At 45.1% G+C, this 71,850-nt stretch overlaps 3 protein-coding genes across 3 annotated transcripts; all 3 read left to right on the forward strand.

Annotated features, from left to right (window-relative positions):
• The first annotated feature begins 21,790 nt into the window (after positions 1–21,790).
• Positions 21,791–29,876, forward strand: LOC116882596 (interferon-induced protein with tetratricopeptide repeats 2-like). The gene is given in 2 exon segments (XM_032883116.1): positions 21,791–21,864; positions 28,352–29,876. Coding segments are annotated over 2 exon segments (1,530 nt in total). The 5' UTR covers positions 21,791–21,859.
• A 5,055-nt stretch (positions 29,877–34,931) lies between these two features.
• On the forward strand, positions 34,932–41,164 carry LOC116882571 (interferon-induced protein with tetratricopeptide repeats 2-like). Its single transcript, XM_032883062.1, has 2 exons — positions 34,932–35,092; positions 39,545–41,164. Exons 1-2 carry the CDS (start codon positions 35,088–35,090, stop codon positions 40,947–40,949), a joined length of 1,410 nt encoding a protein of 469 aa, XP_032738953.1. The 5' UTR covers positions 34,932–35,087; the 3' UTR covers positions 40,950–41,164.
• A 15,010-nt stretch (positions 41,165–56,174) lies between these two features.
• On the forward strand, positions 56,175–68,167 carry LOC116882579 (interferon-induced protein with tetratricopeptide repeats 3-like). Its single transcript, XM_032883082.1, has 2 exons — positions 56,175–56,273; positions 66,537–68,167. The coding sequence occupies exons 1-2, from the start codon at positions 56,245–56,247 to the stop codon at positions 67,978–67,980; spliced, it is 1,473 nt and encodes a 490-aa protein (XP_032738973.1). The 5' UTR covers positions 56,175–56,244; the 3' UTR covers positions 67,981–68,167.
• The last annotated feature ends 3,683 nt before the right edge of the window (positions 68,168–71,850 follow it).

Consider the following 71,850-nt stretch of genomic DNA (forward strand, 5'->3'; position numbering starts at 1 on the left):
AGGACTCAACCAGACTCTTGTCTTGGAGGAGGCCAAGACTGGGACGGAAACACTTTAGCCCAGGATCTGTCTCCCCGTCAGCCCATCAGCCCTTTCCGTTGGAGACAGTCTTCAGGAGTTAGGGCACTGTGCTGCTCTATGAGATGTCTTTGCCCATCCCATACCCTCTCCCCCGAACCTGCCAGCTTGGGGAGCATCTAGTCATCTTCTAAGATTTGGTTCAAGCAATACCTTCTCAATGAAACCTCCTTCTCCATTTCCCATGCCCCTCATCTCACCCCAGGTACACGGATTCCGAATAAGTTGGTCAAACACGAATTGTTAAAACACTGGTCGAAATCAATACTAAGGGGACGCCTGGCTGGCTCAATGGGTTAAGGCCTCTGCCTTCAGCTCAGGTCATGATCCCAGGATCCTGGGATCGAGCCCCGCATCAGGCTCTCTGCTCAGCTAATAAACAAAAATCTACAATAATCTCACTAAAAGGAAAACTTGGGTAACATTTACTGTATATCTCTATAGACCAAATTCCTGCATACTTAATAATTTCTTTTTTTCCATGATGAAATATTCTATATGTAACATTTTATGCCCTGATATTTTTTAGGACTGTGTAAGTGTGTATGAGTGTGTGTGTGTGTTTGTGTGTTAGTTCTGATTTATTGTGACTAATTAGGTCATCTGATTTCTTGGACATATATCTGAGATTTTAAAAGGATTTATTTCTGGGACACCAGCGTGGCTTGGTTGGTGAAGCGTCTACCTTTGGCTGAGGTCACGATCGAGCCCTGCATTGGGCACCTTGCTCAGCAGGGAGATTGCCTCTCCCCTTCCCTCTGCCTGCCATTCCCCCTGCTTATGCTCTTTCTCTTTCTGTCAAATAAATAAATGAATTCTTTTTTTTAAAAAAAGGATTTATTTCTTTAGTGTATTATCTGAAAGTAAACTTAGTGAACATACAAGTTTACCATATAGCCTCTGGCCAGAGTCACACAGCCCTTAGTAACTGTGAAAGAAACACATAAAATTGCATCAGGAAATAACAAAATTGCTTCCCAAAAAGTCTGTGGGATGTTCTTTGGCCTGAGGGGAACATAATGTGCAGTGTTTGCAAGAAAAAGATAATAAAAAATTGATGGACAAAAATTTGGTGTCTCCGTACCAGAGATGGGTATTTGGTGAAAAAGGAAGGCAAGGCAGCGCGGACACCGGCTCCAGTGTGGACAAGCCTTGAAAACACGCCGAGTGGAAGGAGCCACAGAATAATGGTACACGTCGTCCAACTCCATCTGTGGAAAGAGAAAGTAGGTTCGTAGCTGGCTGGCACCAAGGCAAGAGGGGAAATGGGCAATGACTGCTAATGGGTACAGGGAGTCTTTGGGGGATGATGAAAATGCTCTGGAACTCAACAAATCAGATCATGGGCTTGTTGAACCCCAACCCATTTAGTGACTATATCAAAACCACCTACCCTTGAACAGAGCAAATTTTAGGTATGTGAATTACATCCCAATAAGGCTGTTAAGAAAGGTGTGTGAGTCAAAGCAAGCTGGTGTGGAAACGATGTGAGCTGCGGGGCACCTCAGTGACACAATCGGTTGAGCCTCCGACTCTTGATGTTGGCTTGGGTCATGATCTCAGGGTCGTGGGATCGAGCCCCGCGTCAGGCTCCCCACTGAATGGGGAGTCTGCTGCAGATTCTCTCTCTCTCTCTCTCCCTCTGCCCCTCGCCCCACTCTCTCTTTCTCTCTCTCTCTGAGATAAATAAATAGCTAAAAAACAAAAACAAGACAAAACAAAAAACTTGAGCTATGACACACATCAGGGTATAGTCTGGCAGTTAGCACTTTTATGAGTCTGGGTAATCTAAAGCTTGAGGCTTCTGTTTCCATTTCCCACTCCTTTTTATTGGGTTAGCTGCCTATAGGTCTCCCCCACTCCTTTATCCCAGAGAAGGGGACAATAGAGTCGAGCCCTAAAGGGGACAACAGAGTCGAGCTCTAAAGGAAATGGGGGAGTAGCCATGTAGATCTTGGGGCCAGGGTGGGGGCGGCCCAGGTGGAGACCCAGCAGGAGCGGAGAGGCCTGCCTGCCCCTGGCGTGTGCCTCCGAGGGGGCTGATGCGGTGCCGGAGGAGGGCAAGGACGCGGGGCCATCGTGCGTGGCCTCGTAAACCCTTGTGAGGACTTAGGCTTTTACTGACTTGCACATGTTTTCATCGTTTTATTCGAATATTGGTTATTATTGAGAAGCTGGTGGTCATTCTATTACACACTTACACAGTAGCTTAAAGCAACGAAATTGTGCTTATGTCTTTAACCCATTTATCTAAGGGTTCTTCTGTACCCCTCTCACATTATAATCCACAAATTTCTGTTGGAACTCTATAATATATTATCACTTGAAAGTGATTCGTGGTTAAAAAGCAAACACACACACACACACACACACAAAACGCGGAGGAGATATTAGAGAAAGAGTGAGCATTATACATTTAGCCTGTCCCATTCATTTCAATACAGAGAAGGCATCTTCTAGAGAATGGAAGGAAGGACTAGGCCAAATCCTGGGGACCTTCAGGAGGCAAGTGAAAGGGGCAGGCTGGGACCAGGAAAGCCCACAGTGGGCCAGAGGCCAGCCATGCTGTGTTCTCCCACAGGAGCCTTGTTACACAGCAAACCCTGGGAGCTTGGAAGGCAGTGCCAACTCTAAGTTCCAGCCAGTTCTAGACTCCAGGCCCAATCTCACAACTACACAATAAGCTTGGTCTTTACAAATCTTGCAGAATTTACTTACAGATTTCTAGAGAGCACAGATCTACAGGCGGTCAGGAAGCAGCTATAGCTACAATTAGCGGAGGCAACATTAGCTTTAAAAGGTGTCCTGTGCCTTTCTATTTGCTGGCTTCCTCCTTATTTGTGTAGGCAATGTTCTAGAATCTCTCCTTAACCCTCCACCCATTCCCTCAACCCATCCCCTTCCTGCAAGAGTCAGAGCTCAACACTTTCAGAAAGTCAAAGCCCTCCAGACTTGTCAGCTTCCGCGAGAGCAGGGAGTGGGAGGCTCTCCAATACAAGAGCACACATCAGTTGGCGTTGCAGGAGAACCTGGGGCTGAATTCAAGTTCAGCCACCTTGCAGTGAGGAGGAGAAGAGGCCTACATTCTTCCTGCCCTTCACCTTCTCCAATCTGTTCTTACTCTTCCTTGTTCAAACCTGCGTATTGATGGTTGACGTTTGACGGGCTGAGCTTGTTAGGGCACACGGAGGAAGAATACTACTGTTTTATTACTGCAATATTGCTTGGAGCTGTTTTTGAAATCACCTCTCTGTCCCTCAAAAGTCCCTTGGGCTGATGATCCCTGCCATGACCAGTCCATTTCCAACCTCAGTTTCCCCCTCCTTCACCTCAGACCTTGAGATGGAGCTCAGCCTCAGGAAGGGGGCTGTGCTCTGTTCTTTCCCCTTCCCTGGCTTTTCCTACCACCTACCTTCAATCTCTGCTGTTGGCTTCTCCAAGCTAGAATCAAATGAGATGGTGGAAAAGGGAGGTTTTTTGTTTTGTTTTGTTTTTTTCATGCAACTGGGCTAAGGACTTGCAAGCCCTCGGTATCTTCTGTGGGCAGACATGCAGTTGTTAGCTCTCATTAGCACACACCATTGGACTGAGCTTTCCAAAACAAAAATCCCGGCACGCCACCATGCAGGCAATGAGGCTTCAATTAAATGGGACTGGGTCTCTCTGGGGCACCTGGGTGTCTCAGTCAGTTGATCTGACTCTTGATTTCTGCTCAGGTCATGATCTCAGGGTCGTGAGACTGAGCCCCGTGTCAGGCTCCTGGCTAGGCATAGAGCCTGCTTAGTAGTCTCTCTTTCCCTCTCCTTCTGCCCCCATCTCCACCGCTCTTGCGCTCTCATTCTCTCTCTCTTTAAAAAAAAAAAAAAAGGCAGGGGGGACTGGATCTCTGGTGACCCCTTCCTCAGTGGCCTCAGTCCACGTCTGGACTCTGTTCCCAAGCTGTTCTCCTGGTCCCTTCATTCTGTATTCAGCATTTCTTGCAGTGTCTCTCCTGGTCTCTGTCTCTCCAGAGCCTAAGGTCCCCATCTGATGCCACGAGGGGAGGAGGGTGGTGGAAATTTCACCATCTTTTGTCCTGAGTCCCAGCTTTCCCAAGCATACCTTGGTTTTTTCCTATCTCCTATGCTGGCGTTATCTGCCTATCCCAGCCATGTTTTCTTCCCAGCGGTGTCCACCTCAGTGGCAATGGTGTGCAGCGGGGAACCTTTTAAACCGATCAACACACAGGTTGTCAGAGTTGGAGCAATTTCTGCTGCACTCCACAGTGGGCGCGGAGGATGTCCGTGCGCCCCGGCCCGGCCCTCTCCACCTGGGAAGCCTCTGTCCCTTCCTGAAGGAGTGCACAGTCCCTGCTGAAGCGAGCTTGCTTTAGGGGGTCTGCTGGTACACCCAGGAACGGGACCTGGAATGGTAAGTGTCAGTGTCAGAATTCGGGCCCCCGTCTGTGTCCACACCCACATGCGTGCCGTGGCTTTCACAGGGACCCCCGGCCCGCCCTTGCAGGATGGAACCGTGCACTTTGCCCTCCCAGCCCTTCACGTTCTGCAATGGCCGTTTTCAGTTCGGCCACAGAGTCTGAGGTCTTATTACCCTCGGTGGGCTGGAGAATGCAGTTTTCGTTGTACAGAATATCTGCGGGCGTTTGCGTGCCGCGCGCAGCCCCGCCAGACGCTGCTGACCCGGCTCCCAAGCCCAGCGCGAGCCTATGTCGCGGCTGCGGGGCTCGCGCCCAGCACAGCCGTTGAGGTTACTGAATTGTTGCCAAACGGCCACCAAGACAGCCAGTTACCATGTGGACTTCCATCAGAAACCGTGAGATGATTGCGGAAGGACCGGATCTTATTTTGGGTAACTACCTCGTGATCCATTTAAGATTTAGGAGGGGGTGAATTGTTTTGCTTTATTTTTTGGCAAAAAGCGAGACTAACTCTTCCCAGTTACGAATCTGCTGCGGGTCTAGACTTACAGGTGGCAAGGTGAGGTGACTACCAAGCCCCTGAGGTCTCATGCTGCTGGAAGGTGGCGTAACGGTGGAACCAGATGGACGGGTTTGAATTCTGATCATTTATTGCTCAATCTTAACCCTGATTTCTTCTTTTTTAAAGAATTGCTCAATTGTATCTACACAAAGGGCAGGTGGATTTGGGAGACACTGGCTTATTTTCAGCTTAATCAGACGGCCACTCCAACTTAGCTGCTGTCACAGACATCTTTTTGGTTTTAGAGCAAATCAGCACATTCTCTGGCACGTGGAGCCGGTCAGTGCTGTATTCTCTGTGTTTGTGACAACGGACAAAAGCCGTCTGCTTCCAGCTGGCAGGACCAGAAATCCCCTTCCCCTTCCCAAGCTCAGAGATCTGTAACTCTCCAGTCCTGTGTCACTACTGCACCTGCAGAGAACTGGTCATTTCTCCATTTGACAAGACATCATGCTGGGCCAGTGGGAAGGTGGAGTCACTAGGCCGATTTGGATGTGGCAGATGGGAGTTGCAACCAATCTGGATACCTGGCTAAGACCCATGTGTATTGTGTACCCCGTGAAATGTCAGAGGACTGCCACCTCAATGACATTTCTAGGAGTCCAGTGTCCAAGGCATGTGGACATGTGGTTTCCAATGCGAAGGACAAGCTATTGCACCTGTTCCCTCCGACCCCTGAGAACAATGCACCGAGCCTAATGGATCTCCATGGACACATGTGTGTGCCTGCTGCTTGGACCCATTTTCTGAATGACCCTAAAGGCGGCCAGTTTTGAGTGGGCCAGAACAAGAGAAGGATCTGGAACAGGTCTGGGCCACAGACCAGCCGCTCTGCACTTGGGCCCTTTGACTCATCAGATTGGATGGTGTCCGAAGTGCCTGGGGCACATCACAGTCTTTCCTTTTCACCAGGAAGTTTTCTAGCTGCCCTGCCTTCCCGGAATCTCCCCCCAAAGTAAAGGATGGTGGCCCACTCCCTTCCTCGAGCTCCAAGCCATCAGCCTCCCTTGGTCCTCACTGGAATTGCATTTGTTTATCTCACAGAGCCTCTCCTCTGGCCCCCAGCAGTGGCGGTTTGGCAGACAGAGCTCTGAGGGCCAAGGAGGTACGGGATCTGTGTTTGCATTGCCTCAGGGTTGGGAGACTGTCCTGGAGGGCAGCCCGGGTCCTGCGGTCATCTTGCCCGCAAGTGTCTGCTTGGGTCACCAGCCTGTTTCCCACATCAGCATCCTGGGCCCCAGAGTGCTTGGAACCTTTGCGCTCTACCAAAAGTGTCGTCAGTGTGTCTTGGCCACGGGAAACTCTTTGTGTCACACACTCAACGTGTGTTTCTCAAAGTGTTTTTCCTCTTTCTTTGCTTTTTCAGGTTCATTGGAGTTTTTTCTGGGAAACCTTGGACAAAGATTTCTTCCTGTAGATTTGAACTTGAACTTCCTGAAGAAGCTCCCAGTAGTCCCCTGCCAGCAGTGGACCTTGCCGTGGAAAGAGGCGAGGGTCTCGCCTTAGGGCAAAATCCCTGGGTCTAGTCCCTATCTGGGCTACCAGGATTCCCTGTGGACACCCACCAGCCTCCAGCACCCCTGCTGACACTGTGGGTTGACGGGAGGCGCAGGGACACACTGCAGTCTTCCTGGGTGGTGGCTCCTCACAGGTACTCTCCATGGGGTGCGGCCCAGAGGCACTGGGGTCTGTGGGGCAGGAGCGCTGTCAGACTGTGGCCGAAGCAGAAGCCATGGGACCACAGAACAGGCGTGGTTAGACTGTCTTTGCCATTCTGCACGGAGGCCTGGCCAAGGCCAGCTCTCTCCCGTAGTGAGGAATTCCTGCTCTGATTTGAGCTGCTGGAGAGGTCCCTGTTTGCGGCAGGGGACAGGAGGTGCGGGTGTGGGTGTCTTCTTTCCCCGCAGGCAGCAGGCTGGGTAGGGCCTGGCAGCCTGCTTGTGCTGTCCCCTGAGCCGCCTCCGGCTGCGTGGCTCCTCTGAGTATGCTCCGAGTGGCCGTCACCGTAAGGACAGGTCTGAGAGTGGCAGAGACCCTTGCTGTATTGGGTGGCGGAGGGTGAAGGCTCAGGCTTCAAGGTGGTGGGGTCACCCTCCAGCTCAGATCTCTTACAAGCCAGGAGCATATCTATGTAGCCATCGCCTCCTTGGGTTTCTGGCCCATCAGGGAGTCCTGGGTCCCTCCTTCCGTGTATAAGCCACGGGCACCCCGAAATTCAGTCTGCCGAAATTCAGTCCTTGTAGTCAGCAGCTCCACACAGAGCACTAGTTCCTCATGTTTGGGACCCACAAGAATCCGCAGAGCCCTCAAGAGGTCCTCTCTTGTTGGACTTGAGGATGAGGAATTTCTCAAGCAGATGTTCACATACCGCTGACCAGGAGGCAGCGTGATGGGTTCTACTCAGTCCCCTCTCTCCAAGCTCCCCGAGCTTCCATCCTTCAAAAAGCAGGAATCCGTCAGCCACCTACAGGATGACATCCAGACTCCATACGCCCACCGGGTTGTACTTTTGACCATGGACGAGTTCTGGGGGCAGCAGGAGAGGGGCTGCCGCAGATGGTATGCGGCGTGTTGTAAAAGGTCACTTGGCCACTGAAGTCCCAGGATGCCATCTTGATTCTCATGCCAACATCCAAGAGCGGGTTTTCTGCCTTTAAGTCTCTATGGACAATACCGCACTGGTGACAGCTGGCATAACAGACACTACCTGATGGCATCAGCCTTCAGCCTCTTCTCTTCCCCGCCAGCAGCCACTAAGGAACTCAAACACCTCCTTTCCACCAGCGCCCTTTCCAGCAAGACCGAGAATTTTCTCAGGCTCTGCCACTTCAAATATTTCACTCTGTTGGGTTGATCCACGCCTCCATGATTCCTCCAGAGGCTGGAGGTGTTGAGTCTCACCGGTGATCTTCATGGCTGACACCTTGCGGGTCAGGATGTGCTGGACCAACTTTACCATGGCCAAGCCACCCTTGCCAGTGGCCTTGAGGAGAACTTTGTGGATCTGAGTCTCTCCTCAGCAGAGACAGCCAGAGGCCCCAAAGCATGTTGGATATGCTACTGTGCTTGGAGCTCAAGGTGTCCTGACGTCAGCTTACATTTGGGAAAAGCTGCTGAGATGTTTGGTCCCAGTCAGTTCAAAGTTCACCTCATGAAATTTATGACAGAATCAAAACACAGTGCCAGACAAGAATAAATAAATACTAACAAACTAGAGAGACATGAATAAGAGGAAGGAAAAAAGAGAATTTTGAATGAAAAAGATAAAGAAAAAAATGAGGAAAAGAAAAAGGAAATTAATAACCAACAGAAAAAAACAGGGGGGAAACAGTTAATTTTGGCATAGTCCCTCAGGTCATTGAAAAGCTTCCTGAGCTATAAGGGTCAATGGCCTAGGGCCAGCCTGGAAATTTCTTTGGTTCTTGGAATTCCAAAACAATAGCTCAGTGTGAGATCCTGGAAGAAAGGGATCTATCAAGACTGGGGGATAATCCACAGTGATTTTCTGATTTTTTTTTTTTGTCTCAAAAATCCCTTTGTCTTTTATAAACAAAGGACCCCAAAGAGCTTTTTGTTTATGTGGGTTATAGCAAATAATGTTTGCCTTATTAGAAGTTAAAACCTATAGGATACTTTGGTGGTCTTTTCTAGTTTGAAAATTGGCCATAATTTTTGACTTTTGAAGAGTCGTAATGTCTACACTTAAAATTTCAACTCCTTTTTCTTTAAAGAAGGGTTGGTCTCAAAATGATGCCACAACCTATTTGGCTTGTGCAACTATGTGATATTATTCTGTTGCATAGCACACAATAAAGTACATTACTAATATCTATAAAGCTGATGGGAAGCTGGTTGTCCTATTTTCATTTCTTATAGTTTTGCCCAGTTTCTTTGGGGTAAAACACTCCCACCTCATCGCTCTCCACAAGCTCCTATTTCTGGAACATTCAGCGAACATTCGTAGAGCTCCTTCCACATCCCATTCAAGCCTTTGCTAAAACACTACATTGTTAGTCCCTCAGTCTACCTATTGGATCTTACAACATCCTTTGCATGTCTTATCTGCCACTCCTATCCAAAACTGTAATACGGAAATTTTCAAATACACAAGTAAAAGGCCCTTCCGCAGGAATTTTATCCAACATCAAAAATCAACATTTTTGCAATCTCTACAAATATTTCAGTCTGCATCTTGAAGTAATTACATTTTAGAAACAGAGACAACCACGCCATGATTGGCCGTAATAAATTAACAGTATCATAGGCCCAGCAAGCTTCCACTGTGCCACTCTGCTAAATCTATCATACACCAGTCTACATCCAAACTCCCCTGTTGTCTCAAAGATGTCTTGTTACAATCAACACATTTGACTAAAAGTCCGAATAAGATACACACATTGCTTTGTAACTTTTCCATAGTAATATTAGTATTCAAAACATTTTACGTATTTGCTCCCATTAGAATATCCGCTTCATATAGAGATTTTATTTTTTGTACCTTCAGCACCTGGAGTGGTTCCTCACATGCATTCAATAAATGTTTAGGGAAGGAAGGAAGGAAGGAAAGGAGGGAGCAAGAGGATAGGTGGAAGGAAAGAAGGAAGCTTCCCTTCCTTTTTCCTTCCTTCTTTCCAAGACTTGTTAAAATTTAGTGAATTTTAATCAATAAAAATAATTTACATAAAATGTGGCTAATACACTTGAATTACAAAACACATCTCCAGGATTAGACCCCATAAAGGGTATCCTTTTTTCTTGGATTTCTAGCATAACCCTGGGGTTACTCGGCCCTCCTTTCCCCCTCTGTTCTCTCTCATCCATCTCAGACCTAGGAGTTGGGAGGTTTTTTGTATCTGGGAACATTTTAGCATCTTAGGCCTCTACTGACCCAGGAGTGGTTCCCTTCCTGGGGCAGCTAGGAATCTTGGTGATCAGGAATCTCACCGGGTTGACTTTAATTGTGGGGGAATGTTCCAGCCTTTCAATCAAGGACTGCAGTTTCTCAGCTACCACGTGCCAGGCAGAGCGGGGGAAATCACAGGTCTCCAACACCCTGCCTCCACTGGTAGGAGCATTTGTAGAGAGCGAGCATACACCGAAATCAGAAAAGGAAGAGAAGGACAGTGTCCTGGAATGGCTAAGAGCTTGTGCTCCCAAGTCAAAGATAATACGCAAGTTTCAACTCTCCTAGGGGATATTGGTGAGGATTTCTTGGCTTCCTTAAGCCTCAATTTTCTCATCTATAAAATGGTGATCATAACCATACTTGCCTTTGAGGCAGGGCCACCCCTGGGCTGCGTGGGCCCTAGGCAAACATTTGTGTGGGTCCCCTGTCCATACAAACAAACTGGGTCTTTGCGAACAAGTAGGCTGGGACCAGTCTGGCAGCCCCATCCCACATTGTCCCTCCACAGAAATGCTGCTCTAGGTAGCCCTTTGAGAAAGGCTTGCTCACCAGGCCCCGCTTCTGGAACCCTGGGACGACCCCACAGATGCAACTTACAGAGGTCCTTGCTTGGTGGACCCTACCCCTTGTGTAAAGGAACTGCATGCGGACCAGTCCCCCATGCTGGCAAGGGACCTAGAAAAGTGTGAGTAAACTGCTTCAGAAAAGCCTGGGTTCCCTGAGATGGGGGGCAGGATGTGGGCCCTTCACCGGCCTGTACCTGCTCCTATCTGCTCCTGGTGCAGCTCGCACCCTCAGAATACCACAGCCTTCCCCTCTCCTGTGCACAGGGGCTGGCAAGAGGAGCTGAGTGGTCCCTCGCTGGCTTTTGAAGGAGAAGATCAGGTGACCTCTGCCAGGGCAATTTACTTTCTTTCCAGCTTTCCTGAGACATAATTGGCACAGAACATTGTGTAACTTTGGGTGCAGCCAGATGACTTGATACAGGTACATATTTGGGGAACGGTTGCTACAATAAATTTAATTAGCAGATCCTTCCCCTTATGTAATCACCATTTTATTGTTGTTCTGGTGAGATCATTAAAGCTCTACTCTCATAGTGACCTTCAGGGACACAACCCAGGATTAACTATAGTCACACGTCCTGGCACTTATTTAATCCTACAACTCAAAGTCTGTGCTCTTGGACCACATCTCCCCATTTCCCACACCCCTTAGCCCCCCACTCTCTGGCTCTACGTTGGATGTTTATAGATTTCACATAAAAGAGAGGTTGGACAGTATTTGTCTTTCTCTGACTTCCTTCACTTAGCCCAAAGCCTTCAAAGTCCATCCATGTTGTCACGAGTCACAGAAATTCCTTCTTCCTTGTGGCTAAGGAGTATCACTTTTGTTTATCCACTCATCCAGCAAGTGGAAACTTAGGTTTTTTCTGTGCCTTGGCTATCGTGAATAATGTTGCAATGAACATGGGGATGCAGGTACCTCTTTGAAACAATTGCTTTATCTCCTTCAGATATATACCCGGAAGTGGGACCGCTGGGTCACATTGTTGAGGAAAATCCGAGGTGACCGAGGAAACCCAAACGGCACACAGAGAGATGGGAGAACACAGCTTTATTAATGCTAGCGGGCTCAGTGGGATCCTTCCCAAGGACTGAGCACCTGACAGGGTTAGGAGTGAGTTTTTATGGTTACAGGCAATGGGGGATGGTAGCGGGGTGTTTTCTCTCTCAAGGCCAGGGCACTGTCCTAGTCTCTCAAGGCCAAATGGCCCTTTCCTGTGGCAGTATAATCTGTCTCGGCGGAGTGCTAAATCACCTCTGGGGGCTGTGTCTCTCTCTTTTCTTATTCAAACAGGACCAGGCATCTGGTCTTTTTCTTCTGTCTCAGCAGGAGCAATGACTTGTTATCTTATCTTAGTCAAAGGGGATGCTATTGGTCCTTTTCTTGGCCTTAGCAGGAGCAAAGGGGAGCCTGAGATGGAAAGGGGCTGGAGCCGGCAGTCTCTATCCGCCTCAACAGGGCAGTTCTTTTATTCATTCATTCATTCACTCATTCATTTTTGAGTTATCTCTACTGCCAAGGTGGAGCTCGAACTCAGGACCCTGAGATCAAGAGTCACATGCTCTACCGACTGAGCCAGCCAGGAGCCCCAAGCAGTTCCCCGTAATGTTTTGAGGCACCCCCATACTGTTTTCCATAGTGGTTGCACCAGCTTATATTCTCACCAACAGCGCGCCAGCATTCCCTTTTTCCTCCACATCCCCACCAGCATCTGTTCTCACTTTTCTACAATAGCAATTTTAGCAGGTGCGAGGTGACCTCTTGTTGTGGTTTTGATTCGCATTTCCCTGATGATGAGTGATGCTGAACACCTTTCCATGTCCTTGCTGACTTCCTGTACATCTTTTTTGGAAAAATGTCTATTCATGTCCCCTACCCATTTTTTTTTAGCGTTTAAAAAATTATTTTGCTATTAAGTTGTATAAGTTCTTTATATATTTTGGATATATGGTTTGCAAATATTTTCACCCTTTCCATAGGCTGCCTCTTATTGTTCCCTTTGCAGTGCAGGAGCGTCTTAGTTTGACATACTCCCACTTGCTGATTTTTGCTCTTTGCCCGTGCTTTGGATCTCAAACCCAAAAAGTCATTGCCAAAACCCACGTCAAGAGTTTTTTCTAGAAATGCAATTTTAACAGACCCTAGGGGTCTGGAGGGAGCTAACAGGTTTCCCCACTAGGGGTCTTGCTAGTCTCAGTGAGCAACTCTCAGAAGCCGGTTCTCGGTGATGGGTCTACCTGCATCCTCCCCAGAGGCCTTTCTACATCCTCTTCAGAAGTGAGTGCTTTGGGAAAACAAAACAAAAACAAAACCCACCATTTTTCTTTTGTGTTTCTTATTTGAAAAAGAATATACTGAAAATTGAGAAAATACTGAAACCCATAAATTAAAAAAACAAAAATGCATACATTGCATGTTATGTAAATAAGCTTGTGCCCCTCCTTGGGTGGAGATTTTAGCGTTATAGGGAGGTAGAGACAACCAGTCACTCCACCGTCCATCTGCGCAGGCGTGAGTCCAGGTTTAAGCTCACACTGGTTAGGGTGCTCTGGGCGACTGGAGCTCTTCCTCTGGGCAATTTTTACTGCTTGAGAGGTATTTTCGGTTTCATCTTGGGACGTTATGGCCCTTAGCAAAGTGTCAACATCGTCGAGGCAGATGAGTTCCTAGAGGAAGGTCATTCTGTTTCAAGGACTTGTCAGTGGGCAGTAGGCAGTAAGGAAATTTAATTTTTTTCCTTTTGCCTTTGCTTCATATATATAAATAAATATATGATATTATATTATATATTACATCATGTATATACTTGCCTGGAAGTTAGTACCCTGGCTGGAATGGTAATAAGACCCAGAAACTTGATGCCCTCTGTTTACTCCTGTCTTACACAAAGTCATCTCTTGGGCACAGGACAGCCGCCTAAGTCACCAGTACAGCTGCCAATCTTAAGACTCCTGTGTGAGCTTTTCTCCTTGTTGGTCTCATGTGAGCCCCTCAACATCTCTGGTCTAGGAGCTTCTGGCTAGGAGACCTCGAGTGGGACCCAGCAGAAAGCAGTACTGAGCTGACTCACCCGGTGAGTCAGAGTCCCCTTAGGGATGGCCTGTGTTTCCTCTAGCAGCCTGGATCCTATTAAGAGGAGGTTCTTAGGTCCAGTTCCTGGTTTAGAGCCCTGAAGGCCTGGACCTCAGGTACCTTTGTCTATTTGCCATGTTTCCTGCAGAGGAAATCTGATAGATTCTACTGAGGCCACGCAGTGTTACAGGAGCTCAGTCCTTCCCTAAACTTTGTATTCTGAATTGTCTCCGGTGGATTAAAAGGCATTCCAAGGACACGTCCTTGGGCACTGAAAGAGAGAGAAAGTCCATTTGCACTTCTGACTTAGTGCAAAGAAACTAAGGTATTCTGGTCTGTGGGAAAACATGCTTTGTGCTTTAGATGATTCATAAATTTGCAATCTACAGAATTCCCACGTGACAACTCAGAATTGGTTACTACTTAGTTTTCACTGAAGACTAGGGTTTCTAAGAGCTAAAATTCTGCTAAATGTACTTAAGACTGATGAGAATAAGGGAAGCAACTCTGTACTTGTATGACAGGTGCAAGGAATGGGAATACGTTTTTGCTGAAGGTAAAAGAAAGTAATTTTGTCCTAAATGAAACTAGCTGTCTGGAAAGAAATAGCTGGGGACAAAATCCGAATGCAAAAGAAAGTCGTAGAAGGTCTGTGAAGGGAAATCTTTGGGAAGGAATTTTATGTGTGGTCAGGATGGACTAAGGTTGAAATGAATGGATTTTTTTTTTTTAGACTTTATTTTTATTTATTTGAGAGAGAGAGCACAAGCGGTGGGGAGGAATAGGCAGAGGGAGAGGGAGAAGCAGACTCCCCACTGAGCTGGGAGCCCAATGCAGGACCCGATCCCAGGACCCTGAGATCATGATGTGAGCTGAAGGCAGATGCTTAACCCACTGAGGCACCCAGTTGCCCCGAAATGAATAGGTTTTTAAAAGTACACTGGTATTCTCCTTTCTCTCTGTTAAAAAGACAAATGCAATGAGAGGGTATCATGCTAAGCAAAATAAGTCAGTCAGAGAAGGACAAATATCCTATCGTGTATTTCCCCAGGTGAACATAGGGGAAGGGAAGGAAAAATAAAATAAGATGAAAACAGAGATGGAGACAAACCATAAGCGACTGTTCACTCTAGGAAACAAACTGAGGGTTGCTGCAGGGGAGGTGGGTGGGGATGGTGTAACAGGGTGACAGGCATTAAGGAGGGCATGTGATGGAATGAGCACTGGGTGTTGCATGCAAATGATGAGTCACTAACTAATAATACACTATATGTTAATTAAACTGAATTTAATTTAAAAAAAGAAAAAAGAACCTCTAACTGCAACATGTAAAGTTTCTGTTATGATTTTCATTATCTTCAAGCATGTGTGACGGCACTGCCAGCTCTGGTCAAAATGTGACCTTCCTATCCCAGAGTGTAACTGTGTAGAGAATGTTAATCTGCAAAGGGCAGTTTTTGAGAATGGAGAGGCTGGATGGGGCTCAGACAAGGTAGGGTGTGAGGAGTGGGGCTCCTAGGGCACATCATTTAAGGAGACACTCACACTTACGGTCATGCAAGTGCAGCGTGCAGAGGCCAAGTGCCTCCTTAAATTTTATTCCATAGGTCCTCACTCACCTCCTCTCCCCCAGTTCTGGTTCTGGAGCCAGACCACAAGGCTGAAGCTAAGCTCTGGCTGCTAGCTTGCTTGGGAGTAAGAGGTCTTATGCAAAGTATTTAATCTCTTTTAGCCTGTTTCCTGATCTCTACAAAGGGGATAATCACAATATATATAATAAAGCTGTTTCAGAGAGAAAACACAATGGTATATGCAGAAGAACTAAAATAACTCCTAGCCCATGGCTAAGGATCAATAAATGTTAGCTATCTTTGCTTTTATTTGTGTTACATTCAAATATTAGAGGTATTTACACATGGCTGAAACTCAATAAATACTGACTGAGTTAATGAATGAAGAGAAATGGATGGATGGAGGGATGGACTGACAGATGGACAGATGGACAGAAAAAATATGTATTCCAAGTTCAGTTTTCCTGAATTTCCCCTCAGCTTTTGAGAAAAGTACAGACCCAACAGAGGGAACAATTGTTGATCAGTTACTGGTGATCATTTGTAAATGGCAGAAATCATTTAGAATGCGCTCGGCTGCCCACGATCAGGTTTGGCGCTGGGACTGGGCTGGCAGCAGCGGTGCCATCTTCATCCCGGTAAAGATCAAACCTCCGCCTGGTGTATTCTACTCTACCATTGTTCTTACACACAGAATAGTCGCTTCCCATTCTCCTTATGGGAACAGGGCTCCCCCTTGTGGTTTTGTTTTGTTTTTAAGCGTTCCAGTCTCTGAATTACAAAGGTCACTCCAACACACAGAGCGCTGCATCCATGTGGGGACAGGACATAGCACACTGACGGTTTGAGGATCTGTCATCCAACCCTGCCTCTTTCCTTTAGTTCCCCTCTCCTCGGTCGGAATAAGACTTTTGTGAATCTCTTGGTTCACGGCCAAGAGTCTCAGGGAGACCAGCAAGACGATGACAGCAGGACAAAGAGTGATTCTTTCCAAAGTAATCTACAGAGTTTCTTTCTCAGGCAGTATGACGAGGGTGGTTGTATTTTCTCACTTCCAACAATGTCCTATCCAGGCGGGAAGAGAAAGAAGAGGGGACAAGACTCGTGCCCTCCTTATATAAAACTTCTGACAAGCAAGAGAGGCCACGCTGGGCTGACTCCAAAACTAAAGTCCAAAACAAGAATAGCTGGGATTGATCACTGTATCCAGGAGGTCTACAAACAATACTGAAGGGATCAATTTCTCTCTGCTCTGGTGTGTCAGGGAGGTGTGGAGGGGGGCCCAATGAATGGCCATGCAATAATAAAATGCAATTCCCATTTATCAGCAGCTTACAATTTGCCAGGCACCATCCTTGGGGCTTTTTTGGGTTTATTTCATTTAATCCTTATACAAACGAATATGTTAAGAATCAGAGGCAAAGAAAGGTTGAGTAACTTTCCCAAAGACACACAGCTAGAGTGTTGCCCTATTAAACTTCAGGGCTAGAGGACTAGACAAATGCATTATGTTAGTTTGGAATATTAGCTCCAAAAATAAAATTATAGATAGGCTCCAAATAGGCCTTCACACTCTGAAAAAGTAAGAAATCTCACAAAATATAATTGAGTTGTGAAAAATATAAAGTCTTAACACAGGTTTAAAAGAAGTAATACTAGAAGCACATAGAATATATATTACTGTTACAGACACACAAATTATATAGATGTAGAATATGATATGTGATAGAATATATCACTTTTACATACTATGTAGAAAATATATTATGATAATATAAATACTATACAATATATTGATATAGTTTTATTGTATTATATTTATGTTATATTTAAATATTGCTATAATAGTAGTGTATTTACACATATGTATTTATATTCCATAATATAAAATATTAATTTTAAATTTCATATATAATATCATTTAAAAGAATATACAAATATGCCCTACATGGAAGTATAATAAATAAAATATATTCTTAAAGAATATATAATGGAAACAGAATGGAAAAGATTTTTATCGACAATTGCTTTACTGAGGCTCATATGCAAATACACTTAAGAACATGGCTTTTCTGAAGGATCAGCTGGTATGAAGATGATATGTCCCAGAAAAATAGCCGCCATTTTTGGCTGCATTAACAGAAGTAGAGCAGTTTAAAAAAAGGAGGGGAGATGAGAATTGTTCAAACCTCACAGGTCATGAGAGTCTGTTTGGTGTGATGTGTTCATCTGAGACTCCAGATTTTAGGGATGAACAGAAACCTGGCTGTCCCACCTTCTCCCTTCTGTGACATATCCCACCTTCCTCCCTTCTGCTTAGTTTGGTGAGAGTCTGCTCATCGGCGAATAGTCGAAAGAGACTATTTCATAAAAGAGGATGGATGTAGGGTATGGGGAGGCCCTAGGCAGCCATGAGGTTGGGGGACAGTTCTGGAAAACATCTGGGGATTAACTTTCTCTCTGAGTGGCAGGTGGTAGAACCCAGGGCAAAATGACAGTGAAGAAGGCTCCCATCTTCAAGAAGGATCTCAGATTTCCAGATGCAGATTTTCAGATGCCATTTCCAGATGGCAAAAACCAAGGTCCTGCCATGACCCTGGGTTGGAGACAAGAAATTCTAGCCAAACCACAAAGAACGATAGAGACGACCAACAGAGAAATCCCTCCATTTCCTGAGAAAGGTCTTGGAGCTGAATCTTAACCAATAATACCTTAAATTATTTTGGCCTTGAAACTTCAGAAGACGCATGAAGAAGGAGTAGAGAGGTCATTAATAGAGGCCTTGATGCAAACTTCATACTTTCTAGTGTGGCAAAGCTTGACACAGAACAGAAAATCTGGAAAAAGCTATGAATTACTTATAAAAGGTTTATGAATTTTTACCAAAAACAGCCTACCTGGTTTTCCAGACCTGAAATTACTCTAGGGAAAAAGTCAAACAAGTTCAAAATGCAATGGGAATGAATAAACTGTACAAAATGCCTATGGGAATGAATAAACTGTACAGGCTCTAAGGTGTGCTATCAATTTTTTTTTTCAATAAGGTAATTTACTGTTATTTTTTCCTTCCTTTTTTATTGAGATATAATTGACAACCCTGTTTAAGGTATATAGCCTACCGACTTGACATTCCTACATATTGTGAAATTGTTATCACAACATTAACATTCATCACCTCACAAAAACTTTTGTTACAAAATTTTTTTTTCCTTGTGATGAGAACTTTTAGCACCTACTCTCTTGGCAACTTTCACATGTACCACACTGCGTTGTTATCTGTGGTCATGTGGTATATTACATCCCCAGTACTCATTTATCTTATAACCAGAAGCTTGCACATATGATCACCCAACTCCCCAAGACTCCTGTCTCTCTGGCAACCACAAATTTGATCCCTTATTCTATGAGTTTGGGTTTGTTTTTTTTAATATTTCACATATAAGTGAGGTCATACAGTATGTGTCTTTCTCTTAGTTCACTTAGCATAATGGCAACATTTCCGTTTTCATGACTGAATAATATTCCATTATACATACACCACATTTTTTTTTTCTTATTCATCCATCGACGGACACTTACGTTACTTCCATGTCTTGGCTGTTGTAAGTAATGCTCTTCAACATAGTGGCTTCCTTTCCTTCAGATATATACCGGGAAGTGGAATTGCCGGATCAGTTTCAAATTCTTAAGGAAACTCCATGTTGTATCTGGTAGTGGCTCAAATTCTTTAAAGGCAGCTGCTGAGTCCAATGAGAATATCTGCTGCCTACCAACACCTGGCTCATAGGTACATGGAGACAGTGAAGTGTGGAAAAGCAAGAGGCTACTTCCAGAGAGAATTAAGAAAGGAGTGAACTCCTACAAGAAAACAGTTGGTACATCTGCAACAAAGCAGCTTCCAGCCACAAGAAGTAAACTCTGAAGACAGGCCATGTCCTATGCACCCGTCCATCCAGCTGCCCTGGGGCTCATTAAAGAGGCTGGAGAAGACGGAAGAAGTTATCCCATGGAGAAAATCGTGTTCTAATGGTAGCAACTTTCCCCTAAGCAAATCTGGACATGGCAGGCAGTAAATATAAAACATTCCCCTGGATCTTTACTCATCCATGAGGCAGCATAATTGGGTAAATTATGGGGCCTTTCATGAATATAGGGACTAGAAGAAGAGGAGTTTGGGGAGAAAGATAAATTCCATTTTAGACTTACTGAATTCACTTATGATAGGGGTCAGCAATTTTTTTCCACAGAGGGCCAGAGAGTAGATAATTCTAATTCCAGCCCTTGCGGACCACAAATGGTCTCTGTCATGTTTTTCTGTGTGTGCGTATGTATGTGTGTGTTTACAACCCTAAAATTGTAAAAAAAATAATAATAATAAAATTTTTTTAAGCATTCTTAACTTGAAGACTATACAAAAATAAGCAGAGGAATGGATTTGGCTCACAGGCTGAAGTTTCCTAGCTCTTAACTCAGGATTATCCCAGATAAAGATGGCCAGTAACCTATTGAAAGAATTTCTCGAGTCTGAGCAAAAGATTCTCAGACAGACTGACAGAGAGAGAGACAGATGATAGGTGGGTAGATAAATAATCAGATAGATAGATAACGGACCCACCCAGGGGCCCCCAATTTTCAATTTTTTGAGGAAGCTTCATACTGTTTTCCATAATGGCTGAACCAACTTATGCTCCTGTCAGCAGTGTATAAATGAACCATGTAGTTGAGATCTTTAGATCAAGAACCACGTAGTTGAGATCTTTAGATCAAGAGACTCCTTGCTCAAGAAGACATCCAGATGGCCAACAGACACATGAAAAAGTGCTCCATATCACTCGGCATCAGGGAAATACAAATCAAAACCACAATGAGATATCACCTCACACCAGTCAGAGTGGCTAAAATTAACAAGTCAGGAAATGACAGATGCTGGCAAGGATGCGGAGAAAGGGGAACCCTCCTACACTATTGGTGGGGATGCAAGCTGGTGCAGCCACTCTGGAAAACAGCATGGAGGTTCCTCAAAATGTTGAAAATAGAACTACCCTATGACCCAGCAATTGCACTACTGGGTATTTAACCTAAAGATACAAACGTAGTGATCCGAAGGGGCACGTGCACCCGAATGTTTATAGCAGCAATGTCTACAATAGCCAAACTATGGAAAGAACCTAGATGTCCATCAACAGATGAATGGATAAAGAAGATGTGGTATATATACACAATGGAATACTATGCAGACATCAAAAGAAATGAAATCTTGCCATTTGCGATGACATGGATGGAACTAGAGGGTATCATGCTTAGCGAAATAAGTCAATCAGAGAAAGACAACTATCATATGATCTCCCTGATATGAGGGAGAGGAGATGCAACATGGGGGGTTAAGGGGTAGGAGAAGAGTAAATGAAACAAGATGGGATTGGGAGGGAGACAAACCATAAGTGACTCTTAAACTCACAAAACAAACTGAGGGTTGCTGGGGGGAGAGGGGTTGAGAGAGAGGGGGTGGGGTTATTATGGACATTGGGGAGGGTATGTGCTATGGTGAGTGCTGTGAAGTGTGTAAACCTAGCGATTCACAGACCTGTACCCCTGGGGATAAAAATATATGTTTATAAAAAATAAAAAAAAATTAAAAAAAAAAAAAAGAGACTCCTTGCTCATAGGCCCCACAATTAAACAAGTGAGGTCCTTGAGTCAGACAGATCTGGACTAGCCTCCCTGGGCATGACCCATAAGCAGGCTGAGTGTTCTCTTATTCATCTGCTAAAAAGCCATCTCTCACATGGGGGTCAAACGGAGTAAATCAGGTGAGTCCTACAAAGCGCTGAGCAGAGCTTTGCCATCAGTATTAGTCAGTGGTCTGACCGTGGCCATGGCTTCCTGAAGACACACGGATACAGCAGTCACTGCAATTTCTAGTTCTCTGACTGCTACAGGTCGGGTCCTCCCTCCAGGAAATTTTCCTCCACCTTGAACATCCTCACATATGCTTTCTCCAAAACATTTTGTCCCAGTTGAGTTTCCAGTCGGAAAGATCGAAGCTCTCCTTGGTCATGTCTCCTTTTCCCCCAACAGGAAACCAGCATGGCTGAAAACCAGTTGCACTTGCCAGGATACATTTCATTCAGGTGTGCAAGCACAGAGAGGTACCCCTTGTTAGCAATGCTGTGCTTCTCTTCCTCAGGCTGCCCCTTGCTCCAAAAGCCAGTACTTAAGGTGGGAGTTTTTAACGGAAAGGAATATGAGCTTTACACTCTTGGCTAGCCACCTGGGGAGAAGGCAGTAGGTGGGCTCTGGTCCAAAGGCCAACTCCAAGGTTTCTGCCTGGCCCAGAGATTTTTAAAGGGGTTAGGGCAGTGAATTCATTAAGGGAGTGCTGTGGTCTGTAACAGCTATGGATGTTATCATGGTGCTCAGAAGTTCTGCAAGAGATCTGGTTCCTTGGTGCCCAGCAGGTGGTGCAGGAGAGTTCAGTGAGGTGCAGAAAATACTCTGCTCCTTCTCTCAAGAACGCCTGATCTCTGGAAATGGCAAGAAAGGTTTAGTTAATCAATCACGTGGGCTTAAAGACTAGTAGCCTGACCAGGGGGCCAAGGCGGCTTCCAGCTCAGGCAGATTTCAGAGCAGCAAATCAGCCCTTCCAGAAGACTGCAGGACAGCTGGGCAGCCCAAAGCCTCCCACCATGAGGTAAAAGGTTTTATCTTGCATTGATCTCTTGAAATTGTGTCTAGTGTCTTTGAAAAATGTCAAGACAAATTTTTCTTAAGTGCTAGATTTCAGCGCCGGCTTAAATATTTAATATACCTTACATCTAGATAATAATCATTGCAGGCATTTTAAATTTTGCAGCACTTTTCAGACACACACAGGCTTTCTCCCCAGTAGAAGCTTTTAAAAGAAATCCTAGCCAGGACGTGGCCAGAAGCTGGAGGAGGGAAGAAAAGGCACTGGGAGGCATTGGGGGGATGGGGAGGGGCAAGTTTACTTCATTCCGTTTCAGGCAAATTTTCATCAGCTCAGGATGCCAACCGGGCAGAAATATTCTTACAAGCTTTTGTCTTCCTGTTTTCCATTTGAAAGGAAAAGTCAGGAGTTTGGGGTTATTTAATCAGAATTTTTAAGGGAAGCGTACTCTTTATAAGCTCAGCATTGGATGTCCTGACTAAGGGATGGGCTGGATTGAACTATTCTTTTCCAAAGAACTGCAGTCGGGCACTAAACCAGAATTCACATCTCTGAGGTTCCCCAGAGCCTCCAGAGAAGTTGGGCTCCATCAGTCCCAGTACCCACACTTTCCTTTTCTGTTTTGTTTTTAATCTTCGGTGACCTTTAAAACACAAACAAACAAAAACCAATTAGGCTCATGAAGGACTTTTTTCAAGATAAAGATACTATGAGCACGCTAAAGAACTTTGGAAAAATCCCAGCTAGTCTGGGAAAATGCAATCATCTCTTATATAACCAACCAGAAATAAACTATTTCAACAATGGATATATATATATATATATGTATATATATATATATACATATATATATATATACACACACACACACATACATACATACACACACACACATACTTAAGTAAATAGATTGTGGGGGAAATCTTTTCAAAGTTGAAAGTATAGATTCCATACATAGGTTCCATACAGTTTCATCTTATATTTTCACTTAACATCATATTGTGAGTGTCATCAGTAAAATTTTTCAATGATTTTCGAGGGCTTCAATAATGCTGCAAAATATGGATGTATCATGATTTCTTCCTTCTTTCCCTTTGTTCTTTCTCCCCCCTCTCCTTCCCCTTTTCGATTCTTCCCTCCTTCCCTCCTTCTTTCCGGATTCCTTCCTTTATAATCGAATTTATGCATTCACAACACTTAAATAGTCAACATCATCTACAAGGTTGGCAAAACAGCAGCCATCACCCCCAACCATATTTCCCACTCCCCAGAGGCAACCAGTAATTCTTTCAGTGACTATTGTGCTATTTATAACCATATACTTAAATAATATGCTTGTATTGGAAGTTCTTGATTTTTTAATTTTAGCCATTATCTGTTTTCCACCACAGCACCCCTTCCCCAATACACACACACACTCACACTTACAAACCTCCTTCCCTACATCCTCCCCTCCCAATATCATTTTGTGACTTTGGTTGGATCAATATTCAGAATTTGGATTATTACAATCCCATAAACCCTATTCACAGCTGAGCCTTGTCTTGTTCTATCTACCATGAGCTTTCTTTTCCTGCATTTTGTTTCATTTTTTTCTGAAGCTAAAGGAAACAGCAAACAAAAGTGGGGGTTTTTTTTTGTTTGTTTCTTTTTTTTCTGTTACTAAGCACTTATCACCATCTCGGCCCCAAGCTCTAGTCTAGTTGAACAAAGCTCCTTTCCATATTTTCAAACCTGAGGCAGTCTGCCATTGTCGTATTTCAGTGGTGATCACTCACAGGACCTTTGAGCTACTCCTGTCTACACTGGTTGTTCTCCAGGTTGGTGGGGGGAGTATAGAGTATTTCCTTCTCCCCTGCATCTTATGTAAGAGCCTCTCTTGCAGTTCATCCTGTTTTTTAAATCTTACTTCTTTATTTACTACCTGAGTTTACTCTTAATTTTGAGGGGGCATCTCCTCTGAGCTTCCTGAGCAAGTGTCTGTAACATAAATTTTTTATTTAAGTGTATGAAAGGGTCTTCACACTTTCCTTGAATTTTAAATGATTATGTGATTATGTTAAGAATTCTAAATTTAAAATTCTCTTTCCACAGTTTTTGGAAGGCATTTCTCCATTGTCTTCTTGTTTTTCTCATCATTGTTCAGTTGTTCAACAGCATTTGGATTCTTGTTGTGTTATATAAATCCTTTTTCCCCAGGAACTATAGAATTTTCTGTCAGTAGTGTTCTAAAAGCTTACCATCACATACTTGGTAAGAAGTTGTTTGTTTGTTTGTTTTTTTAATAAAGTTATTCCTCAAAATGTACATTTGGTAGGAAATGTTCAAGCATCTTCACCAGCACCTGGGACACCTCCACTTTCGGTGTTTCTGGTGTAAACGACTTGTGCTCTGACTTTGAGACCAGTTTAATCTCAGTCTTTGACCAAGGAGCTCCTGAAAGGCTGTCCTGGCAAAGGAATCCTGAGTCTCTCAGAGACAGCTACTGGGGGTCTAAGCTTATAATGAGAACTTCCGCACAGAGTTGTCATATGTCACTTTGTCAAATGACACTGGGTTATTGAGCTTGTTCTGAGCTTTGCCTTTGCACCACTTGTTTCTGGCCTCACCCCCAGATCTGTGCCCTGGATCTTTGTCTTTCTTGGCCAGCTTCCCAGCATCTTTCTTCTTCTCATCCTCGGGTGGCATCGCAAAGCTCGGGGAGCCGCTGCTCCCCCTGCAGCCTCACTAAGATGTCTGACGAAAGGGGCTAAAGTTTCTTTTTACCACGCGGAAACTTACAGCCTTCCCATTCAGAGGAAACTCTGTCGCATTCTTCTAGAATGTTCTTTCTTCCTTTCCTTTCCCTTGTCCCCTCTAGAATTCATATTATTCAGATGTCGGTCCTCCAAGTCTGTCCCTCTAATTTTTTTTCTTACCATTTGTCCTTTCAATCATAAGCTTTTGAGTTTTTCCACCTAATTTAATTGTCTTACTTTCCAAGACTTCTTCCATGTTCTTTAAATGTTTGGGAGTTTTTCAAAGCATTTTCTTTTATTCCATGGATGCAGCGTCTTCTCCCGTATCTCAATTTATCAGTGACCCTTTATTTGTTCTGTTCTTGTTGTTTTAAGTCTTCTGCTCCCTTCGGGACACTTTTACCACGTGCCTGTTCGGGCCACTGTCCTGCAGGTGCGAGGCTTTCCTAAAATATCTGGGGATTCCCTGACGCCCCGTTCATGACTGAGAGAGAAACGCTAAAGAGCCCGCAGGGAGCCTGGAGCTCCTGCAAGGGGCGTCCTTACATGGGGACCCCACCACGCCATGGGACGAGGAATTCCTGATGTCGGTGACCTGGACGTCCTCCGCTTCCTCCGTAACAGGCGACTCGTCCCTTGCCCGGAAGGAGTAAGCCGAGCAGCGGCATTTTTAGAACTAACTCGGGAAGACGTGGTCTCAACATGCCACACGCAAACTTTATTTAATTCTCCGGTTGGCGGTGCCTGTAACGGCGGCCCAGGACCATCCGTCTCACCCTCTGCACAGGGCACACCTTCAACCTTCTGTGCATGGACCGGAGCCAGAGTCTATAGGGACAGCATTTTTTTTTCTTTAAATTTTAAAGATTTTATTTATTTATTTGACAGACAGATCACAAGCAGGCAGAGAGGCAGGCAGAGAGAGAGGAGGAGGAGGCAGGCTCCCTGCTGAGCAGAGAGCCCGATGTGAGGCTCAATCCCAGGACCCTGGGATCATGACCTGAGCCGAAGGCAGAGGCTTTAACCCACTGAGCCACCCAGGCTCCCGAGAACAGCTTCTTCTTAAGCTGACTTTTCATCAGTCTTCCTGCTGAGACAGAGCCGGGCTGGACTGGGGGTCCCCTACATCCTGACCGGAACCCCGGGGCTCCCTGACAGCTGAAGCCGCGCTTTGGAGTAACACATCTTGCGGGAACGTAGGAGGCAGGAGCTTACCAAACGGGCCTCCACCACGAAGCCTCGTGAAGACAGAACCAAACCAGTCTGCTCCGAGGTGGACCCCAGCGCTGACCCTTTGACAAGCTGTGTCCCACGTTGTAACATAAAAATCGCGCCCCACGGTGGAGATTTAACGAGCTGAGGAGACCCAAGAGGCAGGGTCTGTCTACTGCGCCTGCGCACGCGACTCCAGTCTCTCCTCCATCCCTATCCCCTCTACCCCCGACCCCAGCCCCCAAGTCCTTAGAGGTCACTTCTTTCCTCAGTCTCTTTAAAATCTTTCCCTGGCGTTTGTTCCGGGAGCCAGCATGAAGGACCCTTTTCTCTGTGGTGTTCGCCTTGTGCTCGATCATAAGCCCGCAGTAAGACTTGCCTGGAGCTTCCAGTTTGGCTTCTGGTCGTTTTCTATTGCGGGAGAGCCCAGGGACCCCAGTTGATATTCTCTCTCTCTCTCTCTCTCTGTCTCTCTCATACACACATACGCACACTCACATTCACACACACACACTTCTGCAGCACCTCGGTGCTGCTAACTCCTGAGCCTTTGGGAATTCTGCATTACCAATGGGTTACTTCTTGGGTGGGTCCTCCCTGCTGGCAGAGTTAGCTCTCCCATGTTCCCGTGTTTGGTAAAAGCAATCCCCACTCGCCTAGCTGTGCCAGGGTTTCCAAGATCTTGCTGTCTTTGTGTTCCCTTTCCTTCAGGGTTAGAAGCCTTCATAAACCATGTCATCGTAGTAGGATTTGAGGAGGGAGCTAAAACAGTCTCATGTGTCCCATGGGTAGTCTCATGGTACCTTCAAATATGTTTTTCCACCATCACCTACAGTTTTAAGCAGTTGTAACTCATCCTGTGATGAACATCCCTCATTCACAGACTTCTGTGGCAGTCAGGGTGCAGCAGAGAAGCAGACAGCAGGAGAGATACAGGAAGAGACATGATGTAAGGAATCGGCCTAGGTGATGATGAGGGCTGCCGTCACTGGCAGAATTTCTGCATCAGGAAGCCTCAGCACTATCTCCTGAGCCTTTTGACTGGTTAAGCCAGGCCCACCCAGGTTATGTAAAATAATCTTTCTTACTTAAAATTAAATGCTTGTGGACTTTATCATGTCTCCAAGATACCTTCACAGCAACATTTAGGTTCATGTTTGAGCGGATAACCATGCACGATAACCTAGCCAAGTGGACATATCCATAGGCCGTCACAACCTCTGACTGAATGTCTGGTTTTCTATACATTCTTAACATACAAATTTTTATGTCAAGAGCTCCTTGTATGTTTTGCCACAGTTCCCTGAAAGTTCTACGTCAAAATGTGTTCCAAACCCTCACGTACAAGTAAAAGTGCCCAGCTGTGATTTTTTCAAAATCTTTTTCTGTAACTGAAGTTTTAATGGCACTGAAATGCTACTGATTTAATTTGCATTTCTTTGATCAGTGACTTTTTTTTAATATGTGTATTGGTGAATTTTGAACTACCTGCTCGTCTAAGTATCTTCTGAAATACAAATACTAAAAGAGCCTTTTAGGTAGTAAATTAGGTATTAATTAATTAATACCTAATTAATAATTAAATTAGGTATTAGGTATTGCCATGCTTATAATCTTTTAATTTCTGTTTTCTAGTTTGCCCTTTGACTTTTGCAAATAGCATTTGCATGTGGGCTCTTTGTGTCCTGTGTCTCTTATGCTCCAGATGTCCCTTTGTCTCTGTAAGGAACCAGACTACTGTCTTTGTGGCCACTGAGCAAATCGAAAGGGTGGTGGACTGCAGCATCAGGGGGCACCCACCTAGGTAGAGGGTGGAGGACATTGGAGCTGTTCTAGTTCGTGAATCTGCCCAAAGAGCCAGCTCAGCAAAGGAAGAGACGGTAACACAGATGGGGCCACACTTGTTGGCCCCACGTCAGAAGGGCCAAAAGCCTGTCCCGGGTCAACCTAAATAAATTAACACTCTGTGCACACTCCATCCCTAGGAAAGGACCCCCGAGGGATATCTTCACATCCAGCCCCAAATGATTCCTCTCTCATCTCTTGGTGTCTTAAGCCCAGCATTTCCTCTTAGTTTCCCTGAATATTGTGGTGGATCAGAAGTCCAGGCTCACACCCTGGTGTCCATGCTCGAGAAAAGAAACAAAAAACCAACCTCACTAAATATTATTACTCACCTACCGCACCATTCTCCAACAATTTCTACAGAGAAATTTCCTTCTGTTGCAGCTGGAGTTCCAGAATGCCTGTGCCTGTCCTTCTCTAAGACAGGTGGACTTGGGGTGTCCCTGGGTAATAAATTTCCTCCACTCCCCCTTTCTTTCTGGGCCATCCCATCATCTCCATCCCTTTGGGGGTCTATCACAAGATACCACAGACTGGGTAGCTTATAAACAACAGAAATTCATTTCTCACAATTCTGGATCAGAGTGCCAGCATTGTTTGGGCCTTCTCAGAAGTGGCCAAGTAGCCACGCCCTAAACCTGTTGCTTTGTCCATCCGCTCATTCACATCCCCAAATGTCTGCTCTTCTTCCCCAGTGAAATCACCAAACATTCCCTGGAGAATAGCTTACTACAACTGAAATGCCATTTTACCTGGAATTTATATGATGAAGAAAGTTCCTTAAATGACTTGTAGAACAGAGTGTGTGACCAGGTACAGTTTCTAAACAAAGAATTCAAAGCAATCATGTACAATCTGTTTGCCTATGTTAAACACCTCCGAGGCCAGAACGAGGCGGCTCTGGAATATTTACAGCAAGCAGAAGAGTTTATCCTGCACATACAGGTCCGCCAAGGCAAAATCTGAAGTCTGGTCACCTGGGGAAACTACGCCTGGGTCTATTATCACATGAGCAGGCTTCCAGAAGCACAGGCTTACATTGACAAGGTAGGACATCTTTGCAAGAAGTTTGCGAGCTCTTACAGAATTGAATGTCCGGAAATTGACTATGAAAAAGGATGGGCCCTTTTAAAATGGGGAGAAAAGTATTATGAACAGGCAAAGGTGTGTTTTGAGAAGGCTTTGCAAAAGAAACCCACCAATCCGGAATTCTCCCTGAGACTGGCCATCACACTCTACTGTCTGGGTGACAAAGCACCAATAGAGAACACTGTTCGCCTTCTGAGGCGGGCCATCCAGCTGAATCCTGACAACCAGTATGTTCATGTTCTCCTGGCTCTGACTCTCCAGAAGACCCAGAAACAAGCTGAAGGAGATAAGCTAGTCGAAGAGGCCTTGAAGAAAACGCCATGCCCCATGGAAGTACTCTGCAGTGCGGCCAAGTATTACCGAAATAAAGGTACGCTAGACACGGCTATCGAATTACTTAAAAAGGTTTTAGAATCGGTACCGAACAACGTCTTTCAACATCTGCAGATCGGATGCTGCTACAGAGCCAAAATCAGGCAAATACAGAGGTCACGGAGGTACGCCACGAAGGAGAAGGAAGCAGAGCTGTGGGAGATGACGAGACGCGCACTGGATCACTTTAAGAGAGTTGTCGAGTTGAATGTTAACCTTCCCCGTGCCTGCTCTGACCTTGCCTGCCTCTATGCCATCACTGGCCGGTATGATAAGGCAGAGTATTACTTCCAGAAAGAATTCAGTAAGGATCTGCCTCCCGCCCAGAGACAAGTGCTCCACCTGCGCTATGGAAACTTTCAGCAGTACCAGAGACTGCGGGACGACACTGCCATCCACCACTACCTGCAGGGCTTGAATATCAACGGGACAGTGACTGAGAAGGAAAAGCTGATTGTCAAACTAAGAAAAATTGCCCACAAACGACTCTCTAAAAATGCCTCCGATGCCATGGGTTGGCAACTCTCCAGATTCATTCGTGAGCTGAATAGAAAGGGGCACCCATGGGACAGTGTGCCAGCAGAGGCCAGCGGTGTTGTCCCCCCTGCCCTGCGGGCTGAGAAGGGCAGTGAGGAAAAGACCGCGGAAGCAGGTGGGACCCACCACCCAGAGAAGCAGAAGGCCCTAAAGAGAGCCTGTAACCAGTCCCGGGGGCTTCATATAGAGAAGAGCCAGAGCGAAAGCAAGAGAGAGGTGTAGGAGGCCAGGCAAGGTGGTTACGAAGGGGAGGGAAACAGGGACGCGGAGAGACTGAGAAACCACAACTAGCAGGAGATGGGCCAGATGGCTGGGCTTCTCATGTTGTTGTCTCTTTTTCTGGGTTCCCCAAAATTCTCTCAGCCAGACCTGGAAATGCAGAATCATTTTTTCCTCTGTCCTACAGATATTTTGAGCAAAATCTCCTTTGAGGGCAAGCACTTGCTTTGGGACCTTGGGACTCTGTACCACCCAGCTCTCGCCCCACGCCTTGCCCTTGGCCTGGGACACAGTGGGTACTCAACACTGCTTACGGGAACAAGGGAAGACAGCAGCACTGGGGCCTGGTCCTCCTTCCTTGCTCCTCACACTCCCAAATGAATTCCATACAAACCAAAGATTTAAATGTTTCAGAAACAGAAATCACAACATTTCTAGAGGAATTCTTGAGAGGATTTTTCAGATCACACAGTCTGGAAGCTGTAAGTATGAAACAAAACACAAAAGGGCAAAAGTATTAAGGAATTCAACCACACTATGAAACACATTTCATAGAAGAGGGCCCTCTGAAAAGTCAACCACACTATGAATTCAACCACACTATGAATTCTGGAATTCAACCACACTATGAAACACGTTTCATAGAAGAGGGCCCTCTGGAAAGTCAAAAGATCAATGACAGACTTAAAAATACTGTTTCGGTACGTTACCAGATAACGGATTAACTTCCTTAATGCTGAAACAGTTCCTCCGGACAAATGGGCAAAGGTCAGGAAATCAAAATGGCTTAAAAAGGGGAAATGATTCTCAATGTCGCTCTTAGGAAGAGAAAGCAAACCAACACTATTAAGAGAGGTCATCTCACTTTTCGGAAAAAGGTCCTAAACAAGGATGTGGGTGAATAGGCTCTATCACACATCGCCATTGAGATTATAAATCCTGTAGATGGAGGGCATTTGTTGATGGCAGGTAAACATTTGTGAATCTTTGTCCCAGCAATTCCACTCATTAATCTATCCTGTATTTGCATATGCATGCAAAGACATGTATAAAGATACTCATGAAGTTTTGCTTATAATAACAAAGGACTGACAACAACTCAAATGTCCATCGCTAGGGGACTCATTAACTCAATTTTCATATTTCATGCTGAGAACAGCATGCAGCTAATGTAAAAAAAAAAAGGCCGTTCTAACTATAAAAATACAGAACACTATCTCTGAGATATAGATAAAAAAAAATTTTTAAGTGCAGAAGAGTGTATAAGACATGCTAACACTGTTCAAAGGAAGGAAGGAAGGGTAGGAGGAGGAAAAAAAGCCTATCACATTATTTGCAGAATATTTGTGAAAAGGACGTAGCTCCTCTAGGGTAGTCTGCAGAGAAGAAATGGGTTGGCTGGGAGTCTATATGGAAGGAAGACTTATCTATTTCAACTGTATAGAATTTTTAATTTTGAATTTGATACCCAGAGCATATATCACATTGTCAAATAAAGTAAGCAACAAAACAAATTCAAAACAAAAGACGGTGACGCAAGAGTGCCGTGCCCACCCCACTGGTGTCCATTCTGCAACTGGTTCTTGCTGGGTCCAACCCACACTAATAAACATTTGAAGATCTCTGCACCTAATCAACAAGTCTCTAGATTCCAGGTCTTTCTTCATGCCTTCATCTTACATGCCACTACTCACCCACTCACCCCACCCCTAACATATACAGTGTGTCCTCTACTCTCTTCGCTAGTCCATAATGGTGTCCACCACAACTGATCCTTGAAAGTCAAGGATCTTTCTCTGACCTTTGCTCTGACCTCTCTTCATCTGTCCCACCATCCGTGTTCAGGAATTTACTTTTTGTGCAACAAACTTCTCTTGAGCTCCCAAAGGCATCAAGGAATTTGATGAATGAGAATGCACCAAGACGAAGGGCACAACTCTTTAAGTTCATGCTCCAATATTGTGCTTCTGCTGATGGCACACGCCCTGTAGTTGTCTCATTTCCCGATGAAGAGGGAAGAGCTTCATCATCCTGTGTGCTTCCAGGTTGCAGGGATCCCCGCCCCCCCAACCCCCGGTCATTAGATGGATGAAAGTTTAACCTTGCCTTCAGATCATAAACTCCACAAAGTTCACGGTGATATTTCCCTGCCCTGACATTGAGGGGTGATCTTAGTCGGCATTTCTTGGCCTTGCATGTTATGGGGATCCCTGCCTGTAGCCCTTTACCGAGTGCAAGAGGAGCCCCAAGGAACGGGCAAAGTCTGGTCGGAAACTGAAGTAGCCATGGCTTTCTTCCAGAGAGCTGGTGGAACAGTTGGGGAGAGAGGTGGAAAAGCTCCTGTTGCTAATTCAAAGAGAACCAGAAGTCCGTACACGTGCAGAGATGCACTTCCACACATTTCCTCTGCTGTCCCTTGTATCTTTATGTGGCCTTTTTCATCTCTCTTTTACTTACCAATGCTTCCATGATCATCAACTTTTAAAACTCTTTATTCTCAGAATCAGACACTGACAAATATTTGAGGCATTCTTCGAAGGCATTGCTTCATTGAATAACCTCTCCATCGAAGGGTATTATCACCAAAGGTTCTGTGTGAGCACAGGAGTCTCTGGGGCCCAGAAGGTGAACATAAACCCCAGCTCGTGGCAGAGATGTGGGAACACAAGAATTAATGTCCCAAAGAGCCTCCCAGGGGGTGGGGCCAGGGATATGGAGAATGATGGCAAGGTTCTCATCAGAGAGCAGAATCTTGGTCTCCCAAATGCCTATCCAACAGAGGCTGGTCATTTCTACTGACTTGAGATCTTTGAACTTCCTCCATGTTTCCTTTCTTCAACTGGGATGTTTCCTTTGGTTCTCGTGCCCCATCGGGTCTGTAGGAGTTATCTAATCTTATCTAGTCTTTTAGGTTTTTTCTCACCAGACCACAGGAAGTCACACCCTGTCCATAGAGGGGAACCGGGGATCTCTGAGAGTTCCCTGAGCATAGCTGGGAAAGATGGTTGCCTTGATTCTGGGTGGACTCTATTGGGAAAGTCCTGAGTACGTTCTGTGTTAAGCAAGAAGGGCACATTATGGATGTTTAGGGTATGAAGAGTCCTCTAGCCAGTGTGAATAGTAGTGAACTAGCCACCAACCCTTCTAGGCAGACAAAACTTACGTCAGACATTCTCTACAGAGACAGAGAACAAAAGAGAGGGCCATTCTCTCCCCATAAATCTCAAGAAAAACCTATAGGGTTTTGTTTTATGGAATTAAAATTTTTACTTACAGTCAAAATATTATGTGGTTCTCAGACTTGATAGCATGTATTAGGATTATTTGAGAAGTTTCCTAACACAGAGATTCCTTGGCCCCACTCCTAGAATTTCTGCTGCATTTGATGGAGGATGGAGCCTGACAATTTGCATTTGTGGCAGGTCCCCAGGTGGACCTGAAATTTCTTGGGGTTGATGGCAGCATGGGCCTAGTGCATTATACCACTTCCTAGTTGATGTAACCACTCAGTAGACACATACATAGTTGTAACAGCCTGAGTAATCAGAACACTCGCTGAGTCAGTTTCACTTTTCTCATCATTGACATATTACCAGAAAAGAGCTGGTTTTCCTTTCCAGTTTCTATTCTGCATTCCCACTGCGTCTTCTAACATTAACCAGCTAGCACTTGCTTTCCCTGTGCTTCTCCCCACCTGGTACCTTCATAATGAGATTTAAACATTTCTATCCGGTTGTTTTCTTGAATGCAAATTCAAAACATACGACACCAAAAAATCCCACCGTGTTCCTAGTTTCCTTCTGCAGCATTTCTTGTACAACTAACATACATTTTTTAAAAGACTTTATTTATTTTTTTTATTTGAGAGAGAGAGAGAGAGCATGAGCAAGGGAAGGGGTAGAGGGACAAGCAGATTCCCCCACTGAATGGGGAGCCCAATACAGGGCTCCATCCCAGAACCCTGAGGTCATGACCCAAGCTGAATGCAGATGCTTAACTGACCGAACCACCTAGGTGCCCCTAACATCCATTTCTATAAATATATACTAGAACTTATAACTCCTGAATGATATCCAAAAGTAAGCGTTTCCAATAGGGATAGGCTCGACTCTGTGTCCCAATCAAAGGGTAGAGAATTGTCAAGAAGCATAGCTCCTACTTCCACCCTGCTGCTCACAGACACAAACAGACATCCAGAAGGCTCTCTCCAAGACTGAACTAACGTGCCTCAGCTGTACTCAGTGGTCCTGGAGAACAGGTTTCACTCGTGCTCTGTGTAATTTCCAGACACCAAAGATTCCTAGTGCTGTTATCTCTTTTCCTCTTGGGTCCACACACACTGTCACCCCTCTGAGATCAGGGGTATGAATAAGGAAAAAGCAAAGAAAGTACATTTCCTCCATCACAGCAAACCGCCGTGGTTGCAAATTGTGATGTGGGAGTGCGGGACACCAGGGTGAATCAAGGGACTTTAAATGTTGCGGCGCTCGGGGAGGCCCAGAATGTGTACAGGTGTTAGGAGCTGTTTGGCAGGGGTGCCTCGGTGGCTCAGTTGTTAAGTGTCAGCCTTCGCCTTGGGTCATGGTCCCAGGGTCCTGGGATTGAGTCCCACACAGGGCTCCTGGCTCAGCGGGAGGCCCACTTCTCCTTCTCCCACTCCCCCTGTTTATGTTCCCTCTCTCTCTGTCTCTCTCTCTGTCTCTCTCTCTCTCTCTCTCTCTGTGTCAAATAAATAAATAAATAAAATCTTAAAAAAAAAAAAAAAAGAGCATCCCTCACTGGGGCCTGCAGACCATGCTGGTGATAAGGGCAGGCAGAACGAGGATGGGTTAACATTGTGGTCAAGAGGCAGGGTACTTGGTGCTTGGTACCTGTGCCCCTCTCCAAGCTGGGCTCCCTTTATGTCAGCTGATCTAGGCTGTCACTATGGTCACAAAGAGGAAGTTCTGACTCACCACAGGGTGGGGGATGGGGGTGCTACAGGCGCAGCTCTTACTCAAGATTAATTTCTTCTTAGAGCACTGCTGATTGTACTTTCCAGTTTCAGTTTCTTTTTCCTAAAGCAAACCGCAGGAAAACACAGCAAAGGAACCAAGAAATGCCCTCATATATACGTCTCCCTAGCATCTCTGGAAGACAGAGCAGGAAGATCTCTGAAGAGCACAGCAGCCTGAGCTACAGCCTTCCAGAACCGCTGAGAAGCGCTCCGCAAACATGAGGTAAATATTCTGCCCTGATCGTGTTGAAAATGTCCAATCACTCTTGCTGTGGAATGCAAATCCCACACGGCCGTGCTCTGAAAACACAAGTTCCTGACTTCTTTTGCTTTAGTGTCTGTTTGTAGCCTTGCCGTGACTGCTCTGTAGGTCGTGGCTTTGTCTTCCCATTGCCGGCTTGTTTATTTCTGTGATGTTCTGCCCCACATTGTCCAGCTTCCTCAGGGCATCTCTCGTGTCCAGAGGAGGGAGGGAGGAAGAATGGCAGAGGGAGAGATGTTTACCAGCAGGTGCTTCATTTAAAATTGGATCTGGGGCAGGGGGTGGCTCCTGTAGACTGTCCCTTTTGTTTCTTATTTGAAAGGATGAAGCAAGGGGCTTTTAATAAGATTCTTATTTAACAAAGGCTCTGTTTTTAGTAGATAGGGTTAGAATGTACTCCAGGTAGCAACCCCAGCTCATGCTAAGGTGGATTTTACTTTAAATATATTCATTCATCTCATATTTGCATCAGGGCTGGTAAAATGTATCCCTTTTTTTCAACAGAAATATATTTTATCCATTCTTTCAACAGAAATATATTTTAACCCAAAATGCTACTGATTGGCTAGAGTCCTTCTCTCTGAAGTATGAATTGGAGGTGGGGTGCTTGGAGAAAACAGCTCCCAACTCTAAAATGCTCTTACACCCCAGACACATAAGATTTCCCTGGGAGGAGGCAGGGTAGGAAGGGAAATTTTGTTTTCTCCAGTGTGAGGGTGTGGCCAGGCTAGACACCTCAGGCTCAGTCCTGGGAGCTCCAACAACTGGGAACACCAGCCCTAGCTCTCACTTCCTAGAGGACACATTGCCCTCCTTCTGTAAGCTTCCTGATATCTCTTCTTGAAGCGATACATTTTCTGCTACTCTCTATGTCTGCCTGATAAGAAAAAGATCTGATATATTTCCAGATATCTATTTCTAGGGTGACTCAGAATATTTAGAAACCTTGTTCCTATTCCTTAGAACTTTAGTCTTAGAATCTCTCCATTAATAACACAGACCCACCCAACTCTTTTCTAATTTTCTTTGATCCCTTAGCTATAGGCACTGTCACCAGGCATTGGCCCTGTGCTCTAAGACAGTCATTCTCAAATCTGAGCATGCATAAGATCTACCTGGAGGGCTTGCTAAAGACAACCCCCCCCATTGCAGATTCTGATTTGGTAATCCTTAATTGAGGTCCAAGGATGTGCATTTCCAACAGGCTCCTCACTGATGCCAGTAATGCCCGAAGATACTGGCAGCAGCATTAGCTCTGAGCCTGGGGAATGGTGTCACTGTGGCTTTTCTGCTAACAAGAAGCAGGGCAACACACTGCTGTGTGTAAACTTCTAGAGTCATCAGGTGCATAGGTCTCAGAAGTCTGAGTCCAGGAAGCAAGTGTCTGGAACCAGCTTCTGAATTACTGGTGGAAACAAAAACCCGTAATCACACAGTGAAATTGGATGCTTTCGAATGGCTGCTCAGAGGGATTCTACCTAAGTGTGTCTAGTAAATGCCTCTATCCTACAAATACACAACTGTCTATGTGCTTTATATGCTGGAGATAATTTCAACTGGATTCATTCTCTCTGCTTCTTTTATAAAATGAGGACATTGCAGGGAGCCTGGGCAGCTCAGTCAGTTAAGTGTCCAACTCTTGATTTTGGCTCAGGTCATGATCTCAGGGTCATGAGATTGAGACCCATGTTGGGCTCCACACGCTACATGGAGTCTGCTTGAGATTCACTCTCTCCCTCACCCTCTACCACTCCCCCACACTTGCACACTCTCTCAAATAAATCAATAAATCTTTATAAAACATTAAATGAGAAAGTTGCTAAAAAGCTAATTGCTAAGCTTATGCAACCTTACCGAGAAGGAAAACAGATCCATTTGGACACGAACTTTTCAAGGGGAGGCTGCTGTCATTACAATGCCAGATATCACTCCAGGCACTCTCCCGGGCGCACATACACACACCCACCCCCCATCCCACCCTCCATATTGCATCAAGAGGCTCAGACAACCAGGCTCCTCACTGAGACCTGTCTAGGACTTTGAATAGACAGAGGGTCCTTCCCCCGGCAAAAACTCCTACTCATTTTCCTTCCTCTCTTCTGTTTATTCTACTTGGGGTTAAGTTTCCATCCAATTCAAGTAAGAAATGAACAGGAAATGATTCAAGGTTCCCAGAATGGCTCACGGGACCCACACACAGGACTAGAGCAACACCAGGCAGGCCAGAACAGGACAATGGAGAGCTTCAGGGACCCAGACTCTGCGTCTGCTCCGTATGCATCTGGGTCACACTCTCTGCTGTCCACACTGCAGACCACGGCCCCTGAGAGCCCTCCAGCACGCACGGTGCTCCTCCTAAGTCCAGACACCTGACTCCTCACCCCCTTCCCCCGTACCCAGCTTCCACTTGAGTTTAGGTGCTCAGCTCTGATCTAATCATCAAATTGGTGGTGGGGGGGGGGTCCTAAAAAGTGAAAGCTAAGGGGCAGGAAGAAAGTGGGGGAATATAATCTTTCATTTGGACAAGCATTTCAAACATGGTCTTTGCCACATTACATAACTTTCCATATATCTACTGCTTGCCTATGTCAGAATCCATAATAGTTAGAATATCAGCTCCTGATAAAAGGGCTAATTAATATACACCATGAAAAAATGTTTTGAAGTGAGAAAAACAACACTTCAGGGACTCCAATATGTAGGCAATGCAGAGAAATTATCTGGGGCAGTTAATGATTTTTAACCTTCTCATCTCTAAAGTTATTCAAAATAAGGTTTCTGTGTGGTGAGTTTTCCTTATTTGTTATTTGATTTGATTTGATTTTTAAGAACCAACGTTGAAGGGAATGGGAAATCTTCCCAGAAGAGTACCTTAAGGGAAAAAGAGCATTTCCCATAAGAAAAGAAGCTAGTGTGAGCCTCCTCCTATAGCTTCAATTCCAACACCCTGCGTGAAAGCAAACCACAGGAGAGGAAAAATAAAATTTCAAAAGATAATTATAGCAACAAAATGCAGAAGTTTTAATAGACCAGCACAATGAGAAATGTTAAAAACAGAAATCACCAGTCTAAGAAATAGCGGTGGGGTGGAGAGGAGAAAAAAAAAGATTATATTTTGTTCCAAAATAAAAGTTTAAAACATTGCTAACATATATGATGATAATAAACTTAAGCAGTAGAATAATATAAAAGCAGAGTATATAAGTAAGCATTTAGAATTGTTGAAATATGATTTAAAAGATCAAAATGGAAAAGTTCAGATAAAAGGAGAACAGAGAGGAGCACCTGGGTGGCTCCGTGGGTTAAGCCTCCGCCTTCGGCTCAGCTCACGATCTCAGGGTCTTGGGATCAAGCCCCGCATTGGGCTCTCTGCTCAGCAGGGAGCCTGCTTCCCCCGCTCTCTGCCTGCCTCTCTGCCTACTTGTGATCTCTGTCTAATAAATAAATCTTTTAAAAAAAATGGAGAACAGAGAATGCCAAATTAATAAAAAGACAAGACAAAACCAATTGGATTAAAAAAAATTTGGATAACCACAGAAAGTCAGTTAAGGATATATGAAAAGCTCAAATAATAAGACAAGAAATGTAAAGTAATAAGGACAAAAGGACAGATTAAGGGGAACTAAGAAACTGAAAATACAGGAGACAAATGTGGTTGAATTTCAGAGGGATAATGAGATTAAAATCAAGCTGGCAAGACAGGAACAGAATAGACAATTCTAAAGCTAAAATTTTCAAACCAGGAAAGCAAATGCTGGGTAAGATGAAGAACAGGAGCATAAAGCAATCAAATAGGCTTTCTTCTTAAAAACTGTGTCAAGTCAGGGGTGCCTAGGTGGCTCAGTCGGTACAGTGTCTGACTGTGGCTCAGGTCATGATCTCCAGGTCCTGGGATGGAGCCCCAGCCCCAAGTCCTTGGGTTCTGCACTCAGCAGGGAGTCTGCTTCTCCCTCTCTCTCCCTCTGCCCCTCTCCTGCCCATGCTATCTCTATGTCTTTTTCTCATAAAATCTTTAAAACAGAAAACCAAAGCGACACAAAGTCAATCCTCCACTGAAATCTGTCCCCCAAGACGTGCTGCGCCTGCACAGGCCCTCACGGCAGACAGCAGAGAGCCAGCCCGACCCTCACAAACCGCCCTGTTCAGGGAAACGTAGCTCCCGGGCCTCCAAATCCCACCCCAACCCTTTCTCTAATCCTTCTGCCCCCCACCATCACCCAACCCCTGTGTCCCTGTGCACTTAATGTAGATGCCAAAATATAGAAAGAAATGAAAAGGAAATACTGTTCTCTTCTGGTTGAAGTGAACACTGTCGAGGAGGAGAAGGAGTAGGAAGAGAATTGCACTTGCTCTGCTCCCCGGGAGAACCCATGCCCTGTCTGACAGCCTGCATCTTTCTGTTTTGCCCTCCAGCGAGAGCACCATGACCGCCCTGGAGAGCTGCTTACTGCAGCTGAAATGCCATTTCAACTGGAACTTGGTGCAGGGAGGAGAGTCGCTGGATGAGTTTGAAGACGAGGTGTGTAACGCCACGGAGTTTCAGAACAACGAGTTCAGAGCGACGGTGTTCAACATCCAGGCCTACATTGAGCACAGCAGAGGCCGCGGAGAGGCGGCGCTGGAGTGCCTGCGGCGGGCGGAGGAGCTGATCCGGCGGGAGCACCAGGAGCAAGCGGACATCCGAAGTCTGGTCACCTGGGGCAACTTCGCCTGGGTCTCCTACCACCTGGGCAGACATGCAGACGCGCAGATGTATGTGGACAAGGTGAGACGAGTCTGCGCGGAGGCTCGCAGCCCCTACAGAATGGAAAGCCCAGAGCTGGACTTTGAGGAGGGGTGGGCCCGGCTGCAGTGTGGAGGGAGGCACAACGAGAGGGCCAAGGTATGCTTTAAGAAGGCTCTGGAAAAGGAGCCCAAGAACCCGGATTTTGCCTTGGGACTGGCCATCGCCAGCTACCGTCTGGACACCTGGCCGCAGCCTCAGAATCCCATAGACCCTCTGCGGCGGGCCATCCGGCTGAATCCTGACAACCAGTATGCGAAAGTCCTCTTGGCGCTGAAGCTTCAGAAGATGAAGGAGGAAGAGGAAGCAGACAGACTCGTGGAGGAGGCGCTGAAAGGAGCCCCGGGGGCGACAGATGTGCTCTGCCAAGCAGCAAAGCTGTATCAGAGGAAAGGGGCCCTGGGCCAAGCTGCAGAGCTGCTGAGAAAGACCCTGGAAGGTTCTCCGGACAGCACCATCCTGCACTGGCGAATTGGCTGCCTCTACAGGACCAAAGTCCTCGAGATGCTCCAGGACCCAGGAAGGAATGAGATGAGCGGCCAAAGGGCAAAGTTACAGGAAACCATAGAACAAGCTGTGTATCATTTAAAAAGAGTGGATGAGGCCAGTGCAGAGCTCCCCTGTGTCTGCTCCTACCTGGCCTGTCTCTACGCCCAGGCAGGTAAGTATGATGCCGCGGAGCATTACTTCCAGAAAGAATTCAGCAAAGAGCTTTCTCCAGGAGCCAGACAAGTGCTCCACCTGCGCTACGGCAACTTCCAGCTGTACCAGATGAAGTGCGAAGACAAGGCCATCCACCATTTCATACAGGGCATGAAAATCAACCAGGAATCAAAGGAGAAAGAAAAGATGAAAAATAAGCTGCAGAAAATTGCCTGTACCAGGCTTTCTAAAAACGGAACTGATTCCGTGGCTTTGCACCTCTTGGCATTTCTTCAGGAGCTGAATGGAGACATGCGGCCAGCAGAGGAAAACTCTGAGAGGTGTTTGGACTCTGGAAACTTCCTCCATTCAGTATCTTTCACTGAGGCATAAGGAATCAATATATGGTGCTGGCGGGATGATGCAGGGAAGGGAGCAGAAACCCCTCCACCAAGTGGGTATTCATGATATGGGACAACTTTACAGCAGCATAGGCGTGGACTGAGCTGCTGGCCATGGGTCTGCACCGGGTTTGGGGAGGATACCTGCTGGGTATCACACATGAATTGCCCAGGGAGTTCTGGGACAGGGACTAGATTGGAGAGGGGGGAGGGTCGCAGGGCTTGGTTAGGGGGCTACTTCCCAACTGACCTCTTCGGAGTAGTTTGCATTGTGATATTCCCTTAGTCATCCTCCCATTGGTGATGTCTTGGGTTTGTCTCTGGGTTTAGATAAAGCAGCCAGATCCCTCACATCTGAAACAGTGTGGTCCGTTTTTGCAATGTTTTTCCACCCTTGGAATCATTTTAGATCTTGTGCAGTTTGGCCCTGCAGAGACACTAATGTGTCCATTCAAAGGCAGGGGGACCAAAGCCTCCATAGGGCTGGGTATCTTCTCTCCCTCACTTCTGCTTCCTTCCCAGACAGTCCTCAGTCTAGACTGTCTGTACAACCTGAGTTCAATTGCCCCATTAACTGAGGTGGGAACATAGTTTGAAAACAAGAGAGCAGAGAACAGGTTGAATTTGGAAAGAGCACAACCAAGACGAGCAGTGGGGCCAGGCCGTCAGGGTACAAGGGTTTCAGGAGGCACATGGGAAGATTTCACATCCATTCTGGCCTCCCCGGATTACAGCATGTCAAGAATAAAAAGAATAAATAAAAACTTTAAAATGTGTGTAAAAAAAAAAAAATAAATGTCACGCCAGTAGGGACAGGGATTGAGCAGACAAAAGAGAGAGAGAAAAAATGCTGGTTTGTCCTTGCAGACTATAAATCCACGGAGAAAAAAAATCTCATTTTCTTGGCCACTTTTAGGAAAATTTCCTTGTATGATGAAGACTTGCTTTGTTCAAAAAGGCTTGGATGAGCACAGGCCCACAGTAAGAGAAAAACAGCAGAACAGAAGGCTCATTTGGACACCAAGGACCTAGCAAAAGGTCTTGCGAAATGACATCACTAATAGAGAATTTTTTTCCCCAATTATACTGTTGTAAGTTAGGTGATATAAAACTTCTTTTCACCCTGAAAATCTTCAAGGAAACCACAAAATTCATGGTTTGCTTGGAGTGATTGGGGTTTTCTAGGTAAATACTCAATAGTCCATGAGATCAGGATCAGTGCGAACCAAACCAGAGTCAGGTGACCCAGCATGAAACAAACCCTCAGTCATCCTCTGGGTTGTAAAATATTTGCCTATTCAGATTAATTTAAAATTAAATACTGGTTACCAGGAGCTGGGGGTTGGGGAAGTGGGAGAGATGTTGTTTAAAGGTACAAACTCACAACTAGTAAATAAATCCTGGAGATCTAAGGTATAGTTTCATGAATATAGACAACAATATTGTATTCTAATCACCAAACCTGCTAAGAGGCTTGATCTTCATTATTCACACCACAGAAAAGAAATGATAATTACATGACATGAGAGAGGTGGTAACTATTGCTACAATAACTGTTGCTACAATCATAATTAATCATAATTAATCATAATATATAAATGTATCAAATCAACATTAAATTTGCACAGTATTGTATGTGAAATGTATTTCAATAAATTGATGCATAGTATGGATTCCTGGAAAAAGCCACAGATTTAATGAATAAATAACTTGGAGGTGATGGAACATAAAAGAGTGTTCTTGGTTTTGTTTTTGTGTTTGAAATTCCGCTGCACCGTGAGTCTTGTGGACCCAGCTACTAATTAATGAAACATTATATTGGTTGCAAACTGCCTCCATATAACCCAGACCGGTCTAGCATTATAACCACTGAATGGAACAGACTTTTTTTCCCCTAAGCCTTAGGAATCCAGGACTCTAGCTTACGCCCTGACACCCAGGACCATGCACCCTCACGTGCACGAACCCCCGCCCCCACACTGAGAATGGGCGGGCTGCTTCTCTTCTCTCTGTTAGGCCTTATTAACACCATGTGTTTCCATCTGCATCCTGACCTCCATTGTGAGAATGAGGCAGTGTCACCCATTCTGTTATCTGCCCCATTCTGGAGGCAATCCAAATGCATGTTGGAGAGTTTTTTTCCTATTAGTCAGAAAATAGAAAGAGACAAATAGCCCTGAAGTCTCTCACACTTTCTGAGAATTGTCTATGGAAAATATGATTCACACCACCTGCAAAGGTAAACTCATCCCATCGGACCGAATGGGACAAGCGTATGTCTTAGGGAAAGATTTAGCTTCCTTATTCTGGGCTCTGGTGCCTGGGGAGGAAAACCGGGGTATTCTGAGTGGAAGGTAAGAGGGGCAGGTACGCTGACCTTGAGAGAGGACCACCTGGCCCCTGTAGAGAGCTGAAGAAGTCTGCCCAGCTGTACACAATCTTGCCCATGCAGCAAAACCCTTGCTAGAAGAGGTTCCTGAAAGGAAAAAGGTGGAAAGAATAGGGAGGAGACAGACGACATAGTACACTCAGTTTTTATTTGAGGACTTAAAGCCCACAAAAATGATTAGAAAATAATAAACAAAATTGTGTTTATAGCCCAAGTCTCCTGAAATCTTTCTATCCAGGAACAATGAATAGATCCACGTTAACTGGGATGACCCGTCATTCCTGGGCTCTTAGCCTCTTAGCCATTTTTCAGTGCACGACATTTGACTCCCCTCAGATACCCACCCAGGAAAAAATAAGCCCCTGGTAGGCGTGTTGATGAACAAGTCGGTCAGAATGACCCGATCACATCTGTTACGTGCAGGCTTGGCACCCCTACACACTAATGTCCTCCGCCCACAAAACTGCTTCAAAATGTCTCATCATTCTCTACATCTGATTGCCACCTTGAGAGTCCTGATGCCCCGGCAAAGATGGTCTCAAATATGTCAGTGCCCATGAGAGAGTGAGGAGAATTTCTCACATCTGGCTGGGTGCCAAGTGGCACTGAGTACTGATTTGCCAGCCTCGGAGTCCTCTGTGAGACATTCCTCAGCTCCTGCCCATAGACCCTTTTACCACAGAGCTCAGACACAGTCCCCAGGGGCAGCAGACCTCGAGTCACGGTCACTGTTTATCTTTCTTCCTACTTCCTGCCAAGTGACTTTCATAATCTGTGCCCAGCGTCACATGTACACAATCAACCTCAGAGGCCAACCTGGGCAATGTGGGTTCCACCCAGAGACCACGTGTTCCTGGATCCCCCCCCCACCGCCTTTCCTCCACCATTTCCTCCACCACCTAGTTTTGGGAAGGGAGTCATGTAGTTTGACTAATAATTAAGCTATTTTCCTGTGGTTTACAGTGCAACTCCTTCTTGCTGGGATCTGTACCTTCCTGGGACGCTGCAAGAGGGAAACTAAAATCCTTCATGTAACACAGTTCAGCGACTCTGACAACAGTTCAGCAGCTCCTGGAATGTTAAACGTGGTGCTACCGTACAGCCCAGCGATTCCACTCCTAGGAATATACCCAAGAGAAAGGAAAACACGTTCCCATCAACTTGTATATGAGTGTTCATAGCAGCATTATTCAAAATAGCCAAAAAGCAGATTCATCGACCGATGAGTTGACCTATTAAGTAAGAGATATTCCCCCAGTGGAATATTACTCAGCAGTACAAATAAGTGTAGTACTTACTGCATTTATTCCAAAGAAATGTAGCACTGATACACGTTACAATATAGAAGAACCTCGAAAACATTATGCTAAATGAAAGAGCCAACCACAAAAGGTCTATGGATATGAAAAGCTCAGAGAAGGCAAATACAGAGAGAGACAGTAGACAGGGGTCGCCTGGGGCTGGGGTGAGTGGCAGGATCACAGGTGTCAGGAAAGGGGTGTGGAATTGCGTTTTGGGAGTGATGGGAATCTTCTAAAACTTACTGTGGTGATGGTTGCACAGCTCTGTGAAACGCTGAAAGCTACTGAATTGGACCCTTTACGTGGGTGAACTGCACAGCATATAGATTATATTTCAATGTAACTATTAAAAAATCATAATAGCCAAAAAGCAGATTCGACTTATGAACAGACTCTTGTTCCAGATGAACATAAAGAAAGCCAGCTCTTCTGTTGCCTTCTATTTTAACCTCTAGGTTCGTTTTCATTGTATTGTACCCTTCTTATTACTAGCATTTAAAATGCTGTTACTGCCTTTGTATTCAAAAGACAGGTTGGACAACTCCCGTACTCTGTTGTCTGGGTATGTATGGGTATGAAAATCTAGTCCTGTATCATTTTATCTTTAAACACTGGTACCGAACAACCATTCATGGGCAAGTTGGCTCCAAAGAAGAGTCCAAATGCAGAAGGAAAGTTTGGCTTAGTGTAGAAATCTAAATCTACGTGCTTACAGATATAAGAGGACTGTGCAGGGGCGCCTGGGTGGCTCAGTTGGTTAAGCGACTGCCTTCGGCTCAGGTCATGATCCTGGAGTCCTGGGATCGAGTCCCACATCGGGCTCCCTGCTCAGCGGGGAGTCTGCTTCTCCCGCTGACATCTCTCCTCTCATTCTCTCTCTCTCTCTCCCTCTCAAATAAATAAATAAAATCTTAAAAAAAAAAAAAGAGGACTGTGCATTTCTTAATTTGCAGAATGTTATTTGACCACCATATGCAACTGTTGCGAATACTGTATGGATTCATGAGTACTTCTTGAGCCAGGAATTAGAATAAGAAGAGAAGCCAGGAGAGAGGCAGCCAGTACTAATGCACTGGAAAATAATTCTTCATTTGGGCTAAGAGGAAAGCTTTGAGCAGATGGATAAATTTGCCTTTTCTCTAATCTAACCACTTCTGTTGCAGAGCTCCTCCCTGCACTCCAAACCCGGTGTGTGTCTCTCAAATCAGCACCCTCCCAACACAGAAACTTGCGCTTTCCTCTCTGAACGAAGAAGGTGAGACACAGAGATGCATTTCCCCTGGGATGGATGTTGAGGTTGTGCAAATCCTGCTCTGCAGGGATTAAGAAGCAGATTCTGAGCAGCAGAGATGTCGTGTCTTCTTTTAAAAATTTACATTTTTTGTGGGTATCTATGAAATGTGGGACCTTGTAAAGCATTAGGACAAAGTCAGGGGCCCCTCTTCCCTCAGTCTAAGGGTAGTATTGATACCATCTATAGTACCACAAGAATTTATACCATTTATAAATGTATGTCCCTTTATGACAACAGGATAACAAATTGTGAAGTAAGAGAACCAATCAGAATTACAGACTTATCCAAGTTGCAGGTTTCTCTCGCTAGATATCATCTCTGGACTCACAATACCTCGTGATACTCCTGTTGTTGGGAAAATCATCCGTCCCAACCATCTGTTGGGAAAATCATTGTCTGCTTTCTATAGTTTCAAGAATGGAGGAAGCCTTTATCCTATCTATCTACTTGACCATTCTTTCACCAAATCAACTATGAGAACTATACTCCCTAGGTTTTTATGATTATATACATCATGGGTAGAAGTTTTATAAAAATTAAAAAAAAAAAACCTCTCAGGATAATATCACTCCTTCAGAGCCTAAAGCATAAATACATGAATTTCTGAGACAGCCATTAAACAATATTACATGGGTTACTATTCCCATTATACAGCTGGAAAAACTAAAGGATTGCCTTAGACCTCACAGATCTAAACTGCACTCCGGGGCCTAGCGTTCCATATTTGGTGTGGGTCAAAGAAAGGAGATTCAGACTCAGTGATTTGACTCATGGATCATCCCACAGGTCGTAAACTGAATACGCAAAATTAATCCAGGTCTCCCGTTGCAAATTGACTCCCACAGGAGTTTTATTGCAAGAGACTACTTTTTACCAAATATTTCTGGATAGTCTTTCATATCATGTGGTCCCAGAAACCCCTGTATCAGAATCTCCTGCAGACTCTATTAAAAATGCAGTTTCTGGGAGTTCTTGGGAGTCAGGTCCAAGACGCAAGAATGCAGGAAGACCCCAAACTCACTTTCTCCACCAGAATATATATCAAATTACACCTAACAATCGAACAATTTCCCCTGAAGTACTGAGGGCTGACTGAAGAGCTACTGAACAACCAAAGGCAGAGAGAATGACAAGAGAAGAGCAAGAGACATTGGAAGGAAGGAAACCCCTGACCCCAACCCCCATGCTGTCAGCGGCCGCGGGGAAAGAGGGAAAGAGGGACAGAGAACACATCCCTCTGTCCTGGGGCACAGAAAGAGGCTGTGGTTTAAAAGAGCAACTAACAGGGCGCCTGGGTGACTCAGTGGGTTAAGCCTCTGCCTTCGGCTCAGGTCATGATCTCAGGGTCCTGGGATCGAGTCCCACATCGGGCTCTCTGCCCCGTAGGGAGCCTGCTTCCTCCTCTCTCTCTGCCTGCCTCTCTGCCTACTTGCGATCTCTGTCTGTCAAATAAATAAATAAAATCTTAAAAAGAAATAAAAAATAAAAGAGCAACTAACATATGGAAGAGACAAGGCGAGATGGCCCAGGAGCAGAGGAGCTGGGAGAACACTCTGGGGTAGAGGGACGACCGTCATACGGTTTATGGTTTATGCTCTCACCCCACCTTAAGGCAGAGTCTGGACACCATCACAGGCAGGTCCAGCTGTCACAGGGAGTTCATAACCTCAACAAGCCCAGGGTCCACAAGCCCACACCAGCTCTGGTCTCACTGAGACACAGGAAAAAATGACAGAGTTTATAAAAGCCGAAGAACTGTGGGGTTGCTCTCTCCTCCTCCATCTTAAAAGCCCAGAGTGGAACAGGGTCTCGATGCTGTAAGTGGTGGGTCTAGTCTCCACAGAGAGCTTGTAACCTTACCAACATCTGTGTTGCTGGGAGACAGAAAATAAGCCATGGTGTATTTTTTTCTTTTTATGTTTTGTTTTGGTTTTAATTAAAATTTTTTTCTTAATTTGTATTTTATCTTACTTTTTCATTTTTTTTAATTTGTCTTGTCTTATTTTAATTTGTGTTATTTTTGGTTTGGTTTTGTTCTCATTTGTTGTGGGTTTTTTTTTTTCCTTTTCTGCTTTTTTCTTTTTTCCATTCTTCTTTTCTTTTCTTCTTCTATTCTTATTCTTACTCTTATTCTTATCATTATCATTATTTTCTTTCTGTAGAAAACCACTATTTTTTTCTTCCAAGATTTTATTTAAATTTAGTGTGAAATTCATTAACATACAGAGTAGTATTGGTTTCAGGAGTGGAATTTAGTGATTCATCACTTACATAACAACACCCAGTACTCATCCCAACACATGCTCTCCTTAATACCCATCACCCTTTTAGTGCACTCCCCATCCTCCTCCCCTCCAGCAACCCTCAGTTTGTTCTCCATAGTTAAGAGTCTCTTGTGGTTTGCCTCTCTCTCTGTTTTTATCTTATTTTATTTTTATTTTTCTTCCCCTATGTTCATCTTAAATCCCACACATGAGTGAAATCATATCATATTTGTCTTTCTCTGACTGACATTTCTAAAAAGCCATTGTCTAAAAAGACAATGACTAGCATATACAGCCACAGCTCCAGCCAGCCAGCAAAAGCCACCAAGCACATAATCTACAAAGGGGATATTATTGACAAGACTATGCCTTCAAGTTTAGTCCTAATCCACAGACATAAGGTCAAGCAAAATGGGGAGACTGAGGAATATGCTCCAAAAAAGAAAGAAAAAAAAAAAAAAGAACAAGAAAAAAAAACTCAGGATAAGAACTAGGTAAAACAGGGATAAGAAACATGCTTGATAAATAATTTTTTAAAAAATTTTTAAGTAGCTCTAACATGGGGCTTGAACTCATGACCCTGAAATTGAGGGTCACATGCTCTACTGACTGAGCCAGGTAAGTATCCCACCTAATAAAGAATTTAGAGTAATTATTGTGAAGATGCTTACTGGGTTGGAGAAAAGAATGGAAGAGCTCAGTGAGATCTTCAATAGAAAGATAGAAAATCTTAAAAAGAACTAGTCAGAGCTGAAGAATACAAGAACTGAAATATAAAACACACCACAGAGCATCAGCCATAGACGAGAGTATGCAGGACAAGGTATCTGCCATCTAGAACACAGGGTAATGGAGAGCACAGAGGCTGCATGGCAAAACAAAAAAATAATTTAAAAAAATGAGGAAAAATGAAGAGATCTCTCAGACAATATCAAGTAAACAAATATTCACAATACGGTGATCCCAGAAGAAATAAGAGAGAGAGGTGTGAAAACCTACTTGGAAGAAATAATAGCAGAAAACTTTCCTAACCTAGAGAAGAAAACAGATAGCCAAGTCCAAGAAGCACAGAGATTTCCAAACAAGATGAACCCAAGAAGGTCCATAATACCTAAAATGTCAAAGGATAAAGATAAGAAGAGAATCTTAAAAGCAGCTGGAGAGAAACAAAAAGTTACCTACAAGGGATAACCTATAAGGTGATCAGCTGATGTTTCAGCAGCAGTTTTGCAGGCCAGAAGGGAGTGGCATGATATATTCAAAGTGCTGAAGGGAAACACCTACAACCAAGAATACTCTACCCGGCAAGGTTATCATTCAGATTTGAAAGTGACATAAAGAGTTTCCCTGGACAAAAAGATAAAGGAGTTTATCAGCAGGAAACCAGCCTAACAGGAAACGTTAAAGAGACTTCTTTAAGTGTAAAGGAAATGACTGTGATTAGACATAAGAAAATTATGATTAAAAGATGTAAAATATGGGGGACCTGGGTGGCTCAGTGGGTTAAAGCCTCTGCCTTCAGCTCGGGCCATAATCCCAGGGTGCTGGGATTGAGCCCTGCATTGGGCTTTCTGCTCAGCGGGGAGCCTGCTTCCTCCTCTCTCTCTCTGCCTGTCTCTCTGCCTACTTGTGATCTCTGTCAAATAAATCAATAGAATCTTTAAAAAAAAAAGATGTAAAATATGACAACGTATACATAAAATGTAGAAAAGGGAAGAAAAAGTGATAAAGAAAAAGAAAAAAGGGCTTTTTTCTTTCTTTTTTTTCCAGAATGTGTTTGAACTTAAATGACCATCAAATTAATATAGACAGCTATTTACTTAGGATGTTATTATTGTAGCCACAAACACAAAACTTATGATAGATACACAAACAAAACAGAGAAAGATAGCCAAACATTACACTATAGAAACTTATCATCCACAACGAAAGAGCAAGAGAAGAAGGAACAAAGAAAATCTATAAAAACACCCAGAAGACAAATTTCAAAATGGCAATAAGTACAGACCTGTCAATAATTACTTAAATGTAAATGGCCTAGGGGCACCTGGCTGGCTAAGTGGGTGACTCTTAACATTAGTGTCATGAGGTTAAGCCCTATGTTAGGTGTAGAAACTACTTAAATATAAATGGCCTAAATGCTGTCAAAAGACATAGGAGGGTAGAGTGGGTAAAAAATTAAGACTCACCTATGTCACCTATAAGAAACTCACCTCAAACCTAAAAACACATACAGACTGAAAGGGAAGGGATGGAAAAACATTCACCATGCAAATGGAAGAAGAAGAAGGAAAAAGAAAAAAAGGCAAAGTAGCAATACTTAAATCAGATAAAACAAACTTTAAAATAAAGACTGCAGGGGCGCCTGGGTGGCTCAGTGTGTTAAAGCCTCTGCTTTCAGCTCATGTCATGATCTCAGGGTCCTGGGATGGAGCCCCACATCAGGCTTTCTGCTTAGCAGGGAACCTGCTTCCTCCTCTCTCTCTCTGCCTGCCTCTCTTTCTGCTTGTGATCTCTATCTGTCAAATAAATAAATAAAATCTTTTTAAAAATATAATAAAAGAAAATAAAGACTGCAAAAACAAACCAAAAAAGACTCTAACAAGAAAAAGAAGGGCAGGGGCGCCTGGGTGGCTCAGTGGGTTAAGCCGCTGCCTTCGGCTCGGGTCATGATCTCAGGATCCTGGGATCGAGCCCCGCATCGGGCTCTCTGCTCAGCAGGAGCCTGTTTCCTCCTCTCTCTCTGTCTGCCTCTGCCTGCTTGTAATCTCTCTCTGTCAGATAAATAAATAAAATCTTAAAAAAAAAAAAAAAAAAGAAAGAAAAAGAAGGGCATTACCTAATGATAAAAGGATCAATTCAACAAAAGGATATAACAATTGTAAATATCTACACACCCACTGGAGCACATAAACACATAAAGCAAATATGAATGGACATAAAGAGAGAATTGATGGTGATACAATAATATCAGGGGACTTTAATACTCCACTCACATCAAAGGATAAATCATCCAGACAGAAAATCAATAAGGAAACAATGTCTTTGAATGATGGACATATTATGTCACATGGACATAACAGGTATATACATAAAGAATATTCCATCCAAAAACAGAAGACACATTCTTTTCAAGTGTACATGGAACACTTACATGGAACTTACATGGAACACTTACACTAATGCCTTACATGTAAGGCATTAAACAAGCCTTGATCAATTTAAGAGGACTGAAATCATACCATACATCTCTTCTAACCACAATGGTATGAGACTAGAAATCAATCACAAGAAAAAAGCTGGGAAAACCACAAACACATGGAGATTAAACAATAGGACACCAAACAACAAATGAATCAACAAAGAAATCAAAGAAGAAATAAAAGAAATACATGGAGACAAATGATAATGAAAACACAGTCGTCCAAAATCTTTGGGGGATAGTAAAAGCAGTTCTAGGAGGGAAGTATGTAGAGATACAGGCCTACCTCAAGAAACAAGAAAAAACTCAAATAAAGAATGTAACCTTACACCTAAAGGAACTAGAAAAATAAGAACAAAACCCAAAGTAAGTAGAAGAAAGGAAATAATAAAAATCAGAGTAGAAATAAATGACACAAAGACTAAAACGACAATAGAGAAAATCGATAAAATTAAGAGCTGGTTCTTCAAGAGTATAAACAAAATTGACAAACCCTCAGCCAGACCTATCAAAAAGAGAAAGTACCCAAATAAATAAAATTAAAAATGAGAGGGACATCATGACTCACATCATGGAAGTACAAAGGATTATAAGAGAACACTATGAAAAATTACATGCTAACAAACTGGACAACCTATTAGAAATGGATAAATTCCTAGAAACAAACAATCTTCCAAAACTGAACCAAGAATAGAAAATCTAAACAGATCAATTATAAGTAACAAAATTGAATTGGTAATCAGAAAACTACCAAAAAGTAAAAGTCCAGGACAGGATGGATTCAGAGGGAAATTTACCAGATATTTAACAAAGAATTAATACTTACTCTCCTCAAACTATTCCAAAAAAATAGAAGAGGAAGTAATGCTTCCAAATATATTCTATGAGGTCATCATTATCCTGACACCAAAGCCAGAGAAAGACACCACAAAAAACAAAACAACAACAACAAAAAAACCTGTAGGCTAATATGCCTTATGAACATAGCAGTGAGAATCCTCAACAAAATGTTAGCAAACTGCCTACAACAATACCTTAAAAAGATCACTCACCATGATCTGGTGGAAGTTATTCCAGGGAGGCAAGGATGGCTCATACTCAGAAATCAATTAACACCATACACCATATCAACAAAATGAAGAATAGAAATCACCTGACCATCTCAACAGATGCAGAAAAAGCATTTGCAAGATTCAACATCCATTCATGATAAAAACTCTCAACAGAGTGGGTTTGGAAGGAATATACCTTAACATAGTAAAGGCCATATATGAAAAACCCATAGCTTGCTTACATCATACTTAATGGTGAAAAACTGAGAGCTTTCCCTCCAAGGTCAGGAACAAGACAAGGATGTCTACTCTCACCTTTTTTACTTAACATAATACTGGGAGTCCTAGCCACAGCAATCAGACAAGTAAAAGAAATTAGAGGCATCCACGTTGTTAAAAAGAAGTTAAACTGTCACTATTTGCAGATGACACGATATGATACATAGAAAATTCTGAAGACTCTGCAGAAAAACTACTAGAAGTAATCAACAAATTCAGTAAAGTGGCAGGATACGAAATTAATACAGAAATGGATGGAGCTTCTACACCCAAATAACAAAGTAGCAGAAAGTGAAATTAAAAAAAAAAATCTAAAATTGCATCAAAAAGAATAAAATACCTAGGAATAAACTTAACCAAAGATGTGAAAGACCCGTACTCTGAAAACTATAAAACACTGATGAAAGAAATTGAAGATGACACCAACAAATGGAAAGACATTACATGCTCCTGGATTAGAAGAATTAACATGGTTAAAATGTCCACATTACCCAAAGCAATCTACAAATTCAATGCAAACCCTATCAAAATATCAACAGCATTTTTCTTTCTTTTTTTTTTTAAGATTTTATTTATTGGGGCACCTGGGTGGCTCAGTGGGTTAAAGCCTCTGCCTTCGGCTCAGATCATGATCTCAGGGTCCTGGGATTGAGCCTCGCACTGGGCTCTCTGCTCAGCAGGGAGCCTGCTTCCTTCTCTCTCTCTGCCTGCCTCTCTGCCTGCTTGTGATCCCTATCTGTTAAAGGAATAAGTAAAATCTTTTAAAAATATATTTTATTTATTTGAGAGAGAAGGAGGGAGGGAGGGAGAGAAAACATGAGCAGGGGAGGGGCAGAGGGAGACGCAGACTCCTCACTAAACAGGGAGCCTGACACTGGGCTCTATCCCAGGCCCCTGGAATGATCACCTGAGCCGAAGGCAGACATTTAACTAACTGAGCCACAACAGGTGCATCCCCTCTCCCAAATGGCAGCTTTCACAAAACTAAAATAAATATTACTAAAATTTGTGTGGAACCACAAAAGACTCCAAAGACCCAAAACAATCCTGAGAAAGAACAAAGTTGGAGGTACTACAATACCAGGTTTCAAGATCTACTATAAATCTATAGTAATCCAAAGAGTGTGGTACTGTCACAAAAATAGACACATAGACCAGTGGAAGAGAAATGAGACCTCAGAAATAAATCCACAATTATATGGTCAATTAATCCATAACAAAGGAGGCAAGAATATTATACAATGGGGAAAAGACAGTTTCTTCAACAAATGGTGCTGGGAAAACTGGACGGCTCCTTACAAAAAAGTGAAGCTGGACCACCTACTATATACAAAAATGAACTGAAAATGGATTAAAGACCTAAAGGTGAGAACTGAAACCATAAAAACCCTAGAATAGAGCAAAGGCAGTAGTTTCTCTGACATCAGCCACAGCAACATTTCCTTGATATGTCTCCTAATGCAAGGGAGACAAAAGCAAAAATAAACTCTTGGAACTAAATCAAAATTAAGAGTTTTTAACATAGCAAAGGAAACTATCAACAAAACAGAAAGATGACCTACTGAATGAGAGAATACATTTGCAAATGCTATATCTAATAATGGGTTCATATCCAAAATATATAAAGAACTTACACAACTCAATACTGAAACATCACACAATCCAATTAAAAAATGGTCAGAAGACCTGAACGGGCATTTTCCCGAAGAAGACACACAGATGGCTGACAGATACATGAAAAGATGCTCAACACCACTAGTCAGGGAAATGCAAATCAAAACCACAATGGAAAATCACCTAATACCGGTTAGAATGGCTAAAATCAAAATGACAAGGAATAACAAGTGTTGGTAAGGATGTAGAAACAAAGGAACCCTTGTGCACCGCCGGTGGGAATGTAAACTGGTACAATCACTGTGGAAAACAGTATGGCATTTCCTCAAAAAATTAAAAGTAAGATAGTATGTGATCTAATAATTCCACTACTGGATATTTACCCAAAGAAAATGAAAACACTAAATCAAAAAGACAAATGCATCCCCGTTCACTGCAGCATTATTTACAATAGCCAAGATATGGAAGCAACCTGAGTGTCTATCATTAGATGAATGGATAAGGAAGATGTGTACACACACACACACACACACACACACACAGAAGAATATCACATAGCCACAAAAAAGGATGAGATCGTGCCACCCAAGACAACATGGATGGACCTAGAAGGTATTATGTGAAGTGAAATCATCAGACTTAGACAAATTCCATATGATTTCACTCATAAGTGGAAACTTCAAAAAATTAACAAATGAGAAGTAGAATCGGGACTATAAACACAGAGAACAATTGATGATTGTCAGAGAGGAAGGAGGTGGGAGGTTGGGCCAAACAGGTGACAGGGAAAGGGAGACACAGCCTCCAGGTATGGAATGCGTAGGTCACGTGAATAAAAATCAGAGTATAAGGAATACGGTCAGTGACTCAGTCATGCAAGTTAATGGGACACATGGCAGCCACACTTGTAAGCATAGCGGAATGTGTGCATTTGTCAAATCAGAGTTGTACATCTGAAACTAACGAATATTGTGTGTCAACTACACTAAAAAAAAGTTTTGGGGGTCCCTGGGTGGCTCAGTCGGCTGAGTGGTCGACTTCTGACTTCAGCTCAGGTCATGATCTTGGGGTCGTGAGATCGAGCCCCACATGGGGCTCTGCACTGGGCGTGGAGCCTTCTTGGGATTTTCTCTCTCCCTCTCTCTCTGCCCCTCTCACTCAGTGCTCAATCTCTCTCTCTAGGAAAAAAAAAAAAAGTTTTTGATTTTGAGAGAAAAGTCAATTGAATATGTCATGTTTACAAAATGCCTTGAAAGTAATACCTTGATTGGCATTTGATTCAATACTAGGGATTCAGTACTAGGGATTCAACACTACGGATAGTCAAGGTGACACACAAACACCGTAACATTTATATTTTGTGTTTCTTCATTCTTGGTTTTTCACTAAATTTTTCTTTTCATTTTCAATAGAAAAACAAGTTATTTAAAAAACATTTTTTTTGTGTCTTGTACCTGTATGATTTTATTGCATTTAACGTTTTGTTTGTTTTCAAACAAGGTAAATAAAACAAAACGTTCACCTGCAAGAAAAAAGCCGTTTCCTGGGACTTGCCCTAGATTTACGCTCAGACTCCTGGGAGTGCTTTCACATTCTCTCCAACTGTAAGTTTCAGGGTCATGTTTCGAAACGACATGCTTTGACTGAATCAGCCCAGATTTCCACATTAAGTTTTCTTTTCCTCCTCTTGAACTCAGTCAGTTTCACTTTCCATTTCCCCTCCCTGTCACTGAGGTAATCGCTAGGAAGCCGGGAGAAAACATCAGCTGAGGTCCCTCCCTCCCCCACCATCCCTCACCACCCACAAAACCCTTATATAGCTCCTTCAGCATTGACTTCAGGCAGACTGAAATTTCGGAAGAACGAATCAGCTGGGAGCTCTGCTTTTCAGAATGGAAGAGGAGCAGGTTGCAGACAAGAGGTCAGTGACAGGAAGGCGTCAGCACCCTTGATCTTGCACCCAGCTTGTAAACCACGCTTCTCGGTGCAGGCAGGGTTCTGTGTGGTCGGGCGGCTCGAAGATGAAACATGCACTTTCGCTTTCTGTGTTTTTTTCTGGTGGACATACTCAGGCTCTCAGAACTTCTCGAAATGCTCCCCTAGCTAGCTGGGAGCGCAGACCAGCAGAAAGGGTTGGCAGGACTGTTAGACCCACTGCAGCACAGTTTGCAGAGTCAAAGTGCGACCTCCCTCGGGGGAATTACTCATTATGGGCTTTTGATGATTGTTTACTTTGAAAGGACTAAGAGGTTAAAACCTTCTTGCCGTTTAAAAAGAAGCATTTCTTTTCAGCAGATATTAGTATAGCTGGAATTGGTAGTGCAAACGCAACTCCTTTTGTCCTGAAACGTATGATCAGTCTAAGGTGGGAAGTGGAAGAAACAATTCTTACAGATGGGCATTTTTCCAGAAATCTTATATAAAAACAAAACAAGAAGCTTAGGGCTTGTTTTTGTTTCTGTGGTGAGAGCTGGGGAGCAGCAAGCAATCTCCCTTCAAAATATAATGACCTAATCTCTTTTTTAATACTGATGTCATCTCTGGTGATGGAAAGCAGGTCAGTGGCTGCCCGGGGTGGTGGAGGCCAGTGGCCCTGGTCAGGAGGGCACACTGGGGAATCTTTTTGGGGATGGGATTGAGTCTCTAAGGAGAAAGTGGTGGTGACTGCTTGGGTGTATACATTGGTCCAAATTCATCAAACTATACACTTCAAATTTTATTGTATGTAAAGTATAATCTTAGCAAACTTTTTTTTTAAAGATTTTATTTATTTATTTGTCAGAGAGAGAGAGAGAGAGAGAGAGAGTGAGCACAGGCAGACAGAGTGGCAGAGTGGCGGAGCAAGGAGCCTGATGCGGGACTCGATCCCAGGACGCTGGGATCATGACCTGAGCCGAAGGCAGCCATTTAACCAACTGAGCCACCCAGGCGTCCCACTTTTTTTTTTTTTTAATGCATGTAGACATGCTTAAATTCTGTCATCAGAGCTGAGAGAAGAAGCTGTTCCCATCAAATACCCATAGGGAGGAAGGATCCCACTGACCACTCAGGGAGTGAGGAAAGAAAGAGCAACACCCCACCCCCAAAAGGGTCTGCACGCTGGTATTTGGGGATGGGCTGCGTAAAGGAAAGTCACTGCCAAGTGCCTTTGGTTATGCTTTTCTGTCTCCATGACTGGGGCTGATCAGAAAACATGGCCCAGTGCCTTGTTATCCAGTTTGCCCAAGAGGCTTTACAGAGGACTGTGCTTGGGTGTGTCTGGAGCCCCTGACCTGAGGAAGTCTGGGGGGCCGGGGGCTCTGTGGACTCTGCTGGACTGATGACCACATCAAGCTACCCTGTTCCCAGAGGCTGTATGGACAGGGCCAGGTGGGGCTGCTCCTCGCCAGCAGGGCTTAAAATTGCCAAAGGGGAGAAGCAGCTGAGAGGGGGGCGGATCCCCTCGTTTCTTGGGGCTGGCTGATGGGCTCCCTCCTCTGCCCCACGAAAAATTCACTTAGAACTAGGACACTCATATGCCGGCGAGCATGGCGGTCAGCAATCGGTAGCGCTACTCTGTTAAGAGCTTTTCATGTTCATATCATGTGCCCAGTAGCCCGAGGAAGGAAGAACTGTGATTTTTTTATTAGCCCCATTTTCGAGATGAGCAAAATGAGGCTCAGAGGGTGAATTACTTGCCCAAGAGAGTAGGCGTCAGAGCTGGGTCATTAGTGCTGAGCGTCTCCTAATGTGTATAAAGGCCAGAAGGGTGGAATGTCTTCAGGCTATTAATTATGCTCCTGTTGGAGAGAAGGGGCAGGGACCAGAAGGACTCGGCTCTCAAAGCCACACGGAGCCACACCTTAGGAGAAGGAAAGGTGGACCTCCCCAGGGCATGGTTTCCTATAATTTGGATGGAAGGAAAAAGGAAATTCATTCAGGAATAATTTGAATGTAAAGAAATGAGGCTTAGTAACATGATTTTAAGAAATATTCCAGAGCAGGTCAAAGAGAGAACAGAAATCTGGGTGTCTTGTGGTCGTTTTCCTCTATTCTAGATTGCCTGACTTGTCGGTTGATACATTCTCTCTGACAAGTACATGGGAAACTGCTTTGCAAAATCCCTCCGGAGCAGTGCTTCTCAAAATGGGGTACAGGGAGGGGCTCCTGCAGGTACAGAATTCCCAGGACGCTTGTACAGATGCAGATCCCTGAGTCCAAGCCCACCCCTAGATTGCAACAGATGCTCTGGGACTAGGGCCTCCTTCTATCATGCCCTTTTCCAAACCCCCAAACAGTTTGTGTGGAACCCTGCTCCCAGCAGAGGGTGACCTCAGCTCTGACACATTCAATTTCAGCTTCTCCTTGGAGGGAACCTCCTCAATAGTGTGACATCAGGCTCATTGTCCTTTCCCATTTGACAAAAGTACAGACCTCAAGACTAGCTACCCCGGGGGTGGGGGTGGGGGGGTTGGGGGTATAGCCTCTTCAGCATTTGCTTCTGATCCACCATCCACAGGCAGAGAATAAAATCAGCTCAGACCCCAGCTTTTCAGAACTGAGAGAAATAGCCATCATCAGGTAAATCTGGCCAACTTTTCTGAGAGGAAGTTGAGAATTTCCACAAATCTTGTTCCTGAGAGCAGCTTCCTGAATGATGCCGATTCGGTGTTTGCTTATGGATTAAATTCACATTGATCCCATTCCATCATAAATCTATCTTAACAGTTCGAGCATTCTTATGTCTGTGGCCGGTTCTGATTTAAAGACACTGAGGGAAGTGCTCCCAGGGGAGCTGGACCGGGCAGGTGGGAAGGGGCAGGAGTTGTTGGGAGAGCCCTGAGGGAGATCCTTTGGGCAAAATCCTGTCAAAAGGGCTGGGGCCTCCCAGCGTTGTTACAGGAGGTCCTGGCCCCTGTTTTGTTTCTTTTTTCTTGTTTCTTGTTTCTTGAAAAGACTGAGTCCGTGAGTTTTGTTGTGGTGGTTGTGGTTATTTCAAAAGTGTGCTTCCTTCTGTGCAAAGGTGCTGAGGGCCAACTCAGCATGACACAGCTCTGGCTCTTAATGAGGTTGCCCTTCCCTGGAAATCTACTCTTTCAGAACTGAGTAAATATGTCGAAGGGGAGGAAGAAATGCCGGCCCCAAATGGGCCCCTTTGGACTGGAGGTTACTTTGAGCCAAAGGTAATCGTGACCCAGCAGGCTCCAGAAAAACTTTGGCCTCTCCCTTAACAGCCTGACAGATAGGCGGGCCTGCCCCCCAGAGGAGATGTGACCAGAGATAACTTTTTATCTGAAAGACTGGCCGGTACAGCAGGGCAAAGGCTGGTCACCAACCCTGTGTGCTCATCTTCCTGGGAATTCCTCCCCACCGCCTTGAAATCCCAGGCCCCCGTCCACTCCTCAGCTGAAGGTGGCCGCAAGCCCCAGCAGCCTGCCTTTAGGTCTTATACTTTTATGGGGCTCCTGCACATATGAAATTGAAGTTTTTCCCCCTGCTCATCTATGTCAGTTTAATTACTAGACTAGCCAAAGAACCTAGAACAGTAGGAAAACAGTTCTGAGTCTACCTGAGGCACCCTCTTCTTGACCTGCCATCATCCCCAGGCCTCCCCTGCGGACGAGGAGCAGGGAGAAAGTGTGCAGTATCTCCAACTGCAGCAGATGGCGGGTATCCCAGCCGAGCTGAGGGCTCTGTTAGAATGCACACTAGCAGGCCCTGCATGCTGAAATCCAGACTGAGGAAATCAGAAACAAGGCCCAGAAAAAGAAAATAATAATAATAATAAGTATTTAAAGAGGACCATGGGTATTTCACCTACACAAGAAATGCTCCTTGCACCATACGTATATGCAAGTGCAAGACACCCAGAGTGGGTGGGGAGTGGGTGGCCCAGGAAGGACGCTGATATAAAGCATGGCTTGCCCACTGAAGGGGTGTTTGAGGATAAGAACCTGGTGATTGGAAATCTCTGCCAAAAAGGGAAATCTTCCTGGAGCCTCACTACTCCTGCTCACAGTGTGGTCTGAGTCCGACTTCCCTGGAGGTTGTTAGAAAGGCAGCACCCCACCCCTGCCGAATTCAGATCTGCATTTGCACAAGGTCCTCGGGTGATTTGGTCCCTGTGCACATCAGAGGGGGAGCAGAACGGCTCTGGAGAGTTCCTTGGCTCACTTTCTAAAGTGATGGGCTCCCCGAGTGGTGCCTGTTTTGACCAACTAATTGGGCATGAGATCTGCCTATCCCTGCCCGCGGTCAGCGGGACCATAACCAGAGCATCCCAAGTGACAAGCTGCCTCAGAAATTCCCTGGAAACTCCTGATCTTATCATTATGAGGTTAAGAGTCTCTTTCTGAACATTTCAAGATTCTACTCTAGTGATGGCTTTGACTAGGCCTTGAAAAGAGAAGTGGCGTCTACACTGGGGTCCGTGGGTCCCACCAAAGATGGTCACCATGCAGGAAGGTGGGAAAGAGAAGCAAGGGGTGTCGGTGGGTTAAATCTGGGTATTTCCTAAGGACTAGTACTGCCAGTTTCACCTGTTTTCCTCCGCAAAATCTCACGGCTGCCGCTGGAGGCTGTGAGGAGTCTCTTCCTGGGCCACAGGGACTGCCTCCTCCCCACAGTTTCTAGTAGATGAAGGGAGGGAGAGAGGAAGGGCATTCAACTACCCTTGTTTCACGTGAACTTAGACGTTCTCTTTATCAAGTTTCTGCAGCAGTCATCCTACCCAATTGCTTTGTTTTCCCCTTTAAATATCCGGATTTAATTATTGCTCAGTAATTTCATAAATTGCACACATAAACATATAAGGAACATTTAGAGCAACTTTCAAAAACACGTATGAACTAAATTGCTAAGTGAGAAAGGCTGAAAAATGGGTATTGGTTTTTGTTTTGTTTTGTTTTGAAGATTTTATTTATTTGCAGAGAGAGACAGATCACAAGTAGGCAGAGAGGCAGGCAGAGAGGGAGGGGGAAGCAGGCCCTGCAGAGCAGAGAGCCGGATGCAGGGCTCGATCCCAGGACCCTGAGATCATGACCTGAGCTGAAAGCAGAGGCTTAACCCACTGAGTTACCCAGGCACCCCTGGATTTGGTTTTTAAAAAAGCAATAAGTAGGGGCGCATGGATGGCTCAGTCAGTTGAGCATCTGACTCTTGGTTTTGGCTCAGCTCATGATCTCAGGGTTGTGGGATCAAACCCTGCATTGGGCTCTATGCTCAGTGGGAAGTCTGCTCGAGATTCTCTCTCTCCCTCTCCCTCTGCCCTTCCCCATACGTTCTCTCTCTTTCTCTAAAATAAATAAATAAATCTTTAAAAAAAAAAAAAGGTAAGATGCCTGATATGACTTCAGTCTTCTTAAGTTTTAAGATTTGCTTTGTGGTCTAACATATGATCTATCCTAGAGAATGTCCCATGTGCACTTCAGAGGACGGTGTATTTGGCTGCTGTTGGCCAGAATGTTCTGTAAACATCTCAGTTCGTCTGATCTAAAGTGTAGTTTAAGTCCTATGTCTCCTCCTTCATTTTCTTTCTGGATGATCTCTCCACTGTTGAAAAGGGGCACAGAAGTCCCTTCCTGCTACTGTATTGCTGTCCGTCCCCTTCAGGTCTACCAGTATTTGCTTCACATAGTTCGAGGCTCGTGTGTTGGGTACATAAACATTTATAAATAACCCTACCCATTCTCGGATCGACTGCTTTGTCATTACATCATGACTTTGTTTCCCTCTTTGACTGGAAGTCTGTTTAGTCTGGTGTGAGTAGAGCCACCCCTGCTCCCGTCAGCTTGCCTGGAGCATCTGTGCGTCTGCCCACTTCCAGTCTGTGTGTGTCCTTGAAGCTGGAGGCAGCACGTGTTCTTTACATCCATTCAAACCTTCTATGTCTTTCTATTGGAGGATTTAGTTCGTTTATATGTGAAGCAATTTTGGACGGCTATAGACTTACTATGGCCACTTTGTTCATGGTCTTCTGCCTGTTTTATAATCCCTTTGCTCCCTTCCTAGTCCCTTGCTCTCTCCCTCTATGATTTAATGCTTCTCTGTAGTAGTGGTAGCCTTGTATCCTTTTCTCGCTACCTTGTGGTGTATTTACTACACGTTTTTTTTTTTTTGATGTAACCATGAAGCTTAAATAAAAAACATCTAATATTTTTAACAGATTATTTTAAGGATGTAACTTAAGTTTGAAAGAATCCTTTCTACTCTGCCCTCCCCCCACATTGTATGTTTCTGATGTCACAGTTTATATCTTTTTTACCTTGTCTTTACATTAACAAATTATGGTAGTTATAGTTATTTTTTAAAACCTTTGTATTTTAATCATTATACTACATTTGGAAGCAATTTACCTACCAAGGCATTAGTGTTTTATGGCAGATCCCCTGGATGCCAGCTCGAAGTTTTATGTTTCTTCTTATCTAGATATCAGGACTCCCAGTCCCATATACTTTGCTCCAAATCTTACTTCAGGGGGATATCAAGTATCAAATATCTAATCAAATCAGAAATCTACAGAGGAAGGTTTTTGAAAAACCAACAGACCTTAGTTCCAGTTTTCAATAGACCTTATAATTATGAAGCCACTTATGTAGTTGGCTATCTTCCTGAATAAACTGCCCTTTGTTACCATAAATGTCCTAGCATGGCCAGCTCAAGCACTGTGAAGGAGTGGTATGATGGGATAACCCGACGCGTTCCATCCTCTCGGTCCTCTGCTGGGGTCAGGAATGTAGAGTGAGCTTTTCTGCCTGTCCTACACTTCATGACATCTCCCACAGCTTATATAGGACAGGGTTGGAATATGTTTCATCTTGGAGAGAGAATCTTTATCAATAAGTGCTTAAAAATGTAGTCTGTTGGGGCGCCTGGGGGGCTCAAATGGTTAAGCATCTGCCTTCAGCTCAGGTCATGATCTCAGGGTCCTGGGATCGAGCCCCACATCGGGCTCTCTACTCAGCGGACAGTCTGCTTCTTCCACTGCCTCTGCCACTCCCCCTGTTTGTGTTCACTCTATCTCCTTTCTCAAATGAATAAATAAAATCTTTTTTAAAAATGTAGTCTGATAAGATCTCTCTGGTTTACTGATATGTCAGCCTGCATCACCTCCACAGGGGGGAAAAAAAAAAAGAAGGGAAGAAAGAAAGAAAGGAAGAGTGTGATCCAACTGGCAAAGTGGCTCCTGGTTTTGTTGCGGCAAAGACCTCCAAAGTCTCTTGCCCTTCTCTAGGCTCACTGAGAAGTTGGATGAACACTCTCTACCAATCCTTAGAATGTTCAACCTATTATTTCCGGGCACCAATATCTACAGATACATTGTACTGATCTGAAATTGCCGCCTGCCTTCCTCTCTCTAAAATGTCCTAACTGGGTAATCAGCACAGGTAACCAGTGTCCAAACACGGAAATACCTTTATCACTTTATCAATACCTTGATCGTGTAACAGTTATAAATATATGTGTTCAGTGAGCTTCTTTGTAACTTGCCCTTAGTATTTATTTTCTAATAATTGCTACCCTGAGTTATGATCTGTAGTCCTTCACACAGGGCAGCTAGAATCACCAGATGAAGCCAAATTGGAAAACCCTGGAATGGAGACAAAAAGACATTGGCATTGTGGGGCTCTAGCCAGGGACCCAAGGAATGGGAAAGATTGCCAAGAACAGAAGCCCACACCTGAAAGGCTATCTAGAGAGACAGCAGCCTCCCCCTCTTCCCTGGGCTTGGTTCGATTCCCTTGCCTCTGCGTCTCTCACTATAAAGCATTTTGGCTGCAACCATATCGGGTCAGCAATGGCTCAGCTAGGACTTACTGGAGAGACAGAAGCAGCTAGAACAGAGCACTCGTAGCTGTGCGTGCGGGCTGGGGCTGGTCCACACGGGAAACTGCAAATAAAGTCAGCAGCTCCTCACTGAGTAAAATTATATTTTGACTAAAAGACTTCCCTTGATTCTGATTTTATCTTTCTTCCTTCTTCAGTAATGATAAAAATGCTTCTTTTCTTCCTCTTTGCTTTAATACAGTATTGGTAAGCATAGGTGGTTGGTGTCTTTGGGGTTACGTTTTTCCCCCCAGTGAGTTGGCAACTCTATTTGGCTCATAACTTTTTTCTGATACTGTGCTACTCCGTGGAATCCGAGACTATGGACAATAACTGGGTTTCATGATTTCTGGAAGTTCTTTCCAAGCTCATGGAATCTACTAGTAGGAAAGAAGGAACACAAACTCAGTAAAATACCCACCTAAGCCCCAGGCAAGTATCTACCTGAGAACACACTTTGAGAACTCCGTAACTTACTGAACTGAATAAGGCAAATGATCTCCCTTGGTATCTTCCAAACAAACAGTTTTGTTTGTTTCTCAAAATACATTGGTTCTGTCTGGGGATCTGGCCTGTATCAGGGACTGTGTCTCAGTGAGACTGACCCCGAGCCTCTGGGGATCTGTGTGTGTGATGTGGGGAGAAGTTGGAGCAGCTGAAGGGAAAGATTCGGTCGCACAGCATGGTAGCAAACACCCCTGGGCTTTCGATTCTTTACATGGCTCCTTGTAACCAGTCTGGGAGCTCGTAGGCCGAAGAGGGCCAGGATATCTAACCTTGATTGTTCTTAGCATCCTTTTAAACTAACCAAGTGATGCAAAGGCATAGCCCTGTAAAGGGTCATGGGATGGCTGAATCAACCTTGCCCAGAATGTGAGGACTCAGCCCGACTTCTAGCGGAGCAGGACGAGAGATCCCATCTCCTGTCCTCCCATCCATGTCTGCCCAGACGGTGGAGGCACCTGCTCCGTGGATTCTTGTACAGACCACAGCTAGAGGAGATGAAGCCAGGAAGCAAGAGGGAGGGTACCTCCTCTTCTGTCTAGAAAAATGTAGGGTGTGGAGTGCGCGGGGCTCGCCAGAGAAACAGAACTGGTGGGAGATACATGTATGTACATAGAAGCTGCTGGGCGATGCCGGCCCCACCCACCAAGGCTGCGGACAGGTAGCAGGCATTTGCTAAAGGGAGTTGTTCCAGGTTCTTCCCTGTGTTTGCTCACCGAGAAGTAGACAACTCTGAGCTCCATAATAGAGGAAATTCATTCAGCCCACTCCAGAGCTCAGGCTTCACTAAGGGCTTTTAGTTCAGGTTCTACTTGAAGGTTAAGACAGGATGGACTCCGTTATGGAGAACACTTGGCTGTCCTGCCATCAGCTCAGCCTTGCCCTGGAGCCATCAACTTCGCTCAGATTGAAAGTAGGCAGGTACAAATAGTGAACTCACAGCATTTGACCTCAACTGGTTTTTCTGTCACCTTGTATATTTGTCAACAGCAGAACCAAACTGGATCTTTACGGCTTTATTCCCATTTCTTGCAAGGGAGGAGACTTTATACAACTGGACATAGTTTTTGGTTTCCCTCACTGAGAATTTTAACCCTCTTTTTTATGCATTCTACAATAACTTCTAAACATACTTATTTTTACCTACTTTTTTTCCTACTCTCCAGTAAAATCAAGGTTAAGATAAAGATCCTCACCTACTACTGCTTTAAAAAATATGTATGTGTGTGTATAGTACATATACGTCATATACTATATATAAAATGTATATATAGTATATTATATATATATATATATATACACACACACACACACACACACACAATGAAAAAGAGACAGATTTATTATCAGAAATTGACTCACACGATATGGAAGCTGAGGCTCATAACCACGGTCCACTGGCCACAAGCTACAGACCCAGGAGAGAGCAGGAGCGTGATTCCAGTCAGAGTCCAAAGGCCCGAGACCTGGAGGGATAAAGCCAGAGGCTCCGGTCCGAGTCTGAACGCCTGAGAACCAGGAACGCCGACGACATAAGCTCCAGTCCAAGGAGAGGAGAAGGCCAGTGTCCAGCTCACACAGACAGACAGACAGACAGACAGACAGAATTCACACTTCCTCTGCCTCTGGGTTCGACTGGGGCCCTCAGCAGACGCGCGAGACCCGTCCACACCGGGGGAGGGCGGTCTGCTTTCCCCGCCCACCGAGTCAGCGGCTCATCTCTCCTGGGGACACCGTCACACACACACCCAGACCTATCGTCTAATGAGAGCTCGGGCACCTCACAGCCTGGCGAGCTGACACAACCTGTCACCGCGGCCCGGGTGCAGTGCCTCGCAGGTGCGTGTCCCAGTGACCGTGTTTATTTTCTCCACAGTGAGGTGGACAAGGATTCTCTGGAGAAAACCCTTGCACAGCTGAAATGCCATTTCACGTGGAACTTACCTAAGGAAGGTGGTGTCTTAGGCGATCTAGAAGACAGAGTGTGTCACCAGATCGAATCGGTAAACGCTGAGTGCAAAGCTACGATGTACAATTTCTTGGCCTACATAAAACACCTGCGTGGTCACCACGAGGCGGCGCTGGAGTGCCTGCGGCGGGCGGAGGAGCTGATCCGGCGGGAGCATCGCGAGCAAGCGGACGCCCGAAGTCTGGTCACCTGGGGCAACTTCGCCTGGGTCTCCTACCACCTGGGCAGACACGCAGACGCGCAGATGTATGTGGACAAGGTGAGACGAGTGTGCGAGAAGTTTTCAAACCCATATAGTGTGGAGTGTCCCGAGCTTGACTGCGAAGAAGGGTGGACATGGCTTAAGTGTGGAGCACAGCACAGCGAGAGGGCCAAGGTGTGTTTTGAGAAAGCTCTGGAGGAGAAGCCCAACGACCCGGAATTCTCTTCAGGGCTGGCCATCGCGACGTACTATCTGGATAATAAACCACAGAAGCCGTGCTCCGTGGACGCTCTGAAGCAGGCCCTGGAGCTGAATCGCGACAATCAGTACGTCAAGGTGCTCTTGGCTTTGAAGCTGCAGAAGATGAATGAAGAAGCTGACAGCGAGCGGTTGGTCCTGGAGGCCCTGGAGGACACGCCTTGCCAAGCAGATGTCCTTCGCAGTGCAGCCACGTTTTATCAAAAAAAAGGGGATCTAGACAAAGCTATCGAACTGTTTCTAAAGGCATCGAAATCCATTCCAAACGATGGTAACCTCTGTCACCAGATTGCGTGCTGCTATAGGGCAAAGGTCAAACAAATTCAGAATACAGGAGAATCCGAAGCTAGTAGGAATGAAGAGAAGATTGGAGAACTAAAGAAGTGTGCTATTGACTATGTGATTAAAGCTATTGAGAAGGGAGTAGATCCGCTGTATGCATATTCTGATGAGCTCCTGGAAACAGAAGACTACCATCAGCTAGCTTGCAGTAAGGAGCTCCCCGGCACCCGGAGGCAACAACCCCCCCAGCACTATCGCAACTTTCGGGGGAGTCATGCGAAGTCTGAAGACACTGCTACCCAACATGATTTTGAAGGTTTGCCCACAAGTGCAAAATCAACGGAGGAAGGAAAGACAAAATACCCACCACAGAACTTGGCTGGAAATCAGCCTCCGCAAAACGCACCGAATTCTTGGTATCTCCAAGGATTAATCCACAAGCTGAATGGAGAGCTGCTGCAGGCAGCCGAATGTTATGAGAAGGAGCTGGGCTACCTCTTAAGGAGCAGCCCCACAGGCATAAGCAGCTTTTTCCTGCCACTGGCTGAGCTTGAAGAAGGCGGTGAGGCCTCGGGCACAACCCCACTCCCAGAGCTCCCGGGAGCCTGAGCTGAAACGCAGCAGAGGGCCAGGAGCACAGTCAGGGAACCCGGGACGCCCCAGGATTGCTTTAGGGTATATTTGTAGGGTTGCTTCCTCATATCTGCTTCCCATTTCCATCTCAGCCACACACACTCCTCTAGCCTATGGGCCTTACAGTGCAATCACCTATGGACGCAGGGCTTTGGGCCTGCGTGGGGCTGGCTGTTTCTCAGTTTGCGCTCTGTTCATCAGCTCTCCCTGCTCCAACCTCCTCACCGAGGCTCACCGCTGGCTGCTGCCTGCCAACAGCTCTCCCGGCCTCTGCCCCACTGCCATCTCGCCTTCTGGAGCCCCTGAAAGACCACCTTTGGACTAACCCTAGAATATTCCTTGTCTTCCTCTTGGCTTCAGCCCTGTGTTTATATATATTCTCGATCGCAATACTCCAGTAAATATGTGTTCTTGATAGTGATGTTATAATAAATTTTCTTTTAATTTCGACTCAGGATTGAAGTAAGTGTGTGGTTTGCGTGTGTGACTAAGGGTGATACTCCTTTCCCAAGTTTCTCTTCAGGACAGTATCTAGGGACAGTGGATAAATGATACAGTCATACCGTACTATTTTCAGCATGCCCGGGGTAGGTCTGAGGAGGAGCTGGCCTGCCCTTGACCCTGTTCCAGGCCAGGCGCTGAGCCCAGGGCCCAGTCAGTAGCTGCTGCTACTGAACAGGGTGGTTCTTCACCCAGAAATATGTGGGCAGTGGCCTCCCTGTGTGTAAGGGGCACTAGTACGAGGCTGGAGGGGGACAAAGATCTTCACCCTCCTGAGTGAATGAAAATATTCAAATAGTCACCTCCCAGCTGGGAAGCCCATAGTGTCGTCCTCCATGCAGCAACCGTCTGGCTCTTCTCACCCACTCCAAGGCCCATATTCGTACGCTTTCCTCGTGGTCTCATCCGATTACCTGTGTGCAGAGGAAGACTGTTGGCTATGCCAGTACCCAGACAAGACAGAGGGCCTGGCATTCCCATCTCCTTTGTGAGTGGAGGGTCAGAAACTTGACTCTTTCCTCATGCAGAAGGGGAATTCTGGGAAGGTGTTTCATAAGCTACATTGGCTATAAAAGCAGCAGACTTCAGTGAGGTGCCCCCCTCCCCAAGCTCTGAATTGTCTGCTGGTTCCCGCAAGGCTGGGGGTGCAGCTGGGTGCCCAGCACTGAACTGTTGACTCCTGGCCAGCCTTGGCCTGGAGTAGCACTGTCTCTTGTGTCCAGTTCCAGAGGAGTGGCTGGGCCCAAATAAAGACTATTGCCATGGAAACCAACATTGAGAGCGTGGAAGAGCATGGGGTTAGGGGCAAGGTGGGGACTGGCTACCGCTACCGCTGGGGCGCAGTATGGTGTGGAGTGGCCCACCATATGCAAACACACATGCTCAAGGACCCAGATTCTAAATAGCGGTGGCAATCAGGGAGATTGAAGGTTTCCCCAGCAGGGGTTACCACCCAGGCTGTCCTTCTATGCTTCGAGTCCCATCCACCTTCTAGACAGTGTTGAGGCTCCCGGAATTTCTATTGACTGGTCCTGACCTACACATGTAAGCTGTGATGTATTTTGCTGCTGGACAATTTTTTGAAAAGATGCCTCTCCATCTACCATCTACCGTTGTCTGAGGGAACACCCCCATTCCACTCTTTCTGGTGTGAGAGCCTGACCTCGCACAACTCTACCCCTGGAGACCCAGAGGGAGTAACATAAACTGTTGGTTTCCACTGACATCCTCTCTTCCTTACTACCTGGGGCCATACCCAATCTCACCCAGCTAGGAACCCAGTGGGGATTTTGAGCTCCAAGACCCAAGCCATTTTGCCACCGAGGCTGTGGGGCAGGCTCGACTGGTGACCACACAGCATGTCCCAGCAGATTCCTAGGCTGTCCACGAAAGAGACAATTGGAGGAGCACGGGGGGTGGGGGATGCCAGTCTTCCCAGGGGAAACCATGGGCTCCTCCCCTCAAGCTTACCAGCTCCGAGGAGGCAGAGACTCTAAGTCCTCTGCTCACAACTGTATGCCCGTCCCCAGCCCCATAGTGCCTGGAATGAACAAGGCTCTCAAAAAATTTTGAAGAATATAGGAACACATTGTCTCCACTGAGAACTATGACACTGCCATTATCGTCAGCTCAAGGATCACATCTTCCACGACGACTTCCCCGAATCCTAGAGGAGGGTGCTGGGAAGAGAAAATAGTAAGTGTCCTAAGCTACAAAACAGTAACAATGAAACAAGAGCAGGTTGACGTGCTGGCCTCTGAACTACTTTCCGGGATCTGTGCTCAGCCCGTTGCTAGCATCTAAAATCCGGTGTGGAAGGTAGGAGGCTCAGAAAGGTTGGCTAACTTGCCCGACACTGCGCAGCTAGGGAGAGGTCTGACTGGCACTCGAGCCCGTAACTGTATGAAACCAAAGCACTCCGCTCCCGTGTATTTCTGTGCATTCTGAGATACTATGTCCTGATTCTGCTGGCACAAGCCGAGAGGTTTCAGGCTCTCCTACAAGGGCAGCTCAGAGTCCCGATTTGCGGATTTCTACTAGACTCTTTGCCCGTCATTTTCTCCACTTAATCCAAACTCCCCGCCCTCACATTGACTCCCGTGTGTGATTCCTGAGTGTTCAGGCTTTCCATCTTCCTCCTCCTTCTCACCATGTTTTGCAATCTAGTCTCGGGTTTTTAAATTCATCCTGATCCGGCCAATTCACAGGACCCTGACAGTGGTAATGCTTCTCAAGCTACATGCAGAGAAATTTAGAATTATGTCCGTGCCGGGTGGGAGCAGCCCCTCCAGAACCACCAGCAGCTGACATGGGGAGCTCCGTTTTGTCAAAGTCAGGCCTGGATGCCAAAGATCTCTTCACATCTCAGGAAATACTAGCCTTGGCCTCTAGGATTTTCTTCTGTGGTTCATTTTTGGTTCATTCTCATAGGAAATTGGGAAAGGTGGAGACAGACTCACACTCAGCAATTCTTGGCCTGTCTTCCCTGTCCTTTGCTCCGCTGGATGGAATTACCATTCCCTAATAGGCTGCTACATTGTGTTTTCCAATGAGAATACTAGGGAGTTGGCATCAGGAGTCCCCAGGACACACCTCTGGATCTGGTGATTCACTAGAAAGACTCACAGGACTCGACATACAATCCTGCTCGTGCGTTAGACTTATTACAACAGAAGCAAACTCAGCACAGGGAAAGAGAACATGGTGGTGAAGGCAAGAGAAACTCAGGCGCAAATTCCCCAGAGTTCTGTCCCAGTAGAATCCTACAGGATGTGCTTAATTCCTCCAGCACTGAATGTGACCATACCTCTGAAGCTAGTTGGAGCCTCAGTGCCCAAGGGTTTTACCGGGGACCCGTCACACGGGCACCCTCTACTTATTAGCACATATCAAAATTCCAGCTCCCAGGTGGAAAGCAGGTGTCAGCGTTAACCACGTTGTCTGCATGAACATTTTGGGCACGGTGAGCCAAACTAACCGGTTAGGGAATGGTGAGAACATTCCAAAAATCCAAGTTGCCAGATGCCAGCCAAGGGCAAACCTCGCAGGAGGGCCTTTCTAAGGATCGTAGTCTAGGCCTGATGTGTCAGCTCTTTCCGGCGGCCCCTCCCCTTGGTGTCTGCCGCCAATGACTGCACAACCACCAGTACCACGGGTACCTACCCCTTCTTTCTTCCTTTTCCCAAACAGTGGTCTCACCATGTTCTGGTGAGTGAGGGTCCTTCAAGCATGGAGTGAGGGGACCCACGACCCCCCTCAGGTTTGCCAATATGCTAAAAAGACTCACGTGCTCAGCACGGCATCAGAATCGCCGGTAAGTTTTACGACAGTGTAAGGGAGGAGAAG

The sequence above is a fragment of the Lontra canadensis genome, unplaced genomic scaffold, assembly GCF_010015895.1.
Source record: "Lontra canadensis isolate GAN:19392208 unplaced genomic scaffold, GSC_riverotter_1.0 scaffold85, whole genome shotgun sequence".
Classification (NCBI taxonomy): domain Eukaryota; kingdom Metazoa; phylum Chordata; class Mammalia; order Carnivora; family Mustelidae; genus Lontra; species Lontra canadensis.

Excerpts from the sequence above, each read along its gene's own strand:
- LOC116882579 (XM_032883082.1), top strand. The coding sequence starts at position 56,245 with ATGGAAGAGGAGCAGGTTGCAGACAAGAG. Across the intron at positions 56,274-66,536 it reads GAGCAGGTTGCAGACAAGAG|TGAGGTGGACAAGGATTCTC; the intron begins GTCAGTGACAGG and ends TTTTCTCCACAG.